Genomic DNA, 72089 nt, shown 5'->3' with positions numbered 1-72089 from the left:
TGATCGCAACCAGATACGGTTGAATCTGTCCATCCTCAAACCTGGGGTGTCCCACCGGCATCCCATGCCTATATGGCATCCCATACAGCATTTCAAACGGTGAGAGTCCCGTGTCTGAATGAGGCATGGTCCGGATATTAAGCAAGGCTAGGGGCAAGCATTTCAGCCAGGACATCTTTGTTTCTAGGATTAATTTTGATAACTGTGTTTTCAAAGTCTGATTCATCCTCTCCACCTCTCCCGAACTCTGGGGGTGCCACGGGGTGTGGTACTCCCATCGAATGCCCAAAGCCTCAGCCATCTGCTTAATAACCTTTGACATAAAATGTGTTCCCTGATCCGAATCAACATAGTTCACCACCCCGTATCGGGGTACAATCTCCTCCAGTAGTTTCTGGGCCACTGTTTGAGCAGTGGCTCGTGCAGTGGGGAAGGCTTCCACCCAATGAGTCAATTTATCTACGATGACCAGTACGAATTTGAGCCTCCCCACCTTTGGTAATTCTGTAAAATCAACTTGAATCCTCTCAAACGGTCGGTAGGCAAGGGGACGACTCCCCACAGCTACCTTTTTGGCCCCTGATTTATTCACCTTTTGGCAAATCAGGCATCCCTGCACCTCTTGTCTTGCCAGTTCATAGATTCCTTTGCACCCATAGAATTTTAAAAATTGTTCTGCCAATGCTTGTGCCCCCCAATGTGTCCTCTGGTGCAATCTCCTCAAAATCCTCCTGGTGAAACCCCTGGACACCAGTTCCCTTCCATCGGGTAGCCTCTACCTACCGTCTTTCAGTTCACCCCCGATCTGTTTGAAACATTCAATCTCATTCTGGGAAGGCTGGGGAATGTCCTCAGAGGCCTCCTCCCTCCCAACCCCAGGGGTACTTACCACCATCAACGCCAAAAACGCGGTTTTGGCCCCCTGATCAGCTAGATTGTTTCCCCTTGTCCTGAACTGAGTCCCTGTCTGATGCCCCTTCACATGGACCACTGCAATGTCATCTGGCCCCCTCAAGGCTTCTAAAATCTGCCTAATTAACTCTCCGTGCATCAGTTCCTTTCCTCTCGTGTTGATCAACCCCCTTTCTTCCCAGATTTTCCCGAACGTGTGAACTACCCCAAAGGCATACCTCGAGTCGGTAAAAACTGTTCCCTTTTTTCCTTTCAACCTTTTCAATGCCCTCAAGACAGCATATAATTCGCATGCCTGTGCTGACCAGCTTACATTCAGAGGGCCCGCTTCAATTACCTTCCCTGTTTTCCCGTCCACAACTGCGTATCCAGATTTTCTTTTTCCTTCCACAACTCTGCTTGACCCATCAACAAACCACTTCTCCCCATCTTCCAATTCATCCTCCTCCAGGTTGTCCCTGATTTTGGTCTGCAGCTCCACAATTTCCACACGGTCGTGTACTAAGTTCTCCGTAGTTTCCCCAAAAAGAAACTGCGCTGGATTTTGCGCAGTCGTGGTTCTCAATTCCAGATCCTTTGAATGAATCAGAATGGCCTCATATTTTAGCAGCCTCGCATCTGTGAGCCATTTGTCTGCTTTCTGTTGTAGTATTCCCCTCACATTGTGAGGTGCAAACACTACCAGAGGTGCCCCGAAGGTCACCTTTTTCGCTTCTTCCACTAACAAAGCCACAGCCACAATCGCCTGCAAACACGTGGGCCAGCCTCTGCTGACCGGGTCTAAAAGCCGGGATAAGTATCCCACTGCTTTCCTGAACCCCGCCCAGCCCTGTGTTAAGACTCCGTGTGCTGAGTGATTGCTAGTGTCCACAAACCGTTGAAAGGGTTTTCTCACATCCTGGAGGCTCAGCACTGGAGCAGCTGTCAGTGCCTCCTTGATTCCCCTGAATTCCTCTTCATCTTTTTGTGTCCAATTGATCCAATCTGTGGTGACTTTCTCGTAGAGAAACTTCACCTTTTCGCTATAGCCTTTGATCCACTGCCGACAGTATCCTAGCAGCCCTAGGATCTGCCGGACCTCTTTTTTCGTTTGTGGGGGTGGCAGGGCAATAATTCCTGCCACCCTTTCCAGATCTAACTTTTTCTTGCCCCTTGTGAGCCAATGCCTCAGGTATCTGACCTCTGGTTCCGTGAACTGCAATTTTGACTTGGAGACTTTCAACCCCTTCTTCCCCAGAAAATTCAGAAGCTTGATTGTGCTCTCCCTTACTTCCTCCTCCCTGTGCCCAGCGACCAGAAGGTCGTCCACATATTGTAGAAGCTTTGTCCCTTTGGCTGGTGTAAAGTGACTTAAAACCTGTTCCAGGGCTTGTCCGAATAAATTCGGAGAGTCGACAAAGCCCTGCGGCAGAGACGTCCATCTACGCTGCTGCTTTCTGTTCCTCTCTGGATCCTCCCACTGAAACGCGAAATAATCGCAGCTGTCCTCCACCAGAGGACAAGTCCAAAAAGCATCTTTCAAGTCAATTACACTGTACCAAGTGTCATCCGGGGAGAGGTTGTTCAACAACATGTAAGGGTTAGAAACTGTGGGGAACAGAGTCTTAGTTCTCCAATTCACAGCCCTTAAATCCTGCACAAGCCTGAAACTGCACGAGCCATCGTGCTTCTTGACTGCCAAAATCGGGGTGTTGTGTCTCGACATGCATGGTTCCAATGTGCCCTTTTTCAGTAATTCATCGATCACTGATTTCAAACCCCTCCTTCCTTCCATGGAGAGGGGGTATTGCTTGACCCTTATGGGGTCTTCTGGTCTTTCAATTTCCACTCGAATAGGTTCTATTTCCACCCTCCCCACTTCCCCAGGGACATACCACCCCTTTGTATCTATTTTCTCCTCATCCAGCCCCGTGAGGCTGTAAAGTCTGACTTTGATTCGGGATTTGTCAATCACCAACCCCACTCCCAGGGCGACCATCATATCTCGTCCTAATAAATAGAAGTCAGCGCCCTGAGCCAATAGGATGTTGCCCGTATGTTTTCTATTTCCCGTATTTATTTCTACATTTTTTATGATTGGGACCTCGAAAGGATCCCCCTTTGCCCCAGTCACCACCATGGTGTCGTCACTTAGAGAACACCCCTTCGGTAACTGTAACACTGTTGTCCATTCCACTCCTGAATCTGCCATAAACCATAGTTCCTCTTTGTAGGGTCCCACCTTCAATTTTATGAAGGGCTTCCTAGATGTTCCGGACCCCAGACTGAAAAGCCAGGATGCAATTGGGTAAACCCCCCACCAAACTCACCAAGTGAACCCCCAAAAACAAGGAGCCAACCCAGAATTAAGAGATCAAAGTGATGTCTGTATGTGAGGAACAAAGTCTAGGGCCTGCAGAGATGCTGAGACCCTTTTTTTGCCCCTGACCATAACCTAAAAAGATGTTGGCTGGACAAATGTTAAACCGGGAAAAGGGGGAATCCCTGGTTGCTCTGGTGAGGACGGAATCCCCAGCTCTGCCTCCTGGTGCACAGAGCTGCACTTTCCTCCTCCTCTGAGCCACTCCTGGGAGCAGCGGCGGGGACCGTGGACCTGTCAGGCCCTCCCATCTGAGCTGATCATTTTTAATAAAGGCATTAAAAAGGAGAAAGATCTCCTGCCCTATTTATTTCACCTCCTTTTCTCTTTCTCCTGTTGGTAAGTTGCAGGCCTGAGTTGTGCATTCTATTCTCATTACCTTTTATCCTCCCTGAAAATGTGAGAGAGGGCAGTAGGAAAATAAAATTGCAGTACTAGCTGTACTGTTACCTATTACTGAGAAATAAAACCCTAATATGGAAGAAGGCTCACTGGAGATAGGCAGAGGCAATGTTCCCACAAATGTACCACGATTCAGCATGGAATAATGTATGGAGTGACTGATTAACCTGCATTTTTATTGTGTTTTCAGTACATTTTATTTATTGTTTGATCACTTTGTTTCATTTGATTTATCTAGTAAAACAGAAATCCCATGTAACGTCATCTTCAATAAATAAATTTTACACTAAATGTAGCCTTCCCTCTGTGGAATATCTAAAAGTCAGAGAGTATTGGACTGTAGTACAACTATAAATCAGCACATTTTCTTTTGAAATAACACAGTTATTAAAACTGTGCTGTGTAACAACCAAGACAGTGACTCAGACCAGCAGGGATACTGAGACATTTTTTCAGACAAATGAAGAAATAGTTTTATACACTTTTTAAGACACACTTTTTAAGACACAGTATTTCCTTAGATGGTATTTGTCACCAAGCCACCTATCACACATTGCCATGTCAGCAACACGCTTTCTTATTGTCTTTATATTCAGTGATCACGCGCTGCTCGGGTGTCCGGCAGCTTCCAGCAGGCTCCTCTCTGCGCAGGACATCTGCCTCACTGCATCTCCTCTCCCATGGTCAGGAGGAGAAAAGCTTTTCTGTACTGGCATGGTGTTCTGCAGGCACTTTCCACAGCCTGTAGCTCAACTCTATCTTATCTCTCTCTGCACTGCTGAGAAAATCTGTGGTTTTTTGGTTTTTTTGCGAGTGAGTGAGTGAGTGAGTGAGTGAATGACTTATTGGTACTTAGATGATGGCTGGGGATAAACCTCATTACACATTAATTAAGGAAGACAGAGCATGGTATTCCATGTAAGGCGCTGTTTAAGTCAGCAAATTTTGACTAAGTGGGACAACAATGAACAGTGACAAATAAAGATTGCCATCAGAAAATACAGCAACATTTGCAAACATCATCTAAAAATGACTGAAAATATCGTTTTTTCTCCACAAAAGAAAAAAAAAAGGTGAGAATTGCATAGAACACACCTTTGCCCTAAAATATATATTCATTATCTCCAGCCCTTAGCACTCATCTGGCTCTCCACTTCAGACATTAATATCTTTAATGTTCAATATTCATGCTGTACTCCTATAGTAGTAACTTTTAATAGAAATGTAAGGAGAACATCAGCTGAAACACATTAACTTTATACCATGTTTTTTATTTGAAAGTAAAGTATTTAAATTATGTCATGAATGTATTCTGTGAAATTGCAATTCTCAAACAGATGCTCTACTGCACTTACTCCCCTTATACTTTCTTGACATGGAAGTAAATGCAGCTTTTAAAATGGGAGTTGAATAACATAAATAAAAAGGATTACAATGAAGTTTAAAGTACCACTTTATAGACAGTTATCTTGGTAAGTAATAATGATGATTTTTTTCAGTGTGTTCATTGATCATATCATTCTCACCCAAACACAGATTTCTCAGTAGATAGGAAAAAACCTCAGCTTTATTTCAAAAGGAGCTAGTTACATGCAGTAAAATACCAAAAGGGGGTTGGATTTAGTTTTCATTTTTCATGCACTCCATGCTAGAGGTTTTTGTGTGGTAACTGAGTTTCCATTTTATGGGTGCTTTTGGCCAGCCTAAGTAGCACTGGAGGCAAAGGAGTGAGATCCCTGCTGCAATTGTAAAAAGGAAATTCCAGAGGTTATTTTGCATAAATTATATTAATTCTGATTGCCTGGGCTGGGTATTTAAAGATCTGTTGTTACTTTATAGTCAGTGTTGGCCATTTAGAGAAAACTTTTATAGAATAAAAAATGGTAATGTACAAGAAAAAGAAGGCTCTAGAGGCTGAGTCAATCTAACTGCAAGATTGTCCAGTTTACAGTGCAGGTTTTTTCCTCATCCTGAGAGTGCGTGTTTAAAATTGTCAAGTTTACATAAATAAACACAGAAATTTTGGAATTATTTCCACATAAGTGAAAGGCAAAATACAGCTCAGAAATCTTATTTCATCTTTAGCAGGTCAGTCACTTGAGAATTTATTACTGTAACAGTTAGGATTAATTGAAGCCCTGACAAATTTGAAAATCATCTACCTGTTTTAGTCATGTTCCTGGCAAAATAATAGTCTTTTAACTTCACTAAAATAAAAACTTTGTTCTTTTTCATGAAAAATAGACCTTTTGAAGTGCTGACTTAATTTCTGACTCTCAGTTAAGGTTTAAAAAATCTCCCATTACATTTATCAGTGTTGCATATACAGATGTGATTTCAAATTTAACTGAAAAGCCAATTCACAGCACTTACAGCAGAGAAAAGAAGGAGAGCTGTACAGGTCGTATGGCGTTACAGATAATTTAGTAAAAAAAATTAGAAATTGCCCATAATTTGGAATTTACATAGAAGTTTATTAGTGAACTTGAAGATAAACACTTATTGTTTTGGTTTTTTTAAAATTTTTCATCTGTTTTCTACTTCAACATCAAAAGTTAAGTGCTGTCTGGATGATAGGACCCACCAGAAGTCTAATCAGTCCTATGAGTCTGTGTTTGAAAAACAGGATGGCATTTCTTTGTAGCAGTGATTAGACAGCTGAAGCTGACAAATGGGAAGACCTTCCTCTATTCCATGTTATGCTGCTTCAAAGAGTAAGATCATCTGCAGACATACATAATCTTTTTGTGTATTAATATAAGGTTGCAATTTATTCACATTGCAATTAACTCACCATGAGTCTAAGAATTATTAATATACATATGGAGGATATTTTGAAAACAGAGATTCAGCAGTTCAATAAATAAATTTTATTTTTTTTACATTTACATTTTTTACATGGTTTTTATTTTTCTTGGTCTTGACTGGAAAAAAGCATTCCTGTTCAGAAAATTGCTATCATGATTCTCTGAATTAGATCTATATGGAAAAAAGCAAAACAGTTGTGCAATTTTTAATTCTTACACATTAAAATAAAATAATAACAATAAAAATTTAACAAAAAGCTAAAATGCTTTAGCAATAGTTTGAAAAAAAAAGTATGCGGCAAATATATCTGATGACTTAGCTGGGAATGTTGGGGTTGGGCAGAAGAGTTCAAACAGTTTAATGTTAAAACAGTATGTTTAGACACTACTTAAAAATCTGTATGTTTTATGAGTTATTATTCAGACTTTATGTATATTTAACTACCAGGGCTGTAGTTCATTCCCATCTTTTTTTTTGGATTTAACATAAGAGATATTCTCAAAGTATGCTTTTTTGGAAACTGTTCAAATAGAATAAAGTGTTACATTTAAAAAGCATCCTGTTGCAGTGCTGTCAATATCCTTGTCTACTTTTGTATTTTTGCATTTTTAATCTATACTTAGATGGTGGGTTTAACACAAATATTTCCCCTTTAGCAGGAATTGATAAAGAAATAAGTACTTTAAACCATAATCCATCTTTCAGTCTTTAATGCAGGCTCCAGAGAGGAAAGCATGTCCACAATCATTTGACCAGGACTGATGAGTAGATTCTTAGGATGGCATGAAGGTAAAATGCAAGTGAGATATGACTTGATTCTGTCATTTTCAGCTCATGTGGTAAGATCAGGTGACTGAGCTAGCTTCTGTAATGTTGGCTGAGCCCTGCTCTGCTTTGCAGGTTCGAGTTCTTGATTGATTAATTCAACAGCTTGTTAAATTTCTCCATGTAAGTAATGAAAAATGTTGATTAAATAGCTGCACTATGAGAGTCTTCCAAAGTGCAGTTGTTAAAAATAATGTGATAGCTGTATTCTCCAGCTTGTTCCAGTGTATGCATTAGATAAGGTTTTCTTGAAGCACAGAAATTGAGTATGGATTTTAATGCACAAAATTCTTCCTACATTTGGCATATCTTCTTAATCTGTGTTTATTTCTATAAATATTGGGCCACATATGCACCCTGTTAGTAATTTTGAATTGTAACTACATCTATTCCATTTTAAAAGTATCTCTATCTGTTCTTAAATGAACTCATTTAAAAAAATCACTAAAATCCAAAACCCAAAAAAACCCTGAGAATGAATATAAAGAAAATATTATCTGTTAGGACTAAAAACTACTAAGAACACCAAAGATTATACCTGTCTGATTTTCTCTGCTGCCTGTAAAGTATGATTGAATCTTTTCTGAAGTACCTGCCACCCCACTTTCGAGTTCTAAGAGAACACAGCAGCTGTTGTTCATAGGCCAACTACAAACAGCAGTAAAGAACACTCCTGATATTGACTCATAAATCACTTCATATAACACACAGGCACTGGTCACGGTATAAAATCCAACTGTAGTGCTTGATATATATGCACATGTCCATAAATATGCTGTTAACGTAATGCTTGGAGACACAGAAGAGAACCCACAAAGACTGTCATCAGGAAATTACTTCTAAAGAAACTCTTTAATAGCCATTGCATGTATGCAGAGGAGCAGTGTTATATATTTTCCCCATATTGTTTAGTTAAGTGAATGTAATTGATTTTAGGCTGAACTGAAAATCCTAAAATGTGCATGGATAAAATGGAGGTGATCAGGGTAATATTTCAACCATATCAGCTTTCAGAGATTCAATTACTGTTCAAATAAAAATGTTACAACATAAGTAAATCTGTGCTTAAATATATATAAAAAATTTACTAAACAGGAGAACAGATTTATTTTTCTTAAATGAGCCTAATTTTACCTCTACACATTAAAGATAACTCAGTATAGACCCTTTCCTATAAATAGAAGTTCTCTTCAAATGGTGCATTGTCCTCAGTCTTTTTTGTGGCAAACTGATTTAGGCCTACCAAGAGTAAAAATTATTGGAATGGACTCTCTTCAAGCAAGCTATTGTTTTGCCTAAAATTTGAAAACATTTTGAAGCCCTGAGTGATAAAATAGCTCATTTCACAAAAAAGCAAAATGCATCCAGGACAAAGAGAACTTAAAGTCTACACAGAATCACAAAATATTCCAAGTTGGAAAGGACCCATCACAATCATCAAGTCCAGCTCCTGGGCCTGCAAAGAATCATCCCCAAGAGTCACACCATGGGCCTGAGAGCATTGTCCAAACACTTCTTGAACTCTGCCAGGTTTGGTGCTGTGAGCACTTCCCTGAGGAGTCTGTTCCAGTGCCAAACTACCCTGTTGGTCAAAACTTTTTCCTGATAGCAAACCTAAACCTCTCCTGACTCAACTTCATGCCATTTACTAGAGCCCTGTCACTGGGCACCATGGCGAAGAGATCAGTGTCTCCCCCTCCTCTTCCCTCTCAAGGCAGTTGTAGACTGCAATGAGGTCCCCCCTCAGTCTCGTCTTCTCCAGGCTGAACAGGGCAAGCGACCTCAGCCAGTGCTCATATATCTTCTCCTCGAGGCCCTTTGCCATCTCCATAGCCAGCCAAGGATGCTCTGTAATAACTTTAGTTCATACTTATATTGTGCTCCTGTAATAAATGAGTTAATTGCAGGATATCTCTTTGTATATCTACAATGAATCCTAACCAACATATACTTCTGCTTCACTACCAACTTCAAATTCTTTGCTTTCTTCATCAGCAGTATTTTTTTTAGATAGCATATGTTGTTATTGCTGTTGTTATGGACTGTGTAATTTATTCCCTTTTGCACTGCATTGTTCAGCATTTTTCTTTGAGAACTGACCCATTTATTGCAGAGACACCCTGTTCTAGTTAGTGATGTACCCTTCTGTGACTCTGGTTATAATACCGACATTGAGTTATCCACAGTTCCTTTCTTCTTTTGCTTCCTAATAAGAGCATTTGTGAAGCACAGTTTTCACTAGCCTTGGAGGTATTTGTCAAAATTTGCAGAGCAAGCCTCTTTCCTCACACTAACTTTGTATGTTGCCTTTTGTGTCATGCTAAATATGGTCACTGAATAAATTCTGCCTGGGATATTCAAATATGTGTGACAGTTATATTGCAGGTTTTTAGAAAAATGTGTCTGCAGTTTCACAAGCCACCTTGCATCTCCCCCTCAAAACAACCTCTTATGCACAGATCAAAGAATTCCTCAAATTTTGAGTAACTTAATCTAGCAATTTTTCCCCATTCCTGGTGAATACTTCATAGGTTCATGAATTTTTAAACATGCAATTTCTTTACATTGCAATTTACATTACAATGCTTTACATTACAATGCTTTAAATAGGAAAAGATCACCAAACTTTACAAAGGGTCAGACTGACAGATATAGCAGGGAATGTGGAGGTTTTATTTCACTTTTACTAAGTGTTTGTTTTATTTCTCAAGCCATGTAATGGAAATATGGCATAGAGAAGACAGTGACAGGAAAAAAATTAATTTTCTGGGCTTAGTCAAATGTTTCACACCATAAAGAGTCTCTGTTGCTGGAAGCTGCTGAATTAGACATCTACTCCTACAGATCTCCTTAATCACATGGTCCAGAAACTTGGTGAGAAAAGCATCCAAAAGATTGCATTGTTTTGGCACTGAAGGAGATCACCAAGAATTAGAGCAAGTTCAAAATATCAAGGGAGCTAAATTTTCTTTCCCACCTTTCATTTCTTTCAAGAGGAATGAAGGAAAAGCCCAGGTATTCACTTCGGCTTTTGCTGAGAGACCTTCCCTTCTATTTCAACCTCATCTGAACAGCTGAGAAGACCAACTGCTAAAGTAGGTATTGTTTCAATCAGGACCTCTGGTTTTGAAGCGTTTCACTTCTCAGATAGAGACACTCTAAGAAAGGATATCATTAACACAGAGAAAAATTACACGGAGACTGGCAGAGTTCTTTCACTCATGCCTGAAAAAGGACTGACTACCCACAGAATAGCCTTCCCACAGGACACTTAAAAATGTGGTGGCTGAAGGAAAGGACAGGCAACTGCTGCAGCAGAATTAAAATGTGATAGTTATGAGTGGCTGAGTGAAATTGTAGCTTCAGTTAATATTCACTTGAGACCTGAGACAGAAACTGAAGGTCTGCTTTACTTAATATGGAAAGGGAACATAATTGGTTTTCAACTGAAAAGTAAAAATTACTAAAATAACAAAGGAGTAAGTCTTGCAGTCTTAATTGATTTAAATAAATCCTTCTCGAGAGCAATGACAGTGGTATGAATACAGAGCTGCCAACTAAAACAGAGAGATAGCTAAAACTTGCTAAAACTCACTAAGCCAAGAAGAAACTTGGAGATAAGAATTAACAGTACTTTGATACAACATCTGTGAGTTCAAATTGGCTCAAAAAATAAAATTCCAGTCTTGAAATGTAAATATCAGTATCAAAGAGATTACGAGATACAGGCTGTGACAGCCAGGAAGCCAGGGTATTTATTACATGATGCATGGAAACAAAGGTGCCAGCCACGTGTCAGAGTTTGCATGGGTCGGTCAGTCCTACTGAGCATGCACAGGGTGGGTTGAGAAAAGGGTCTGCAGAGCATGCTGGAATGCAGTGCCTTCTGTTCTACTTTCATCTCTCTGGTGGAATATAAGAATGACCTATGCTTAAATACAGGACTCTACTGTTAAGAAATATTGTTCAGCATGTTTATAAAGTTTCACCCTATGAAAATGCTACTTTCACTTGATTGGTAATGGATCAAATTAATTTTGCCAACGTTTGGGTCTATCTTCCAGCCTTTAGGAAGCAATTGCTAAGCCAAACCTAAAGATGAAACTGAGCAAATGACACACAATTCAGTTAGTTTAAAAACGTCCTGTGTTAGAGGAGACAGAGCAGAACCAATATGTAATGCCATGGCTAATTGACTAGATATGGGTAGTCAAGACAAAAGAAAAAAACATTGTGTTCACAAACCCAAAGAACTGGTAGCCTGCCAGAAAAGGTGTTATCTATTGAGCATAAAAAGCAAGGAGATTTTGTATGGTGTAGGATCTGTCAGTGCAGAAGGAGGTCTGTAAATACATAAGAATGTTTCATCTGAAGAGGGTCCATGACATCAAATTGCTTTCTGGGTTGCCCTGTGGAAAGAATTTCACAGGGGAAGAGTACAGAATGGCAGGTGATAAGAGTTAAGCTAGCAAAGAACAAGGATTTTTTTGGTAGCAAGCCTGAGCTCATTCATTAGCAAATTGCTTGCTTTCCTAGACTGAAAATGTACTAAGTTTACTCCAAATAAGCAAGTTTTTCTTGCAAAAATATCAGCCTGCATTCTAAAACCATTGCCCTAACAAACCATTGCCCAAGCTTTGCAGGATGCACAGCTGAAATCCTGACAATCTGAGATGCTGACAGAAATGCTAGGAGTAATAGATGTGAGACATGTCCAGGATTAATTTTTCCAGCTCAAGATTAAGGAAAATATATTATTAAATCCCATTTGCAGGGGTGTGGTTCAAGGCCAAGGTATCACAGGTGCTTTTGAAATCTGAATGTCAATGCACCTGTAACTGTTAAGTGATACTCCTATAATATACTATAAAATCTGAAAGCCATTGATTTGGAGGAAGCAACTGTCACCTGGAGCTCATCATAAAATATTACACTGCTGTGAAAAAAAAAAAGGGCTTCCTAAGCTCTTATTCTACAAGCACAGGACGGTTTTGTGCTCTGTGCCAGAGCTTGAGCTGGTAGGACTTACCTCATTACAAAGCAATTTCCAGTCACTGCCAGAGATGATTGTCATTGTACACGACACTTCCGCCTGTTCTTGCCCCTGCTTTGCATTTTCTTATTTTGAGGAAAGGACACGGAAATGAGAACAGACCTAGATGTGGCACATCTGTGTTTTGCATTGTGGAAATTCTCCACTGAGAGCAAACAACAAGACTACAGCACTTTGCAGCAGCTGAGAAAAAGAATTTCTAAGTACCTGTTTCTGGAAACAAACCTAGATTCATCATATCTTTCTTTAGCCTAAGACCAACACACATTTTCTCACTGTCCAGTCAGAAAAAAATAGATATGTGAAAATATGGAAAATATCCCAAAATTCTGCCAAACTAAGTGGTGATTTCCTGTTCAAGCAGTTCAGACTCAGATTTGTCTCTTCCTCTGTAATTCTGTAATTAGAGAATATATACATCTTGTGACTTACAGCACTTCACAAATGTTTGTTTACATATATTCTTTTTCTTCCTTTCGCATATTACTTTCTTTCATTTAGGGCTAAGCCAATGATTTCAAAACCAAATATTTCTTTTGCTCTAATGTTAAAAGTTCAGTCTGTGATATTTACTTTCCATAGTATTCCTCTGAACTATAAAAATAAGGGTGTTCTTAGTTCCTATTAAAAATAGCTATTTTGGGGTTTTAGAACATAATTTTCTTTAAAGAGCACTAAAAAATAAAGTTGTCTAAGCCAAACTAAAAAGTCTTCTGCCTTTTATTTAATGCAAATCATATTTATAGAAGTCAAAAAAGTAGGTCTGAAATTGATGCAATGCTTATACTTCCTCAGAAGAAATAGTCTCAGCATTAAAAAGCTTCCAAAGCACTTCTATAACTGTGTCTGGTTAAGAATTTGTATGCTTTTCCTGAGTCATCAAAATTACTGTCACAGAAAAAATAACTGCCCTCAATATTTTCTTTGAGGAGACTACAAGTAATAGGATTAGATTATTACTTCAATTTTTTTGTGATAAAGCTGCATTATTTGTGATTTTTAAAACATTTTAGTCCAAGAGATTTAAGGAAAAATACTAAAGAACACTAAGAAATATCTTTCTTGATATGTCATTTTCAAATATAGTGGCTGCCCATCTTGACTATATAACTAGAAGTTAGGTGAGCTGAAGGGATAACCTAACACTGCCGAAGTCAATCAAAATTTAACACCATCAGCAGATCAGCAACAAAATCTCAGATCTCCTTTACATGTCTTCCAATTGACCTGGGTGACATTTGGGAAATGTAATTTCCTTGTGGACTTATCTTGCCTGGGTTGGTGCCAGTGTCTTCCCTGCAGACTGAAAATTTCTGGTGCAGGCTTTCCCATGGGAATTTAACTACCTAGGACCCTGGTCATCTGTGAGTGGAACACCAAATCCTAGTTTGCAAAGAAATAAAACATAGAGGAAGGAAAAAATGGACATCCTTGCATTTAAGAGCAATGAGAGCTGAAGAGGATACTACTTACTCTTCAAATGGAGTAGATGAAGTGGGGGTTCTTGTTTTTAGTGCCAGGTCGTGTTATAAACCAGTTTGTCTCACTTATACTGTAAAACTGTCATTGAAAGCAGTCATTTAAGACAAATTTGGTCATAACAATGCAGGCTGAGAATTAGCTTCACAATTTACCGCAGCAGAGGGTGTACTATAAACCTACAGCATCCTTTAATTATGCAGTAAAAATTCACACACATGCTTTTTGTCTGCAGCAAACACAAGATTATGTTAAGGCATTTTAGCTGCCAATCAAAAGGGCTTGCTTGTTCACCTGTCCATAAAGGTCTGTAAGGTCTATAAAGTTCTGATGAAGACAGAGAAAACACCCTTTTTTGACAGGCTTTGTATGCCAGGTCAGTGCAGAACAGGCTAAATTAATCTTAGGTCTGACCTGTCCCAATGACCAGAAATTCAGTTTTGGATATGGAGAAGATTTCTTTTTGCTGAAACTTATAAGAGTGCCGTAACAGTGTTGTTGAAGTATGTTTTTCCATTTAGGAAAAAAAAAGGAAAAAAGTCTCAACAAAACGTCAAACTCAGCAAATGCCTTAAAGTGTTACTTAAAGTGTCACTTAAAGTGTCAAAGAAATATGTAAGAAAACATAGCTGAAGGCATGGGAAACTCTTTTATATGACTTCGTCCAGCACTAAGTAATAAAAGCCAAGCAATTTTGTACTGTCTAGCTATATAATTTAACCACCATTTAATTAAGCAAAATTTTAAATAGTAGTAATAAAAATGGGAATTAGTTCCCAAAGACTGAATAGCTGTTGCTGTGGCTGGAATTCAGAAAAAACCCACGTTCTTTCCCCATCTTCAAATCTATAGCCTAGGTAGGTATCTGGCTGTAAACTTTTCATAAAGTGATGGTTCTCACTGGGAGGCCATTCACTGTTTTTAAAATATATATAATAGAACCTCACAAATCCACCATTTAGCTTCTCAGAAAATCTCTTTCCCATTCTCTGTCATGGAGAACTCATAAAGTCAAAAAAATATTCTTAGGAAATATATTTTCACTTCATGCAGTAATGTGTTACATAGAGATATAAATAAATGAAACTAAAGCATAGCCTTCTAAATGAAGGAAAAAGCCATCTTTGCTTTTACAACCATGGTTACTCACTCTGAAAAAGAAATCAACATGCAAACTCTACATTAATAGATGTAAAGCGAGTATTATTTTATGACTTTATGAGATAATTCCTTCATTTTTGCAGTAACAGCTGAAGAGAAGACTGCTAGCAGGTGTGTTGACAACATTTCTTACTACAACTAATCACACTGTTGTACAGGGGTTTGAGATTGTGTGGAAACCCAAGTTCACCTTGCTGTGATTCTGGGCCTTTCAGCCCTAGAAGCTTGCCTAAATATTAGAAGAAAAAAATCAACCTGGACATTTTGTGCCATGTTAAAAGAGTTTGCAAAAGCAGAGGTGACCTGCCCACGTCTGATCTCACTTCTTAGCTCAGGTGGGCCATGGAAACACCACAGGACCAATGCAGGGTGTGCTTAAACCCCAGCCAGCAGCCCAGCCACTCACTCACTGCCCCACCAGTAGAACTGGGGAAGATAACTGGAAGGGTAAAAACCAGAGAACTCAGGAAATGAGATGAAGATAGTTTAATAAGGAAAGCGAAAGCCACAGACACCAGCAAACAAAGCAAGGAATTAATTCACTGCTTCCTGTTGACAAGTAGATGTTCAGCCATATCCTGGAGAGCAGGGCCCTATAATGTGTAAGGGTAACTCATGAAGATAAACATCAAATGCCATCACTCCAAACATCCCCTCACATCACCTCTTCCCCTTCTTCATCCACTTTGTATACTGAACATGATGTCACATTTACCTTTGGAAAATTATGGCCTCATCTCCTCCCATCTTAGCATGTATCTCTGACTTCCTTGTCAGTGTGTCAATATAGAAAAGAGAAACGGCCTTTAGTATGCAATAACAAAAACATCTTTATACTATGAACCCTGTATTCAGCACAAATGCAAAACACATTATCTTATCAGATACCATCAGTCAAAACCAGTACACAGGGCAAACAGTACCTTCCTGATTGATTGATGGAGTGAGGGACTCTGCAGGATTCACTGATCTGAGACCGCCTAAAACCAGGACAGACTCAATGCAGCTGAGTTAAACCTCCAAAACATAACCCTTAATCCTCAACCTTAACCTGTAACCCCTGTAACACCTAACCCTACCACCCTAACCATAACCCTAAACTGCAATGACCATAACCCTAATTCTAGGCACCTTAACTCTAACCCCAAACCCAACCCTGACCTCTCACTCCAAACCTAAACCCTAACCTTAACACCTAAGAGGAAAAACTTTGGACAAGATTTCACTGCAGGCATGACGAAGGACAAACGCATTAGGATTAACCCAATGATAATGTATAGCTGTGGTTTTTCCTCTTCTCTCCTTCAGCAATATGTCCAGTTCAACTAACAGCATAAGGAGGTGTACAGAGTCCTTTGAAACTCTCATCAGTACTCATCTTTCATTCTGCTGCCTATGGAAAAGCTGTTGCATTATAATTAGGAAATATTTGATGTGCCGCTATTTGTAATGCCAATAATGCTAAAAATGTAATGCTGGACTTCTGTTACGAGAGGAAGAGATAACATTTCAAGAGGTGTACATTTTGATGAAAGTATGATAGATTATGATAATCAGAAGCATAGAAAATATTCAAATTTAGGCTGTATGAGCAATTCTGTAAGTTCAAGTGTTCTGTGTACATTAGTCATAAGCAACTAGAGGGATGTCTGGTACCTTTCCTTGAACCATCAATGAAAATATTGAAGGATATTGAAGTCTGCAATGACAAAAGATTGAAGTAGCAGTAGTACTTATAAATTCACAAAGCACAATTCATTGTTTTAGCTGGGTTTTTAAAAAAAAAATTAATGGTTAATACTATTAAATACATTCCATAGGATTAAATCAGAGTTAATGTTGTTAAGCAAATGCAAGAATGCCGCACAGCCTTGCCTGCTCCTGAAACAAAAGCATGTACACATGACCTTTACACAATGTTGTGTATTTTGTTGAAAGTTACTCTATAGAAATCTGAAATCTGTATCCACAGATACAGAAATCTGTAATTTGATAGATTGACATTAAAATGATATGTTAAAAGAAATAGTTTAAGTGTACCTGACAAACACCTCATTCATGCTTCTACCTTGAATTAAAATCCAGATTTGTGTAACTTGGTCCTAAAGGCAACTAGGGATTGAAATGCTACAGCTTCCCCAAGAAATCTCTTCTAGTGTTTCTTTATCCTCAGTGATAAAACAGAATTAATTCAGCAGGGATTTCTGGCCATCCACATAAAAAATGAAATAGTCTTAATGAAAAAGGCACTTTATAGCCACCTTCTTCAGCATGAAAGGCAGAACTCAAGAACTCAAGAACTCTTTGCCATAGAAACTAATTAGCACTCTGAAATTTGAAACGCTTAAATGCATGAGTATTTGTATTATTCACATTTTCACTCCTCCAGTAGTCTTTGTGAAAGAAATTCTACTGTTCTCACCAGATGCCACAAAACAGGATTAACTGAACATGTTTCTGGTTCACAGAGGTAAACCATGCCTCTAATTAATGTAAAATAAATCATACTATTTGATATAAATGCTATTCAAATATTTAAATTGATTAACGATTCAAATATCATTAGGATATGTGAGAAAGAGGGAATAATTTCAAGGCATAATCTAGATAGCTTGTTAGACGTATGAACTGCTGTAAATGGCACATTATCCTTCTCTGAAGTGCGCTCCTTTTCTGCGGTATACAGCATGGGCAGTCCTTCGCTCTCACTTTCGACGCCCAAATGGCGACACGGGCACAACAGAGGTGACCCAGGCAGGGAGCGCACGCCTTCACCAAGCCCGGCGGAGCTGCCGGCGCAGCTCCCCCACATCCTCCCGCCGCGCCGAGCCGCCCGCGTCCTCCGCCCCCGTCCCCACGCCCAGGCCCCACCCGCTCTGGCGCATTGGCCACGCTTGGCCCGCCCCATCCCCGCCCCGGCCAAGGCGGCCTTGGCCGCGCCTTCTGCCGAGCGGCGCCGTAGCGGATCTGGACGGAGAAGGGATCCGCGGAGCGGTCCCCGGCTCGGCCCGGCTCATCTAAGCTTCAGCGGCGCCGCGGACTCGTCTCCCCGGCCGAGGCGAGCGAGTCACCGCTTGCGAGCCCAGCTGTATGTCAGGGCGAAAGAGAGACGAACTAAACGCCAAAGAACCTCCAGCCTCCGGTCCTGCCTGGTTTTATTTTATCTTCTGCAATTATTTCGGAAAAAAAATAACCAAAAAATACATCGCCGTGTTTTTAACAATTCGTGTCGCGTGTGCAGCTGTTCCCAGCACACCTCTGATAAACAAAGGAAAAGGGGGAGGGGGCCCGCGTTTCGCAGAAGACATGCGTTCCGTCAGGAAGAGGTGGACTGTGTGCACCATAAGTCTCCTCCTCATCTTCTATAAGACGAAGGAAATAACACGGACCGAGGAGCGCCAGGAGGCAGCTCTCGCCGGGTAACTGCGGGGCGCCGCGACGGGAGGGCGGTCCGAGGGGGCGGCTGGGCCGGGTAGGTTGTGAGGGGCTCCGGCGCTCCTCGGGCTGTGACCCTCAGCCTGCGATGTCAGCGCAGCTCCCCGCTCTCGCTGACGGGCGCAGCCGCAGGGCCCGGATGCCGCTGCGGGACGAGGGGCGAGCGGGGCTTGCTGCCGGGGGTCGGCGGCCGCAGGGTGCGACTGCACGGGAAAGAACGGGAGCTGCCCTGCCTCGGAAGTTGCCTCTCAGCCGCCGTAACGGGGCGCCCCTGGGAAGTTTCACCTGTCAGCGGCTGCCCCGGAGGCCGGGACGGCCCGAGGTGGCTGCGGCGGTCGCTGGAGCGCGTTGTGCCTCGGTTCCTTGCCTTTCGCAGGCAAGCGTGCTGGGATGCGGGCGAACGCCTGCTTCCGTCTTTGATGTTTGCCTGGAAGCTTTGCTTAACTTGGCTTTTTCTTAAGGATTCTTGCTCTATGAGAAGTGAAGGTAGCTCTGGAGCTTCCTCTCCTGGGAAGTCTGGTCCCTCTCTGAGGCCGTCTGTTTCATACTCTCCCTTTGCTGCCTGTGGTTGACTCAAAACGAAAGGCAAAGTGTTCCTTGCCATTTTTATCTTTGTACCTCAGCTTTCTCTTTATGTATGTGAATGCCGGCATTCCTCATTTTTCTCCCAACTTGCAGCTGTTCTCTGGAGATGCTGCGTTTTCAGCCAAGCTGGTTTTTCCATGGAGATGTATAAGATTTTGGTTTCCCTGGAGCAATGCGTAAATTTATTGGTCGTTCAATGTACTCGATAAAAACGAAGTAGGAACTCACACTTTCTGTTTGTTTGTGCATGTCGACTGTGGATAGAATTCTTTCACAGCAGATTTTTGTCCTCTTGTGTAAGCCCTTGCCTTAATTTAAGGGGGAGGCGTAAGGGGATTGTAAGTAGCCGTACAGGCCTGGAGGAAGCTGAGGCAATTACAGCCTCCTTGGCCCCCGGAATTGAAGACAGAAAGCACATCCCTCTCTTTCTCAGGCGGTCTGGTGAGGGAGGAGGACACAGGCAGCTGAGCACGGCACATGCTGAGGGCATGGGCTGTCCTCACCTGTGTGTACAAGATTTGCTTCCTTTTTTATTCAAGATTTTCACAGCTTTCTGGTATCTCTTCCTCTTGCTCAGCCTGGGTGTAATCCACTGTCTACCACAAAGCTATCTGTATTCTTAGGATATGTACGGAAGTTTAAAATTTGGTGTTACAGCTGTGTGAAAACAGGCGTGAAAATCAGCATGTGAGGTAGAATTGTCATTGATACCCATGTTTCTTAGTATGTACTGCTTCTCTCAGACTAGAAGGAGCTGATGAAGTAATTCAGAAATCACTTTATATAAGTTTGAGACGAAAAAACTGCTTTCCACTCACTGCACGTTGTTTGACACAACGTAAAACCTTATTAAAATGAACTGTTGTTTTAATATTAAATGGAAGGAAATAAGTATGTTTAGTTATAAATACGTATGTTGCTAACAAACCTTTTAAAATACAGCTGTAATATACTTCCGACTAGTCATTGTGATATCTCTGTTTCTTTATCAGGGAGACTTCTTGTGCTGTATGGTACTACTCACTTTCACTGTTGAAATATTTTTTCTCTTCACAGCCTGTCATCCCATTCATTACTGTATGAAGCAGAAAAAATAGCCTAAAAATGTATTGCTCATAACTGCTTCCCCTATTGATGTTACACTTGCCTTTCTCCTGAATTAGGGGTTTGGGATGTTGGGTTATTTTTGACTGGTCATGTGGGCAAGCAAAGTCAGTTTTCCATGGGTTGTTGTACTTTCAGAAGTTACGGATGTACGAGGTGGCCCATTTTATGGTTAATAGTAGCACCAGACAATTCAAAATAGACTGGCTATATACAGTTCCAAATTACGTGAGAAACTCTAAACCAGCTTGCACTTTCATAGAGAAGTGTGCTAGGACAATTACTGTGAAGTGCACCCTATTTCAAATAGTAATAACCTTTAAAAGTTAAGCAAGTAATGAAACATGCATGGTATGGGCAGAGTAGTCTTGCTTAAGCAGTGTCATCTTCTACTGATAAGGAATACACTTGAAGTCAGTTACTTTATTTAATGAACTATCTTCGTGAGAAGAGAGTCTTGTTATATAGGTCTGATTGGTCACCAAGGCAAGATAATCCAAAATGAAGGCTGACACTGTCAGCTGTCAGTTCCAGCCGCAGTGTGACAGCTGTTTCAATTATATCAGAGAGGATTTGCAATGATTCTAGAAGATACAAAATAAGCCACATTTCTTTCACTGATTTACACAATGAAAAATTACCTGGAGAAAGTTTTGATTTTTATGTATTAGTTTATTTAATATTGCTTTAAGTGACAATTAATCTAATAAAAGAGAGAGAAACATCTAAATGAGCACAATTGTGTTCATAGTAATAACTTTAACACAAAGTGCTTAGGACCTTCTTTCATAAGAACATAATTTAACATTTTTTCAATGTACAATCTGTGTAATTCACCACAATTGTAAATTGTGACTATGGAAATCAACCTCATTTTGAGTGCTGTGGTTTAAGTTTTGTCAGTGCATTTTCTTACTAAGTTTTATCACTTGTTTCACTGTTCAAGTGTGTACTAAATTATATTTAATCTAGAATAAACTAGAGACATCTCTGAAATACCCTTAGACTGAGAGTTTTGCATGGATGTAATTTTGTCATTTTCCTTTAGATGCATGCACTCAATGCATGTAGAAAATACATGCAGGAATGTATATGTAATTAATATTATTTCAACGATTTTGGAAAAGCTTTAGAGAATAAGTTTTGTCCAGATTCACAATTTGGAGTTTATTGTAGTTCTTGTTATGTCTGTTCCATTACAAATATAAACAAATTTAAGCTCTTAATTTGCATATTCAACTATTACAGATAGCTGTGTCATAGATTTTTTTCTGTTACAGTTTATTTTCTTTGGAAAGCTAAGAGAGTTGCTTATTTTTGTTGTGAATAAAAGGATATATTGCTGGTGCTTGGGATGTAAATTACTTAAACTGGAGTTAACCTTGACATAATTGTGTGTTTTCTTTATTGCATTGCAGAGATGGTGTACTGAGTTTGAGTAGATCAATGATCAATAGCTCCCATAAGATAATTCGAAAGGGTGGCTCCTCAGTTTTCCAACATCCAGCAGAAGATTGGAAAATCAATTCTTCTTTAGTAATGGAAATAAGGTGAGCTTCTTAAATAAAAAAGCAATTAATTTCACCTTGCCAATTATTATTTTAATTCATGTTGCTTTATAATTCCTTTGGTCTATAAAACAGTAATTTGATTTACATTTGCAGATGGATGTTTTTAAACTGTATTTAGGTTTCAGTGTTAAATGCCACTGCATGACGTCAGACTTCAAAGTAAAGTCATCTTTCATAAGAATTAATAAAATGTTTTCATCTGGCTGTGACTGTTAGACCTGTGCAATCAACCTCTGTGTGCAATCAATCTCTGTTATTTATGTCCTTATTTAAGCCAGTTGTCTAGAACTCTTCCACAGTCAGTGATGAGAAACTGGTGCTTTTAGGATGTGATTTTCTCTCATCCTAAAGGTTTGATATAGAACAGGTGAAAGTATCCTAAGCATACCAGTTTTCCTCCCTTGACTACAGAGGGAGCTTAGGCAGAGAGCTGGGATGCAGGAGTCAATAGCTGGGCCATCAAGTGTCGGGAATCCACTTGTGGCTGTGCCTGGTCCACGTCACAGGGTCAGACGCTGACAATAGCTGTGTCTTAAGCAGTTTCCTTTCTTGATACCAGCCAAAAAGAGCCTTAGGCCTATGCTGAGGGGGCAACCCAGTAGCAGAGTTGAACTGTGGAGTTGAACTGTGTGATGGTTCTGATGTGTCTTTACAGTGAGTGGATCTCTGCACCTTGGGGCCACAGAGAGTAGCAGGATGCCTCTGAGTGCGTCGTGTCATATGTTCCCCATCTTCATCAGGAAGATGGCCCATGAGAGAAGCTTAGGGAGCGTGGGTTGGCAGTGTGGAGATCTAGGAGTGTTGCATTCTATGAAAAATGAGGGAAAGTAACTATTTTTAGCAACAATCATATAGCAGGTTAGACCTGATTCCTGAATATTAAGATTTTGAATAGTAATGTGTTCTAATTAAAATGTAGTTTCTATGTGATTTCCCTTTCTACTTTTAATTTTTTTGTTTTAAATTTTTTTTAAATTAAAGGACAGTTTGCAAACCCCTTACTTAGGCATTGTTTCCAGGTATAAAAGCATGGCTTCTCTGAATTAGAAATTTAGGGATTTTTTTTAATGATTGCTATTTTATGTCCCTAAATCTAAAGCGTGAAGAAGATAAAAGTAGCTCAGAAATGTATCTATCATAAGTTATGGGTCTAAAAGTTGGGAGAAAACAGCATTTTCTGCTTGTGATGTAAGCTGATTTGGAAATGATTGAGTGGCTATAAGTAGAGACAATTATTCTCAGTCATTTTACTGAAAATTTGAGTATCATATTTCAAAACCATTTAAAACTGATACACCTTGCTGCTCAAGCCAAACAACAAACAAGAAAAAATATTGCAATAACCTTTTAGTTAAAATCAAGAGAGAAAATTAAGTTTGAGTTTTGCAAATTTTCCACCTGTTCCAAATGCAAAATATGTTATTCAGACAAAGAGGTAAAACAGTAGAGAATGCTTTAGTATGTTTTCATCCTGTTAATACATGTGTATTATTTCATGTGTGTCATTTCAATCTACTAAATTAATGAGATTCCAAATAACTTTTTTCTTTATTGTCTCCAGAGGGGGAAATTTCTCTTATTTAGTACACTGTTGTGTACTTAAGAACCACTTTTATATATGGGGTTTTTTTTTAAATACCATGCAAGGAAGAGGGTCTTTTTTGTCTCATTAGTATAGTGAAGAAAACAGTGGTTTTTTTGTCTCATTAGTATAGTGAAGAAAACAGTGTATCTTGTGCAGTGGCTTAAGTACTAGATGTAGAGGTTCCACTGTAATTCTTCCATTGTAAGATTTTCTGTACCATAGAGGGCATAAAGATGAGATTATTTAGAAGTCCACATTGCCAGTCTTGTTTTCAGAGGAAGTGGCTACCTTGATGAACTCTGGGGCAGAGAGTAGGTGTGAACCAGAAAATTATTTTAGATTAATGTGACTTAGGGCCAAAAGTTGACGTGAACTCTACAAAAGGAGTCAGTGCTACCCGCCAGGCATCATCTTTCCAGCAATCCTCTTTGCTGACGTGCATAGTACATTCAGTTATGGTTCTCAGTGGTGAGGGAGGGATATCAGGCATGCTTTTCGCTGAGGAAGCCGCATGCAACCCCTTATGATGTCTTTCAGTCTGATGTTAACCAAATTATATACTTTCTCTCACTTTTTCTCTCACTTTCTCTCACAAATTATATACTTACTCTCACTTTTTCAGGTGGTTTGCTATGCACCTTTCTTCCATGTTACAGCAGTAAGAAGCATTTTAACTGTAGTTTTACCCTTACACACCTATCAGCACTAACTTTAAAAGGGTCTAGCAAAGTTTACAGTATTCTTGTGGTTTAACTAGCTGCTAAGTCCTCCATAATATCTTACATGCACTGTGTAGACTATGAAGATGATTCATTGTCTAGAATTGCAGCTGTTAACTTGAAGAGTGGTTGGTGGTCTTGTGGTGTGACCAGAGGAAGTAACAGTAAGAGAGAAACAAAAAACAAGCTAGTGCCTGTTGACTAATGTATAAAATGTTAGCAGTTCTAAGTAGTGTAAAAATAATTTGTGAAGCCATTAGTGTGTATCATGAAGATATTTCATAAAACTTATAGTCACCCATAAATGACAGATGTTTTTGTGTCTTACTTCAGCTTGCCACATTAGCAATTTTCAAATGTAGAAAGTATTTTTTTGCTTTGTGCAAGGACTATCGGTCAGTGATGTGTCAAATCTTGTTGATTGGCATGCAGAATATTGTACTCTGCTATTGCTTTGTTGACTTTGTGGGCATCATCTCTGGCCATTTTATTTTTGCTCAGGTTAGTGATGTGTCTATCAGTCTCAAAGGCTTTAGGAATTCTTGGCAAAGCCAGGCTCAAGTAGGAGTCAATGAGTGGTAAATCTTCTTTATCAGGATCCCATGGAGGGATGGACAGCTTCCAGTGGGCTTCTGGTGCTCTAGAACGTTATAGCCAGAGAAGGCAGTCTGTGGAGTGTAGCATCCTTCTTGGGAAGGCAGCAGGCTTTTGGAGATACTAAGCAGGGTTAAGAAGAAGGAGCTGGACTTTCTGTGATTGAGGTGAAAATTATGGGTATTACTAATTACTTGGACTGTGTGAAATGTGCTGCCTTTACAGTGACTAATTTAGTGGGAGACTGATTTTTGCAACTGATGTTACCTTCTCATTGCTGGCAACTTCTTTGAAGAAGAATTGGTAATTCCTGTGACAAAGGGAAGAAGGGAAAGAAGACTGCTTTCTTGGCTCCCTGTTCTGAGTTATTTCAGTCATGAAGAGGAGTCCACCATCTGCTAAGGTTTTATGTCTTACGTCCTTTCTACTCTCTGTAGCAATGTGAAGGTTTTCCTTATGCTTATAGAAATAAGGAGACTTCATTTGTAATGTAGTTTCAGAAAGCAGGGATGTGGATGAGATGGTACAAACCTGTTTGGGAAAGCCTTCCACACAGGGCTGATGACAGCACATCTGTAACCTGTGTGAAATGAGCTACAATTCGATGTCTGTGTCTTTTTTCTACTTACTTTTAAGTAAATATGGGAATTTATGTTGAAAGGAGCAGAAGAAGGAATTGCAGGAAGGCATATTTTTTAATAAGTACATTGGGACTGTATTTATCTCTGCAATGTAAGAGAGACTATTTCCTGTCAGAAAAGTGTGAGAATTTGTAAGACGTTAGCAGCATCTAAGGAAAAAAAAAAGCATCTTCCTCCTTCAGAAGGTTCAGATTATTATCAATTTTTGTCTTACAAGTTAGTGTGAAACAGCTGTCACAAGTCCCTGAAGTGCAAGGAGTAAATACAGAACCAGCAAGGGAGCACTACAATTGTTCTGAAGCTTTTGGAGCAATGTTCTGAAGCCATTTGCCCTGTTTCTTTCTGATTGTTTTTGTGTCAAAGACATAGAATCCAGGGTTCTCTGTTCTGCTTTAGTCATAATAAACCTCAGGAGATTTCTGTTTGCCAATCTACCTTACTCTACTTGCTTATCTTCTTCAAAAGCTGGTATATGAACGGTCTTCCTGTGTTAAGCAGTAGTTGAGTTTTGTTTATGGTCTTCCTTTTGCATGCCCACTCTCTTGTATTACAGCATTTCTGTTTGTGTGGCCTCCATCTGCTGGGAACTCCTAGAAGCCCTTCCAGGGTTATTTGCAGCTAGGTATGTTTTTAACAAATCCAAAGTAGTGGTTGAACTAGATGATCTTTCAAGTCCTCTTCCAACACAAAGTATCCTATGATTCTAAAGACTGCTTTCCTGGAAGAGCTTTTCTTGAAACTTCCTTTCAGACTAAAGTAAAACCTAGCACAGGTGCAAATACCTGTGGTCTGCTGCCTCCACAAGAAACCAACAGGAGCTGGAACTCTTGTCATTTACAAGAGCAAGCTGTGACCTTCTGTTACCACAGAGTTTGTTCTTTCATGTTGTTTTTAATTAAAATAATTTAGCTGCAAAAAATCATGTTTTATCTAGGTTGTAATCTCTGGTGATTCTAAAGGCTGAGAGCCACCTTCTGCTTTCCAGCTGCAGAGTGCAAAGCAGAGTCAGGACTTGCTAGGGGTGGAAAGTTGAGTTGTTTATGAAGGCCTGTCAGAGACAGTCTTCAGATGATCAAGAGGAGGGATTAGAAATCTACAGCTTAAAAGTTTAAAAAAAATGTTTATGGTTTTTTGATTCCCAGGTAAGGGAATGAAGGATATTGCTAAGAATAAGGTGTAGTCCTAAGCAAGGCATAAGGAGCAAGAGCAGCCTCAGCTGCTGTGGAAAAGATCTGAGGAATACTGTGCTTCCAGTGAGGCCAGGGAAGCACTGACAGAGGTACATGGGGAGGTTGTCAAGTCCCCACCACACAGGATTATTAGGAACATATTAGATAAACATGCACTGGGGAACGTGTAGATAAAGGCACATCTTCAGTGGGCACAGAGAGGATCAAGTCCATCTCTGTTCCATAATGTGATTGCTGGTGAACCCTCCTGGGCACTTAGAATGCACTCTAGAGCCTTCTTCTCACACCAGAGGGTCTACTCAAGTCCAGCAGCAATGATTTATGGCACTGCCTTCCTCTTCAAAAATGACTTTTCCCAGAAAAAGCATTGACATTCATATTTCAGTTTTCTTAAGAATGTCTAAAAATATACAAGGTTTTGTAATCTTAAAATTCAAATCATCTAGTGGTCAATTTTCTTTCGTTCACTCACACAGTTCTGGGGCAGGTGAAGAACAGTTTGAGATTGTATAATAGTTTTGTCGTACAAAGACCACAGTACAAAATGAAACTAGAAAAATGCATCATGAGGAGAATCTCACCATGCTGCCCCAGAGCAGTACATAGTCTTAACATTTGGAAAGCTGTTCAGAGATATTACTGTTGCATGAATTCATCAGACAACCCGGAGTTTCAGTTGGTCCTTAAATATTAGGGAGATCTGTTTCTGCTTATCGAAGAAAAACCATAGGTCAGTCACAGATTATGACACTGTGGTTTTTTTGAGTCGTGCAAACATGTTCCAAGCAGCTGCTTGGCTACAATTAAGGGTGAGTCACATCAGTCTCACCTGCCCACAAAACGGCTCAGGTCACATCCTGACACAGTTTTATTTGTCATAAAAAAACTTGAAAACCACCTCAAATGAAGCTGTTCATTTACTCAGTTTAACTTAAGGCTGCAGAACACTGTTTCTTCAAGGTTTGCTGAAAATAGGGCTCTTTTTTCCCTTGCAGTTGAGCTAACTTTTGAATTTAATATGCAGCTTGAAGTGGATTAACACTTACTTGTCATTATTTTGTCATGTCTGTTTAATCAGAATAACCTTGTTGTGTTATTTTTGGTATTCTTTGTGGGACAGAACAGAGCTTTAAACAAGTTGTTATTATGAATCAGCCTCAAGACTTACTGAGACACTCTTGTACGTACATTCAATATTTGTAATGTCCCTCAGTATTTTTTTTCCCTTATCATATATGTGAAAATCGGAAGTACTGTTATCACCATGGTATCAGTGAGTCAGTAGCACAGAGGAACTTAAAACAATATCATGAAGTGTGCATTATTTATATGTTACTTTTAGTATTAGAATATACCTGCATACAGTCAGATGAACCAATAAAAAATATTTTAAAGTTAACATTATTGCATATCTCTTATATAAGGATTCTACTGCGTACTGCAAAACCTGTGTTACATTTAACTAAATATTGACAGCTAATGACAGCTTCAGATAAAAAAACATTTTTAAAAATGTGAGAAGATACTAAGATTAGAGACTTCTGACCATCTCAGTATTTTATTGAAAATAGATTCTGTAGACATTTTTTAAATTTCAGCTGTGTTAAGTGAGTGATTGATTATCTAATTCTAATTCAGGTCCACATGAAATTCTTTGAAGGACTTTTATAAGCATATAGATAAATGAGTTTTGAATGTAAGCAACCAAATGAATAATGGAAGCCAATGTGCTTTTACTTTTTTGACACTGTTTGTGTAAATTCACTGCCTTCCTCTTACTTTTAAAAATAATACAGAAGATAGTGTGTTCATACACAAATGTTGCTACTTTTTTGCTAATGTAGACAGTTTTAGGCCAATTTTTTCTAGATAACAGGGACTAAGGCAAATCTTCTGGTGATTGTTGACTTTTTGTTGTTGGAAACTAGTTTCTGTGAATTGCACATAATTTTTCGAGGTTTTGAGACTCATAAGTCATCCGTTCTCAAGTCAAAGTTGATGTGAAATGAGTTTCTTGATAGCTTGGCTATCAAGACTCCTCCCCCTGTGGAACATATCACAACAGGATAATGTAATTTTATCAGTCATGCTGTGAGACTCAATGTCCCATTAACAAAAGATATCTCCGCAGAGGAGAGGATTGGTTGTGGAAAAGATAAAGAAAACTGCCCCACCTGGTTTTAACAGATGGCAATCAAAAACACATTTCTGGCCACATCTTGCATTTGCAACCTATGACAGCTCACTTGCAATCATGATGCATCAGTGAATCCTCCATCTTTGGCCTAGGGATTTTTTCAGCTTTTTATGTCAAGGGTGTACTGAAAACTGCTCTGCTCTGCCAGTTTAGGCGTCAGTCATTGCATACATTAGTCATAACATTGCAGTCATTAAGTATCTCTTTTGAATCTACATATTGTACCTGTGCCAATTTTTGGACCCTTGTCTCCCCCTGTTGTGGCCAGAATGGAAGCTTTGGACAGAGTTTATTAGAGAATCCCTCCCACTGAGTTATGAGGTACAGAACTTGTTTACTAAACCCCTTGCATGTTAAACCCCTTCTCAGAGAGCAATCAAGTTATCCCAGACTTGGTCAACAGTTTATGTTTAAAGGATTGTGCACGTGTAATTGAACCTTTTTGCAACTTTGTCCACAAGATTAAGGATAGCAAATCAAATATACTTAAGTTATTAAAATAAATTATTTGTTGATGATCTTAATGATAATAATTAGACTAAAAGATCATTTTTATTTAATACATGGTACAGTTATAACTTCCAGTATAGTGCATTGTTTACTGAAGCCATATTGAAGCAACAATATTGAAGCTAACAAAATAATTGAGAAGAAATTGATGGTACTACCCATACCAGTGACCATGAGCAAGTCTCTTTTACTCAGCCTTAAGGAGTAACCTGGAAGGAGATTCCCATTCAAGGAAGGAAGCTACGTACACACTCCATCCAAGAAGGAATGTGTCAGAATTCTCTGCCATTAAAAAGGGGGCCTTATCTTTTGTACTATAAAGTGATTGACAGTCAGATGTATCAGCTCAGCAGTTAATTAAGTTACCAGTACTGTCATTTGTTGGTTCTATTATAAGGAGCTCTGTCTGCTGCATCCTCAGCAGTGTCAGTTTCTCCTAGGAAAGACTGTTCTTCGCAGAATAGAGTGCTTTGGGATTGATAAGTCAGGCTGGTCTCAGCATCCTTCAACACCAAAAGAAGGGTGAACGCCTCTTCTCCGTCAGCACTGATAACTTTTGCAAATGGAGGCAAGTTTGAGCTGCTTTACCTCCGCTTAGGCAGAGCATCCTGATGTCCCCATAAGCAGATACTGTGACTTCACTTTTCAGCTGACATAAAAGCAAACATTCTTCCTCAGTTATTTGCTTGGGGCTGGGAGTATACAACTGTTCATCTGCCATAGTTCACTTGATACATGGTAGTTTATTAAATCCTCATATTTGGTCATGTGTGTCTTAACCTGTGTAATAGTTTAAACAGTTATTTGCTGAAAAGATGGTCAATGTTTCAAAGTATTGATGAGTTTGTAAGAGATTTTGAGTTCAGCTCACAGCTTGACTGGACCCTGAGCTGTAGTAGTTTACTGTACATTATGTTTTAAGCTGATTTTGTTCAAATTGGTACAAAAGATTGGGTGTATTCTCATATCGTCAATTAGGAAAGCTTTAGTTAAACTTCAGTTAATTAGGATGAAGTTTATGCTAAACTGAATATATTACTCTTATGGTGAAATAAGAATCTACAAGAAAAGATGGCCATTCCTCAGCCAAGCTGAGGAACATAACATTTCCTGATCACAAAGGTTTCATGTGTTTAACTGTGGCAGTTTGTTTTTATGAGAGCACACTGCCACAGTTCTTTTTAATGTCTTAATTCCAAAATTTTGTGAAGATAGTCAAGCGCAGTATGCCTTCAAATTTTTAGTTATCTTTCCTTCCTCTGTGTCTTTGTATGTACAAGTCATTAAGCCCTAGTTCGGTAGTACTTGTGTGTTACATTGTAACCACAGTGTTAACTCCATCCTAAAAGCTTTGCCCATGCCCATCCTAGAGTATGGGAGATTACCCTGGCAGGAATGGCACTGTCTGCCCTCTGCTTTATATTGTGTGGTTTGTGCAGTCTGTATTGCTGCTAGATAAAATTCCATTTGAGCAGGGAGTGTTGGGTTTTGTCTCTGAATTTTTCTGTCAATGCAGGAAGAATATTCTTCAGTTCTTGGATGCTGAAAGAGACGTCTCAGTGGTCAAAAGCAGCTTCAAGCCCGGAGATGTAATTCATTATGTACTGGACAGACGTCGCACCCTAAACATTTCTCAGGATTTGCACAGCCTTCTCCCTGAAGTTTCCCCAATGAAAAATCGCCGATTTAAAACCTGTGCAGTTGTTGGGAATTCTGGCGTCCTTCTGAAGAGTGGTTGTGGAAAAGAGATTGACAGCCATGACTTTGTAATAAGGTAAGTTTTTATCTGCTGTTGAAGATGCAGGGTACTATGCTTCTTGCAGAAAAGCTGGGAGAAATGTTTTAATCCGAGGTACATATTACAGGCATTAACTGAAATTAATCTGAAACAGTATCCACCAACATGTGATTCCCCAAATTTAAATTCATGCCTATATTATTGATAAGAAGATTATTGTGAAAATAAAATACGGGAGAGAGGTTTGCCTTACTTAATTTTGCTTTTTGCTGTGCTTACTCCAGACAAAATTATTCTTACAGAGGTCTTGGTAGTAGAAATGCAAAATGGTTTTTCTTTTAAGAATAATTTTTTTTAGCTTTTGGTCAGCATAGATGGCCTTTTGTAAATTACTACATTATGTTTGTATAGCATGTAGTAAAATTTCTGTGTGGTATATTGATGTTAAACCAGGATGCCACTGAGGTAGTTGGAAGTAATCCTAATATATTCCTTCACATTGTATAAGAATCTATTCTTGCAGTTTGGGGGAAAATGATATATTTCACTTTTTATTCATTCTTCAAACACACACAGTAGAGGGCCTTTGGATTTTATGTATTGTGTCAAAGCTGACCTCATTTGACATCTTGGCGTTATGTAGAAAATGCTGAGCAAGAGATGGGTACTTCTGGTTTTGAAGCAGAAGTTTCAATTGATTTGGTTTGAGAAGGGTGAAAGGACAGAAAACAGGAGGATTGTGACAGAAAGCAATATAGAAATATTAGTCATTGTGAGTTATTTGCTTTTTCTTTTTTAACCTTAAAGAATGATGGGGACAATAAATAGTAAAAGGATATGGAAAGGTAAAATAATGGTTTTGCAGTACATAAATAAAAGAAGAATATACATGAGTTTTATATTTAATTTGAAAGTTATTTTAACAATTTTCAACTGAAGTAATAACACACTTCTCTTTCATTTTCCTTATTAGTCTTACTTGTACCACTAGTTACTGAAATTAGCATCCTTACTTACTGCAGAGGAAATCTAAAAGTAGTTACCACAGTTTTAAACTGCATGTAGCCTATGGCATGCTTTTGTATTCTCTCTGAGATTAAATATGATTCATTTAACAGGATGTCTTGGTTTTGGACAAATTTAGGAGGAACTGTTCTGAAAGGGTGTATCCTTTAATGAAGAGTAGGTTTTAGCAACTTTTTTTTTTATGGGTTCTTACAGGTTTAAAAGGATTTTCCTTGGAGAAAGTGAAAAAATTGTTTATTTAACAAGCAAGTTGTTTACAGGTATGAAAAGAACAAATAATGTTAAGTAATAAAACATTTTGCTGCTTTGAAGAGATTTAGGATTTTTTCTGTAGTGTGGTTCAGTCTTTTTCTGAGTCTGGAGCTGGCCTCTGGACTGCAGCGCAATGTGGGGTGGCCCCTGGACAATGTTTTGGTCTTTTGGATTGGAGAAAAGTTGCATGGTTCTAGAAGACAAAGCTACAGTTCCAGGAAAAACTTCTGCTTCAATTAACAAATGAAAAGCTAGCTTAAAAAGCAAAGAAACTACTCCTTCTGTTTTTCTCTAAAGAGAAAAAGCCATGAGTTGGGAGAAACCAAGGGTCTTATCTCTGTGTTTTTAAACACGGGTGGCAAAAAAATGTTATCACTTCTCTTTCCTCTTTTTCTCTCTCTGGGTTTAGCTTAAAGCTATAGGACACATTTTTGGGCACAAAGCAGGTGAACAAATCACGCCAGGACACAGGACCACAGAAAAAATTAGATGCTAGATTTTCTAGATAAAAATTTTCATAGGGAAGGCACGGTACATACTTTAGTCATCCCCAAGCCCTTCAGCACATTTTAACAAGCCATGAAAGTAGGTGATGATATCTGATAGGAGGTTTTAACTAATTCAGCTACATGGAGGAAAGATAATATTCTAAGCACTTGTTGGAGCTTAACAGGATCAGCAGGAAGTTATTGTTGCTAATTAGGTGTTTAGACTGGAGAGCAATGTGGGTGTTCTGTGAGGATGGTAAGGAAATGGAACAGGTCGCCCGGAGAAGCTGTGCGTGTCCCATCCCCAGAAGTGTTCAGGGCCAGGTTGTATGGGGCTCTGAGCAACCTGGTCTAGTGAAAGGTCTCCCTGACCATGGTGGGGAAATTAGAACTAGATAATCTTTAAGGCTCCCTCTCAGTCTAGACCATTTTATGATTCCATGAAACATCTCTCATATGGTATATGGCAATTAAAGTGATCTGTATAACAACTAGTGAGTCTGATAATATTCTAATTAATAATCCCTAATGTTTTAAGAATAACATGCTTGACCCTCCTGCCTATAGGGAGCTTGAACACAGTGATTTTTAATTTTTTTTTTAATTTACAAATGAAAGTTAAGATGTTTTAGAATTTACATATTATAATTTAAACTATATGATATTTATTTATTTACATCTCAATGCATCTATAGTTTTATAGCATCTGTTTAAATAGCAAGGAATTTGTTTGTAACTGAAGTAAAAGAAAAAAACAAATCAGTCATCAGAGTTAGTTTCCTGCATTCCTCATTTTCCATTTAGAAAAATTGTACATCACTTTATATGTAATCACATGGTGTAATTATGAAGTTCTGGAGTGCTTCGTAAGCCCTTACCTGTATTGCTGTTAGGATCCTGGTATTAAAATGTACCATGACACTCTGTTAATGTTTTTACTGTTATCTGATCTCTCTAGAAGTAAAATGTCCTCACTTATGTGCTGCCTGTTCTTGAAAGGAGTTTCTGAATGTATCCAAATGTATAGGCTGGTGAAGGACAGTTTTTGTAGAATCTTCTGATACCAAGTGCATTATGCCTATGTGCTGTGACAAGTATGTCATACTATTCTGGTTAAATATATTCCATTGATTTCAATTGTATTTTTTTTGGGGGGGGGGGGGGGGGAAGAGGGTGAAATCTGAAGGAAAATTTTGTCTCTGAGAGTTGTTTCTTAGAGGAGCAGTTCTTAGGTTAGAGTTAACACTAATGATACCATTAATTTAATGATCAAACTGACAGTAAAGGTCTGTGACAGTGAAGAGAACACAACAGATATCCAACAATATTTGCAGTATTGATTAAGTCAAGATCCTTTAAAGGATGTGAAGATGTTAATAATAATGGACAAACACACAGAAGTTTCACAGGTTTAGTGAAGTTATGCCTATTTTGGCAGAAGAAAATGTGGTCCATCTAATTAAAATGGGAAGCAAGGAGACTCTTTGTTTTTAAAAAAATCCCAAACTGTGATTACTATGAACTATTTTCTGATTCCCATATACCTTTCCTTTTTATCTCTCATGCTTTTATACCCCATCAGGAACTATTGGTCTGTATGTCCCTGCTACCCTCTTCTAGTGCCAAGCTTCAGTGTGCTGCATTTTGATCTATACCCAGACAGAGTCTGAAGCACTCCAAAATATATGATTAGATGAATAAGTACATCTTGTTCCCACATTTATGCACTTTCTCATGCTGAAATTACCAAGCCAGGGCTGAGTTAACTGTTGCATCTTACAGAGCAGATAAACTTCTTATAATAAGTGGTATATTTTGAACTGCAGTGTTTATGTAGGAGTTTGTGAGAAATGCAGCTGTATTTTGGGCAAGTGTAAAATAACAATGCTAAGCATTGCCAAGTAATAACTTGGAATTACTTCTGGAAACCAGTATGTACCAAACAGTTCAGCTTTGGCTTCAGAATTTGAACAGTATCAAAAATCAGAGTAAGTCATTATATTTTTTATTTTTTAAAATAATTTAATTGGACATTTGTGATGAGACCTATGCAAAAGCAGAGGCCAAGTTCAGTTTTGGAGTAATTTGGTTAAAACCAACCAGTCAGACAAACCCTGGTAAATTTATTGTGTTTTTTTCATGTGGTAACCCCACTTCTAGAAAAGTCTCTTTCATTTCTGTTTGACAGTATGGAGAAGAGGCCTGTTGAGTGAAGCTTTTTCAGTAGGTTCGGGCTGCTCTGACAAGGAACAGCCATGAGAAGATATTAGTTGCTTCTTTCTTTGGATTGAAGTGCCTTGTTTATATGTTACAACTCTTCTTTCCACACTGGAGTTTTTCCTGGTGACTCTGCCACCACTGAGGAACCAAATGGTTGTTTTTGCCATCACTGGTGATACAATTTTGCTGGGCAAATGCAGCTCTATTTTTCCAGCATACTTTGACTTTTGTTTTTTAACTTTACCATCCATGTGGTTAGTGAAGTTGACGTGAAAAACAAGCTTGTAGTCCCTTTTTTTCCCCCCCCTTTTGAGAGGAAAGAGTACATCCTTTAAAAGATGTCTTGGTTTGCCATGTACATAGGTGAGGATAATCTGATTTGACTGTCTCTCTAGCTTATTGATTTTTGTGGGCAATAGGTGAATATTTCTGTGATATGCAGAAGCAAGCATCATATATGGTATGAGCAGAAGACAGCAGATATGGTTCAGCAGATACGCTATGGCAGAAGAAAAGGACAGACCTAATCACACACTGAGGAGGTGTGGTATCTTATTTCAGGAGAGCAATTTAAATTAATAATAAGAAATTAGTAATAGCTTCATTAATGTGTGTTGCTCCTTCAGGCACTAGGAAAAAAGCATCATAAATTTGTCAGAATAAAGGTATTTAGAATATTAATCTACCTATATCCTGGAACTTGGTTTTTGTAATTCATTTCAGCTTTTATCTTCAAATGTTTTTAGTACACCTTGCTTGGACCAGGGCCATCATACCAAGTAGAGCTAAATCCTTGGAGCCAGCAGATCTGTTGAAAGCAAAGTTGCCAATTTAACACGCATATTTTAAAGCATTAGTCTTCCTCTAAAAATAACATCTGAATACATCATGACTAGATCATTAGGCCCTTTTCAGAACTCAGATGTGGCAGCTCTATTTTTACCTTCTTTTTTTTCCTTAAACTTGTCACACTAGGTTGAAAAATGAAATGAAAGCAGAGGAAAGCCATCATCTTCCAATGTTCTTGCTCAGGGATTTGAGTGTCTTAGAAGAAGGGAGCTCTGGTGGAGTTGTTCCAGTCAGCCAAGTGTGAGTGGTCTCCACCTCAGAAGAGCCTTGGAGAAAGCTTGACTCATGCAGCCACATTTTAGGGTTGTTGTTTTTTTTAAAAAAAGAAGTTAGTCCTTAAGTAGGTGATTTAGGAGGATATTTAAGGACAGAATTCTAGAACGCTCAGGGAATACCAGTGACTTCTCTACACCTATATACAAATGATCATGGGTTCTAAAGAGGCTGGTGTTCAGGATACTGCTAATTTCCATTTCTTAGTTTTTCATGCAGTAAAATATAATTTTTAATGTTTCGCTGCTGTAGTTTTTGTAGGGGTTTTTAAAATATTTTTTAATATATGCAAAAAACTTTCAGTGATAAAAATTCATTGCTTTATTTTCTTGTCAAAGGAATAGTACAAAGGAACAGCAAATCTAATCCATGTGTAATTTTGCAGCAGGACACACAATAAAGATGCAAATAATGTGTTTTGCAGCTCTTTCTAAAATGCCATTTAGACTTTTTCTGACACTCCACTATGCTGTGTCAGTTGATAACTTGGATTTCAGTCACTGCTGTTCAGGGAGATGCTGGGAAGGAAGAATTTGTTGATTACAAATAGAAGTTCTAATCTGGGCATCAGTAATTAATGAATTTTTTTAGCAGGTGATGTTACAAAAACTATCTTCATACTGAAGTCATAGATTCAGTATTTTTGTGAACTTGTGAAAGGGTGTTTTTTACATGGCACATACTAAAAACCCCTCATGATTGTTGTATGAGAATAGAATCTGCAGTACTGTACCTGAACCTGTAACTTTGCAGTTCTCATGAAACAACCTCTGTCATACCATGGATAAGAACGGAGATGAAGTGGGTATGTTAGGGGATTCACTATTACTTCAGATTCCTATGATTAATTTGAAGCAACTTCATTTTTTTTCAGTAGCCAAAGAAGTATGCAGAACATGTGAGAATCCATACACTTTACTAATAATTGTATTTGCGGGGGGAAATAGGAAGTTGGTGCATTTTTTTAATATAAATTCCTCTTTTTTGGGCATGTGTGTAAGTTACCACAGCACTGCTGCTCACCTTTATTTGGAGAACCGTGTTAGAAGATAATTGTGCTGTATGCACACAAGTATTAGGGCAGTGTGCTTCTTGGATGTAGATTGAGTGTAGTCCAGCTGTGAGGTTCCCTTCAGTCTTGAACTCTTTTTTTCCTCTCCTGCTTGCTCAAGCCTTTAATTTTTCTTTCATGTCCAATTATTTCCTAAAAATGGCATGAACCACTAGACTCAAGACTACTTTGATTCTTGCAAGAATTTGGATATGAATCTGGATATGAAACCTCGCAGGCTACTCAGGAAGGAAGGAGTGTATGTTATTGACACTAATCAAGTGTAATGCCTTATGTTTCAAAAAGGTTTAATATAACTGCCAGCAACAATCTGATTTTCGTTTTTTGTCCACCCAGAATGTATGTGTTTTTTACTGTGCAACTGATATTTTTGGCTTAGAGCTGCTAGAGAAGATATCAATGAAACAAAGTATCAGTATAAAGCACTTCTTTCCCATGGCTTTATAGTGTTTTAAATTACTTATTTCAAGTAATCCTCAAGTTCACCAATTGTTAGAGGATTAATAAGTCTACAGATTCATGGCCAATTCTTGCATTATTCTGCTGTAGGTAAAGTATTCTTTTGGTTCTCAATGTCAGATAAAATGGAAGTTTTATTTAGTGAATTTTTTTTACTCATTTTACTCAGTGAAACTTTAATGGCTTTTATTTAAAACTAACTTGAAATATGGTCTATGAATACTGTGTGCTGGACCTCTGTATTCATATACATGATCTGTATACTTATTCATGACAAAGCAAGTTGAACTGAATCTCTGAAGAACAACTGACTTCTCATTTGAGCATATTTTTTATGATTTTGATTGCATTATTTTCTTTCTTGAGCTCTGCTTTCTAAAAGACTATGATGTTATGGATGTTTGGGCCATAAAGATGGCACAGCAAACCCAGAGATGATCACCCAGTTTGGTCAAAGTGTGGTATAGGAGCACCTACTCCATTCTTCATTATTTTCTCATGACATACAAGTCCAGCCATTAACAGGTTTTTCTCCACATTTTTTTCTTATCTTGCTGTAACTAATACATGCTACAGGTGTTTGTGAAAGAAGCAGGTTTTCAATCACTCAGACTTTTTGGTCTGCGTGTCTTAACATCTCAGCTATTTTATGCGTGCTCAAATACTACATGGTATTTCAAACATTGTCTAATTTTTTCCTTCTATTCCCAGAACTATTTTTAGTGATAGCATTGCAGTGCATTTTTCAGTTGAAAATCTTCTGTTATCACACTGAAAGCTCATGCGTGGGAACTCCTGTATGTTTACTGGGAATATTTTATAGGTATATTTGCCTTTTAGTATTATGGTTGTACATAATATTTGTGTACGTTAGGTGCCTCTGTAAGCTTAGAAATTTCCTAAATAATATAATTGATGCTTCATACTAAGTTTAGAGTAGCCACCTTGTTGAAATAGCTGTGCAGAGGTTTTGTCTATATGTCTGGTCTGATGTCATGGGAAGAATAGGCACTGCAGCATTAATTTGAAGTACCATGGATATTAGTCCCTGTGATACTAGCAATCACATGAACTATGAATGTTTCCAATACACTTAAGTCAGTTTCTAACCCCCTCTCTAAAATGTATCAATCTTTGTCTCATTAGACCATTTTCTAAATACTTCTGCCATAGAAGTAAGGGGTCCTAGGGTGATGCTTAGAAGAAGTAAGTTGTCCTAGGGTGATGCTTGGAAGAAGTAAGGTGTCCTAGGGTGATGCTTAGAAGAAGTAAGGTGTCGTAGGGTGATGCTTAGAAGTAAGTTGTCCTAGGGTGATGCTTGTACCCTCAGTCACGTGTTCTGTTTATGCTGGATATCATGTTCTGTGCCTTCAAGACTGGTTCTGAAGAGTGAAGGTGTGTTTGGTTTTGTTATCAGCCTGCTCACTCCCCCAGTGGTTGGCAGGACACAGAGAGGGGGGCAGTGCATAGCGCAGCTTTTGCTTTTTGCTTGGCTTTCGCTTTGCTCTTGCTCCTGCTTTGCTCTTGCTTTCGCTTCTGCTTGTTAGTTAGTTTAGCTAGGCTGTCCGAATTTTCCTTGGACTGTTTTTCTTTCCCTTTCTTGGAATCACTCGAGCTGCTCCAGACTGGGACCTGGGAACACCGAGAGTTTGCACCCTGTGGCTGCAGCAGCTGCCCCAGCGCCGGAGGGACTGATACCAGAGCGACCACCCCCAGAGAGACTTTCTGAATTTGTCATCTTTTTTCAGTGTGGTGAAACAGTGCTGTCATCCAGTATTGTTCATTTTGTGTGCTGGGGGTGCTGTGCCTGTTAAATAAACAGGTTCTTTCCACTTCTCTCTGAGGAATCCTTCCCAAACCAGTTGGGCGGAGGGGCCATGTGGGGCCTCTGGCTTTCTGGGGGGGCCCCCTTTGGAGATTTTCTCCCAAATTTGCCCTAAACTGGGACATAAGGGAACAAATAATGACTAATTATTCACTAGTGTTGTGCAAGGGAAAGAAGTAGTAGGTAGAGCTTTTGATTAAATGCTTTTATACTGAAAAAAATACCCATGAGATTCTTTGTTTCAAACAATGTACTGAAAGTGAATTTTTATGGGAAAAACTAGCAAAGGAACTCATGAAAACCATTATTTTAGACAATTATTTTTGCTGGGAGAAATACTCATTCTATCTTTTTTGTCTGGAAACGGTCAATAGCTTGCTCAGGGGAAGAAGATCTAGGAGATTAAGAAACCTTTTTATAATGGGATATATTATCAATACAGAAATTTTTAGCTATTTGCTCAATTAAGTCAGTCTTCAGTGCTCAATGTGACTCTTCTGTTCTTTTATTCTCAGTAAAAGTAGCATAGCAAGTTTGTCTTGCTCAGCTTTCACCCGCTGCCTGCTCACTTGCATGCTAACGTAAGGACAGCACAGAGGTTGTTTTTAGAATGAATGGAAAATGATGGTATGTTGTGAGAAGTTTGTACATATGCATTCGTATGTTACAAGGTACTAATAATGTGGCACATGAGAAAGAGGAAATTCAGTAAATTACAATCTTCTACATATTCTCCCTTCAAAAACCTCAATAAAAGTATGGTTTCATTTATGGTGAATAAATCCTTAGGCATGTAATGCTTTTAGTGCAGAAACACTCTCACTACCCTCATCTCTGTTGTGATTATATTTAGCATCTGTGCCTTATAGCAAATTAGCTAGAATTAAAAAATACAACAAGGGAAGAATATTGCTTTGATTATTTAAAAGTTATTCAATAGGCTTTTTAAAAGTTATTAATAGGCTTTTTCATTTCACTTTAAAGAAAATTAATATATGTATGTTTGCTCTGAACATGAAGTTTTCTTCAAAGAATCATGAGAATTTCTGGGAGGTCATTGACATCTTCTAACAAAATAAACTTAAAAATTCCAACAGCATTATGAAACTGTGATATAGCATAAAGATGTATTAGAGGTTTAAGATAAAAGTTCTAAAACAGGTAAAAGCTATATACTTACACTCAGGTCTATATACAAATACACAATAGCCAGTTTTATTAACTGTGAAACATATAAGAAATATAGGGATAAACTTTTTAGCCCAGCCTGTTGCACCAGGACAAGGTGCAATAATTTTAAAGTGAAGGAAAGTAGATTCAGACTAGTTATAAGCAAGAAATTTTACTATAAGAGTGGTAAAGAATTGCAGTCTTATTGTTACTGAGTATATTTGGATTGCTCATTATTTTTTGAAGTTATACTTGAAAAATTTGATTTTGCGATAAGTTACAAATTTATATTGCTTACACTGTATACCTTTCTAAAGGACAGATTTGAGTTACTGATGTAGCAGTAATGACATACAATGTATGCATATGGCATACAGCTTTTTAAACGTGGTTATGTTGGTATATTCATGGTCTGTTTCTCAAAGTTGGACTGAGAGAGAGCAGGATTTGCAATGTCAAGATCTGTCTTACATTTTTCAGTAATAGATTTCATGACGTGTGTATGTGTGACTACTAAAGCAAACCCACTATACAAATCCCTCATTATGCTGTGCAATCTGCCCTTAAAAGAACTATTTTCAAAAGCAGCAGTAATTCAGTCAATTTGATAGCTTGGTTTTAAGTACTTGGTTTGATTATTTTATCACATTTTTTTTTTAGATTTTAAAAAGCTTTAAATAGTAGCAAGTTGTAAGTTCATGCATTAAGGTTTTCAGAAGAAATTTACAAATCCAGTATTAAATTCAGTGGGAGTTTTTCTTATGCCCTAACCATTTTCTAGAAGATACTACTCTTAGCAGTCTGAAATGCATCCAGATGGTTTGTGGAATAGATGTATAAAGATAATGAAGAATGTAAATCTATTTCCTTAGTCTACATCTGCCCACACGTTATCAGAAACCTGGACTTCCTTATCTCCTAGTCTTTGTATAGTTGCTTTATAGCTGCTTTATAGTCTTCAGAATGTCTTTCTGAAGAACGTAGGACTACTTCTTAACCTGAAAATTACATAATGAATTTTTTTTTTCTGTGTAATTAATATTATCAGACAGGCCTAGGTCATTGGTGTTAAGTAATGCTGACTTATTTTTATGTCATTGGACATCTGGCATTAGAAGAAACTAGTGGATAAAAAATTGAAAAATTAATGGATTACTGTTTATATTAGGAGTGTAATAATGTGCAAATGTTTTGAAGGAGCGTGTTCCCGCATTGCTTCTTAGCACCCTTTGCCTCAAACAGAGCAGTCAGTTAAGTTATGAAAATATTGTTGTGTCAGGGTATGTTTTTGGGGCAGACCAGCTACAGGTTAATTAATTGAGGTTGTTGGGGAAGTTATTTGTTTCTGTCATAGTATACTGGTCGCTGAAGTCACAAATAATTTCTGAATTTTGTCACCTGCATTCAACAGATATGTGGGATTACATATGTATATATTTATGTAATTGAGGTAAAAATCTGCTGAACAATGGCATAATGAGAACTTTTCAACCGTAGGAAAAAGGCACAAAGCTACTAAAAAGTTAAAGGTTTGAAAATGAGATATGAATGAAAAACTGAAAGTTTAATACTTCTTTCCAAAAATTGCAGTTCTGAGTCAAATAAAGATATTAAATTTCTAAACATCTTCCCAACTTCAGTGATAATACCAAAACCAAAAGTACCAAAAACTCATTTAAAGATGGGGCAGTTTGTTCAAAAAATACATGTACTGTGTTGTAAGTAAAGTAAAATAAAAATGCAGGGACTAAATTGTATAAAATACGCCTTATTTTGTTAGCATGGCCTTCTTTGTGTGAGAACTGTTGTCAACATGATGTTAAACAAATAATGAAATATAATAGCTTTAAGAAAGCATATTATTCACAAGTGGTGCTTTAGATGTTGATGCACTCTAGTGCATAATGATATGGTTTCCAAATGATTCCAAAGAGGAGTATTTTTTTGTCACAGCATTCTGTACACTTTATGTTTTTAAAAATTTGTCTGATCCTTGTCCAACTTGAGTAAAATACTAGGTATGATCACACCTTTTATACTGGTATTTTTTCTCTCACATTAAATTGAATTGGGCTTGCATGTTTCTTTTTAGGTTTCCCTTCATGCACACATTTTTCTGAGTTAATGTTTCATATTTGTTTTCATTTTTCCATTAATTTCTTCCTCTTCAGGTGCAATCTAGCTCCTGTGGTAGAGTATGCTGCCGATGTGGGAACTAAGTCTGATTTTATTACCATGAACCCATCAGTTGTACAAAGAGCATTTGGAGGCTTTCGGAATCAGAGTGACAGAGAAAAATTTGTTCATAGACTATCCATGCTGAATGACAGTGTCCTTTGGATCCCAGCGTTCATGGTCAAAGGCGGAGAGAAGCATGTGGAGTGGGTTAATGCATTAATCCTTAAGAATAAATTGAAAGTGCGAACCGCCTATCCATCACTGAGACTTATTCATGCTGTCAGAGGGTAAGTGTATGGAAAAGACTGGTCTGTCCTCAGCACAATGAAATCATAACTAGAATTCCTAGCAGTCTGAAAAAAAGGTAAGTGTCAAAAGGAGCATGGTATTTCCCATGTTGATGTAGTGAATTGCATTTATGGCAGGTTTGTTTGGTAATAAATGCTGGCCACTTGTTTAGCCAGCTCTGCTGCAAGCAACTGAAATGTGTTTGCACAATAACTTTTCCAATTACACTTTCATAAAAAAAAAAAAAGTATTATTTTGCGATAAGCTAATGTTAAAAACAGTCTGAATTCAGTGTACAATGAAAGTGCTACAATTGTTTCTTTGGGAAACAATTGTGAAGATAAAAAATGCAATCTAAACAGCATCAGGGGTAAGGAGCAACGCTGTAAATAATGAAGCCTGGCAGATCTGAAAGTACTGAGCTCCTTCATAAAATACCTAGGTTTTGGAGCAGTTTTCTCCTTTTGAATTTGGCCAGATGCTTTGGCAATTCAAAAACATTGATCAGAATCACTGAAAATGTTAATGAAACCACTTATTAGAAAAAAGATGCATCCATGCTTCAAGCAGATACTTTTCTTTTTAACCCCATAATTAAAGAAAACTGTCAGATGAAGTTTCCAATGTCTTTGTAACTATTGTATGTAGGTATATGCCTGAAAGTATATAGGTCTATGCCTGAAAATCATTCAAAAGATGATAGTAATGCAATGTGTTTGTACATCAAATTATGACAGTATGATAATATTCAGTGTGAGTTCCTTGAAATGCGCTGGTTTTGGGGTGTAGGAAGTTGCCTTAAAGTACGTGTAAGTACTTGTATATGTAAAGTAAAGCATATTTGCTTGTACACCAGTTACTGATTGTGTAACTGTTCTTACTGTTACAGCAGCAGAGATAAGTTTAGAAGGGATATTTGAACCGTTATCCCAATGTAGTATGAGAGTAAAGCTTAGGCATGAAATATTCTTCAGGGTATTTTGCTATGCCTCATAGATTAACTGCTGCATTCCCTCTGTGATGCACTTCTGCAGCTGGAAAAAAAAATCTATTGCCTATGAAATTAGGGAATCCTTCAGAAAACCATTATTTATAACTAAGTTACTCCATTTCATTACATATCTAGACTTTAGCTATTTATGGGCCATTATTGTGTTGAATTTTCAAGTATTCAAAATGTCTCTAGTACATAGTTATGGTCGTTTGTATGTGTATATAAACCTCTGAGATTGCTTCCAGGTTAGAAACAACATTTTTAATGGGTAAAATTATCAAATGTGAATGGTAATTCAGAATATGAAGTCTTTAACTGGCCAGTTTGAAGGTCCTTTAGGGGGCTTTGTCTTAAAAAAAGTATTAGTACCTTCATTGTCTCTCTGAAGGAGGCAACAAGAGCTCTGCCATCCAAATTCCTGAAAATTTAGCTTAAGCGTATTTTAGATTATACCTAGCAGTGTCATCTGATACGACTGCATAGATGTGTGCAATTGTTGAATCTGCAGTTTAAACTCCACAGTAAATTTAAATTGACATCGAGAGCTTTTTGATTTAATGAACCTAAAATTATATTAAAATATGGAGATATGGTGAATTTTGGGTGAAATCGTTTCATATCTAATAATCAGTAAGGTTCATGATTCCAACCTGACATGTTAAATATAAATAGAGAACATCTCATGCTGAAGGGTGCAGGCTCAAGGTTTGAAAAGTGCTGTCCATATTCCTTTTAATATGCATCAGACTGTTAAATTTTTCCTTCATTAACCTTTAAAGCATATGGTGTTAGGCACTTTCTAAGGGCAGAACAGACTTTTGATCTAATGAGGCCAAAATCTTTATTTCTAATACAGTATAAAGTTATATTAGAGTTTTATCTAGTAACAGGTCAGGTTGGTTACAATCACAGCACTGCACTGAAATTCTCGTTCCTGTTCTTCCTTCTCTTTTAATGAAAGAAATGTTATGAGCTGTACATAGTGTTCCAGAGTTGCTATTGATCAGATAGTCTCTATTGATCAGTTGACTGCATTCTGATATATTTTTTAAAACATTTCTGCCCATTATGCACTTTTTGGGTTAAAAAGAAGGTAATGTGGTATTGGAAAAAGAAACTACTGTTTTGATGATTTCATGCTTTATAAAGCTGCTGTGAGTGATGGATGCTCCTCTAGACTCTCAGAATCATTTTAGTTTTAAAACCAGATCATATACATACAAGGTCCAGCACGATAACTATTTTTTAAATGAGTAGTGTGGTGGTGTTTGCAGGGGTCCCAAGGATGACAGAAGAGATGAGAATCTTGACTCTATGTTTCAAGGAGGATTTATTATTTTCCTATATATATGTTAAAAGAAAATTATATACTAAAACTATATGAAAAGAATAGAAGAAGAAGGAGACATCAGAAGGCTAGCAAGGAAAGGAATGATAATAAAATCTTGTGACTGACCGGAGTCCCAACACAGCTGGACCTGTGATTGGTCATCAAGTAGAAACAAATCCTGTGGGACCAATCAAAGATGCACATGCCACATTCCAGAGCAGCAGATAATTATTGTTTACATTTCATTTCTGAGGCCTCTCAGCTTCTCAGGAGAAAAATCCTGGCAAAATGGTTTGTCAGAAAATGTGTATGTGACAGAGTAGTATCATAAATGGCCATTGTATTCAGATTTTTTTTTTCTTCAGTAGATTTAGTTCAAGTGGTTATTACCTGTGATCATTTTTCTCTGTTTTGCTTTTTCACTTCTTGATCAGTAAGTTTTGAATATGAGATTTTGAGAGCGATTTGGGAGCCATTGCATGATTTTTTTCCCCAAAGTGTCTCTAAAAGCTAATTTGTAGAACTTTTAATGTCATGTGTACATAATGACAAAATAAATGAGGCAGTCAATACATGACAGAGTTCAAGATGGAGCTAAGATGTTTAAATTAACATCTTAACTGATTAAAACATTTACTTGCTCTCTAATGTCACTGCCAAGAAGTTTCATTATAAAGTAATTATAATGAACAAACCATATAACTTTTTTCTATTGACTTCATTGACTAATTTCAGAAACTTTATTAAGAAGGCTGAGATTTAATGCTGAACTATTTCATTAGATTATTTGTAGTAATACTTTCCAAATGAAATTATACTCTCAGAGTTGTGGAAAGTGTCTGTGTAGAGGCTTGTCTTAGTAGCAGAGCTGTAATTGAGTGTGGATTAAAACAGTAGGCCAACAGGAACTAAGCCTGCTGGGGTTAGAGTCCAAATCATACTTCTACTGATGGCAGGCAACCAAACTCAAAAGTAGGATCAGCAGGGCGCTCTGCTATAGATCCCACCTCATGGATCTGTGGAGGGATTAGAGAGGATTCCTGACGCTGAACATGGAGTTGGTACATTAAGCAGAGGTCAGTTAACTCCCAGAGCCTTGCACAGCTCTTTTTCTTTTTTTTTTTTTTTTGTGCTTCTGCTGTTGAATATTTGAAGACGTCTGTTGAAGAGGCTGAACACCACCACCCCTTGCCCTGACAAGCAACACAGATTCAAAATACACTAGTTTTCTATGAAGTTTCTTCTTGCATTTCCTCTCCTAAATCCACAAAACAAAGTTCTCACGCTCATCTTGATGTGTGAGAATGTTTTCTTGGCTGCTCTTCCAAGTGGAGCCAGTAGGAAACTGGATATTTTGAACTATTAGTCATTCAGCCGCAATATCACTGAAACTGCTTCACATTAGATTCCTTCCTGTCTTCTGGGTATGGAACAATTGTGTGGACATCCTGTGGGATTTGCCTGTGCTCTATTTATTTCCTCCTTGATCTTGCCTGTGAAAGAGCAGTATTATCCTGCATTAAACATGGCAGAACTCTCACTGAAATCTCTGAGTTTTGTCTAAGGAGTATGCTGTACCTATTTATGGTCACTTGGCAGTGCAGCGTCTCCTTTTCTTTATTAGTCAAAACAAACAGCTATTCTTTGGATGTAGTGCCCTTTTGCGTAACATTACCACATCTTCAGGGTTCTTTACTCCAGAAGTTACAGAGAAAATACTTTCAGTTTCTGAAACATGCAGAAATCAAGTAGTTTTCCAGCAGCTCTGTACTGAGAAACAACTCCTGTGAGTAATCTATAAACACTTCTGTTTATTTTCTTCTTGCTAACAGACTTCCCTTTTCAGTTAACTGCTAAAATGGACTTATTAAGAAAAGATGTTTTGGAATACATGGATGAATAAATCACCTGAGGAAAAAAAATGACCATTACACTAAAAACAGAATTCTAAATATAAAATGACTGTGTCTTTTGCATCATGTATATAAATATTCAAACTACTGGAAAATACAATCCTGTTTTTTATCTATGTGGATGTTAAAAATAAGTGGTTTACATTGTAAGTACCCTTGTGCCTTAGCCTAAGGTATCCTTGGAACTGGCTTTGTTTAAGTTATACAGACAAATGGGAAGCCAGTTAGTTTGGATTTTTGGAACCTAATATATTGTGTAATGTTGTTCATCTAATCCCAATATCGTGTCCTATGCGGGGAGCAGGAAGTGGTATTCCTGTTCTTGAAGTGGTGACACTCCAGGGTTGACTTTTCAGTCTAGCACCTGCTTTCCAGAGCAGCAACACCCCTGCATCTCTTAAGGATATGCCCTAAACTTGTTTTAAAGTTTCACAGGATGAGCTTTTATTTCCTTTGCACAAGTTCTTCTGTTTTATCACATTTCTGAAAGATTTAGCAAGGTCTGTCAATATCTTACGTTTGGGAGTTTTTATTGGAGGCAAGCACAGTTGAAGTGGAGGCCATGAAAGCAAAACTGACAGTGCACTAAACTGCTTTTTTATATTTTTCAATCTCTGGTCCATTCTGCCAGATGAACCAAGATAAGTTTATCATGATAATAGGGATGTTTCTATCCAATTTTTTTTTCAATTTTTATTTACCTTTTGACAATACACTTCTGTAAGTTTTTGTTTTGGGAGAACGGTTTCATCTCTTACTGAGGCAACTGCTTTGTTTCTTATCAGCAATGTTTATATACCTAACACTTATAGAACTTACTCTTCCCAGGGTGAATTTCAGGTTTCAACTAGTGGAGAACAACAGAATTAGTCATAAGAAAGAAAAGGAATGAAATTTTCCATTTCCAAGTTTTGTTGTTTATCTACCATGAGCAATAGCACTCTAACTAATGCTAATGACTCCTAGGAGCTAAGCAGGGAGTAACACATTGTTTATTCATATAGTGTATCTGCAAATTTATATTTATTTGAATAATAATAATATACTTACTGTATTATTTTTTGACTTGTTTTTATTTATTTTCCCTTACATAAAAACTGTGTTTCTGAAAACCATAAAAATGTGTTATAACTCCCATTTGGTCATTTCATAGTCCCGTAAAACACCTATAGCTGTGCAATGGAGAAGCAAACTGGAAACATTTTTTGTAGTCGTATTTTTGATGAACCAGGACAGGAATCCACAGAGAGTGATGTTGCCCATATAGTATTAATAGAATTGAGAATAGCTTCTCTTGGGATTTTTTTTTGACACATGAGACAAATTATCTGTTGATTCTGGCTAGAACATATGCATGAGAAAATGGTTAGGTTTCCTTCCTTTTTTTTCAAAGTGGTATTTCCAAGATAAAACAATAATAAGAATTCTGCTTTTTATTTTGATTGCAACGCCTTCCAAGAGTTTTTAAAGATCTGTGTATTTAGTTTTAATCTTACTGATTTTCTATGATGAGGAGAGGTTGTATTAAGCATCCAGCCAGTAACAGATTTCTTTTAGTGCTTAGTGAAGTACTAAGGTGATGTGGAAATAAGCGAACAAAGCTATAGCTATATGCACTATATGGTTTATAGTATATGCTTTTTGATTTTGCTTTTGTCAATTCAAGTCATTGGGCTGTTAACATGAGTAGTGCGTCAGTGGAATAATATACTGGCACAAATGTGAACAGTGATGTCAGTGTAGGAAGGAGCAGTTTGGCTTAGGGTCTTCTGTACTCTTGCTTTTTAATGCATATGCGTTCCTTCAAGAATGTTTAAATGGACTTGTTTGAAGTCTCTGAATTCCTGATGGCATACAGAGAGAGATTTAAGTGTTTCATATCAGAAGCACTGAGAAGTACGTGAGGGTGTTTTGTCTGGAGTTACCAAGTGGTAAGGCTAATGGCTACTACCTTCTTGCCGAACATTTGTACCAAAATGTAGGTGTTGTGTGTTTTATTTGTGGGTAAAAAATTGTTAATAACACACCACTGTTTTGGCTGCACCTGAACGGCACTTGCTCAGCCTCAAAACTTCCCTGTTACCAAAGAAAATGCCATGCAGTCCAGCATCATGCTCAGCAAGCAATACAACTCTGGCAGCAGAATAAGAAGGTGAGAGGCGGTTCTTTCATTCACCTACTAAGCTGCCTTTATCTTGATTCCTGACTTGACTTCATTTTGCTCTTCCGGTTCTCTTCCCACCCCAGTGAGCATCTGGGCCGTGTCAGGCCCCCATGTGAGGGAAGGAATTTGTTTATTTGATACACAAGTTGTGTATAGGCTTTTCAGAGGCTAAGGGAAGCCTGTTAGTCTGTTTCAGTTTACATCAAAGAATTAGAATGTGAGAAAAAGGGTGAGTGTTGCTCTATTTCAGACCCTTGTGAGAATTAGGTCAGTGCTGACATGCCTGGTGTGATGTTTTAAGAACAGAACATGTTTACAAAGAAAATAACTGATGCATTAGGTGGTAAATCTGAATTGTGCTCCTTTGCTGTTGGCTTGCACACCATAGTTGAGATAGATGCTAGCAATGCATGTGTTTTGGATGGAATGAGATTTGAAGTCTCTCACCAGTACTAACTTCCTTCCCATTCTAGACAGAAGTCTCTGCCCCTCTTCATTGTGTCTTGTGTGTCTCGTTCAGCAGAAGTTGCTCCTGTGAATCCTATTCTTAGCTATTATGCTTATCCTTATCCTTAACCTTATCCTCATTTGTAGCCATGAGGACCTATCTATTCATGTTCGGGAGGTTAGTGCTGTTTGGATTCACGTTAGGAATCCAATACTATAACGCTTGCTATATTGAAGTCCTTTTCTGAGCTCTGTCCTTCTGTCTTCAGTGGGTGAATTAATCAGCCATAGGAAAAATTAGGAAAATAATAGTTACTTCTGTAATGTGTAAAAGAAAACTACTTTCATTTCTAACTTTTTTAAGCAATATTTTGGTATAGAAATATTATAGTTCCTATACTTCATAAGCCCTGCAGAAACAGCCTATTGATATTTCTAGTCTGTATTTAGTGGAAACAAGTGTCATAATTTGCATTTTTGTATCAAAGCTTTAGTGAAGTAGTCAAAGAAAATGAACATAGCAGAAGTTTTTGCTAGAACTTGCTTTTTCGTTTCACATTTGTTTGCACTTCGTTGTCTACCTCTGAGATACAGGGTACTTTCCAAAGAAAATGAGTAATCATTTTCTTTTGCAAGAAAAGAAGACCTGTAAAAGAATCTGAGATAGGGCTGTATCGAAAACAAGTACAGTCCCTGGTTTCAGAACATTTTTGGAGGTTTACAAGGTGGGGGTTTTTCTTCCCTTTTTTTTTTTTTTTTCCATTTTAGTACGAGTGTGGGCACACCCACTAGGAGGATTGGCAGAGGGGAAGTAAATGGGTGTTTCACAGTCATACTGAAACCCACAGGTGACACAGCTTATGCTTGTATGAAACTTTTTAGTCTCAGATGAAATGTAATATATAAGGCCATAGAAAGATTCATGTGTGGCACAAACTTTACAGGTGAGGCCTTGCCTTTTTCACCTAGTCTATAATGGACAGAGCATTGAAACACAATAGGAAAAAGGTGGTTTACATAGCTCTCAATGACAAGAAGGTTTCAGAAAATAATCTCAGTGTTATCTTCCTTTGGAAAGTAGCAGTCATTTAAAAATCACTAAAGAGAAATCCTGAGGTCTGATAAAGACAATGTCAAGGAGAGAAGCCCTCCCTCCATGCTGCAGTGTGTTCTCTCTCTAAAAGGCATCCATTGGAAGCTGTGTTGGGTGTGTGAAACCCTGGGAGCACAGCTGTGCTGTCAAAAAAAGGAGTGCCAAGCAGATAGGACAGCTCAGCCTGCTGCAGGAGTATTGCTGCATGCTGGCACTGGAAACAAAATGCAGGCTTGACCCATAGATCACTGGTGGCAAATGGGGTTTCTGCACAGTGGGAGCAGATCCAGAGGGATGATGCTTGCTGGCTCTAGAGTCTATTAGAAAGTGAACTGGATGAATTCAAGAGAGAGAAAACAGCTTTGAGAAGATATGGGTAGAGGAAGATTTGGTTCATGCGTGTGTTAATGTCAGCTCTCTGAAGATGTTAGTAGCAAGCATCTTTTCCAAGTGAATCTCTTAAAAGAACAGTAGACTTCTGACAAGCAAGGATAATACGTAAAGACTGGTGAAGAGTGCAAAATTATGCCTCAGATCTCCTGTTAACTCATGAGATTACTAAGCCATCATTGCTATTTTGGTATGATGATTATTCTCTGAAGCAGAGGTGAAAGAGAACAGGAAATCTGTCTTTCTGGTTTTGTTTTTGTGGTAAATAGGTATGATTTGTGCTGATAAAATTGAAACAGTAATCAATATTTGGAAATAATAAAACAGTTAAAGGAGTAATGCCAAGAAAGAAAGAGAGAGGAGGGGTTCCACCCCCCCTTTTTTCCTGCAGATGTTCAAGGCAGGAAGAAGCAAGAGATAATGCTACTAAAAATTATCAGAAGAGAAGGAAAAACTGGTTAGGTTTCAAGGATATGTTAATTATATGAGATTTATTGCTTTGATGCTTGGAACATGGTGTTATGTTAGTTTTGGCTTACGTTATACTAGCTTGGCTCACATTACACTGGCTTGGTGCGCATGTGTGACCCAAAGGTGAAATAAAGGGCAGTGATGAAGAGGAGGGCCTTCGTCACTGGCGACCCCCAAAGCGGCTGTGACCCCCTAAATGAGTGGCGGGGCAGGCGCGCTAAAAGGTGGTGACAGGGCGGAGACAGACGTGGGATGAAGCAAAAATGGGAGGAGATGGAAAATGGGAGGAGATGGAAAATGGGAGGAGATGGAAAATGGGAGGAGATGGCTTCGACAGATCAATCAAAGGAGGAGTTTTGGTTTGGCACGCTGTGCGTCCAGCGCTGAAGGTCCCGGACCTTCGGCCTGCGTACCCCGCGGTGAGATATTTGCTTGTGCGCTGCTATTGGAACCAAATTATCTCTCATTTTAAAGTACCTCATATTTTAACCCAATTATATTGTTAATGTATCAAGTTGAATATATTTTTGTATCAATTGAATATATTTTTTAAGCTATCCAATTAAAATTGCTGCTACTTTAAGTCCTGTTTGGCTTCTCCTTGATGGGATAATTGGATAAATATAACATTTTCAAATTCTATACATTTGTTCATGATATGCAAAGCAAGCTCTGGGCACAGAATATCTGGGAAATGTGCCAATGTGTAAATACACTTTATATTTATATTTATATTTATATTTGTATTTATATTTATATTTATATTTATATTTATATTTATATTTATATTTATACTTATATTTATATTTATACTTATATTTATATTGCTATATAATGCTATCTATAGCATTAATGACTTGAAGTTGAGTAGCTTGAATTCAGACTGGAGATCTCACTTCAAATGACTGACTGTTGGTTACGTGGTTGCTGGTAACTTAGTAAAGCACTGACAATATACAAAGATAGCATTGTAAGTAGCAGTAAGACATCTCAGATTTTGTTTAAAGGCTTTAACCCATAATGTGATAACTATTTCCTTTTAAAATCATTCTAAATGCATTTATACAACCTTTTTTTTTTTCTTTTTCTAAATTTGCTCTGTTTTAATCTTTCAGTCTAGTGAAGTGGGTATATGGTTTGGTTCAAGATTCCTTTTTTTCTTTATTTGATATATAACGGCAGTAAAAAAGTGAGAAATAGTAGACCTACCTACTATATGCCTCTATTGATGCAGTGCAGATTTAAAGTGCGTGAAACCCACAGAAAGAAATAAAGCAAGCTGTACAATACAGAGGACATGTTTCTATTTTTTTTAATACTAGCCAATAATGGCAAAGTCTTTTGTTATTTTTCTCTATACTCCTCTTGTATATAGTCGGAAGATAAGATGATGCAGAAGGCTGTCAGATCAGAAAGCAAGCTAAAGACAGAAAATCTTTGTGGAGGAAAAACATCCATTAATCTTCTTCCTTCTGAAATTTCTCTTGGGAAGTTATTGCTTGTAAAATCCGTAATGGGATCTGAAGCCTTACACATAGGTGTCATATTTGTTTCTGATGGATTGTAGAAGTGACTAAAACCAATTTTTTTCCTATGTGTATTGCATGTCCATGTGAAACCAGTTGATGGGTTTGGAGAACTCCAGTCACATCCTATTGCTATTTAACAGTAATTTTGGTTGGTATTGTTTGCGGTGAACTAGTATTTAATAGGATGTGAACAGTGAGCATTCATTCATTCTTTAAAGACACAGGTCCTTTGCTGTGTGAATTCCTCTATATTGTTCAAGTGCACTTTTTGTAATTAATGGATTTCGTAAGGCAGTCTGCCACTTTGAGTTCCACATGAAGCTGTGATGCAGCAAACTGTTTCTGTTCAAATACATTCTTCAACACACACTTATACATGCTTCAGTGAATGTTTTTGACTCGATCAGAGGTTTTGTATAATCTTTGGAGGTAAATGAGTAACTTCTGCCTCCTTCATTTACTGAAGTAGTATGCTTCTACTTGTACAAAGCCTGCCTCTCTCAGTTGATTAATTCAATGAGAACCATGGGGTTTATGATGTCCACTTCTAAGACAAATGTAAGAGAGGACACACTGTAATGAGTCCCCTCTAAAGAGTTTCAACGATGCCCCTGCACCAGTATAAAATTAATACTAGAGGAAAGTGGGAAAAAAAACCCCAACAGTTTATTAACAACAAAATGCCTGCCATGCAAGGAAGAAAAACACTGAACCATCAGAACTCGTGTTCTGCCCCACACTCACAGAGGAATGAAAAACCAAAAATGCCAGAAAAATGGGGAAAATATTGCAGAAATACCTCTTCCCAACACATGGTTCAAGGTAGCACCACCTTTCATTCTGAGGGAAGTGGAGCTTCCACAAGGAGTTTCAGCAGGAGGCAAAAACCTGGTGGCTCTCTGGTATTGACCTCCCTCCTCTCCACAGCAGTCATTGCAGGCAAGAAAAACTGGTCTCTTGGTGTGCTTTCTCTCCCTTGGCTCCCTGAGGCTTGGGGCTGGAACGGGGCAGCCCTGCACCTGCCAGACCCGCAGCTGTTGAGTTCACCTCAAGGCAGATGAAAGAGTTCTATTGCAGCTTCTTCAAGCCAGGGAAGGGAAAAGCTTTTGCCAGCACCAACAAAACTGAGCTAGCCAAGCAGAACCAAACCTCATAGAGCCATGGAACATGTGAGCAGTGAGTCCTCGAAATTGCCTACCAAAACTCCTCCCCACTATCCAGCCGTGCACATACCCAGGCCCGGGCCTTAAATATACAGCAATCATTTTTGGGCATAAAGCAGAGAATCGTGGAATAGACTATCATTATAAATGACTCCAAGACAGAAAGTAAAATCAATAGCTTTTATATCTGAATAATCTGTTCTGGTTCAATTCACTAATCAAATTTAAGGTCCTGTAATGCATATTTTCTGTAATATTCTCTAAATAGGAGACTTCAGTTAAATTAAGCTAATAATATTATTATTAATTTAATTTTTTATTAAATCAAAACAAACCAGGTTAACTGAAGTTATACAGAGGTTCAATATATCTCATATGTGTTTATATAGAGAGAACTTCAAGAGCTTCAAAATGTCTAACAAATAGCATAGCAAAGAACATGTTGTGTTACTGTATCCAGACCTGGTGTTAGGCATTATTGACTTCATCTGTACAGGGCAGTTTGGCACAAGTTGAAAGCAGTTTAAAACTGTTTATAGTCCAGTGAGCAAAAAGTATCCTGAACATATTCTCAGATTTATAGGCTGCACTTATCAACATTACTTTCAGTACCAGTGCCATTAATGAAATGCTTTCAGATGAGGGCAGAGTACTCATCCTGCGATCATCTTTTTTTGTAGCCCTACTTAAAATGGAGTTGTTTTCTTTTGCCTACATTTATAACTGTTTTGTTCAGATAGGGCCCAGAATGGAAATTCAGCACAACTTTTCCTACCAAGCTTTTTATTTTTTTAGAATATATTTAACAGGTGATGTAAGTGATGATTTTTTTTAGAAAACGGGCTTTCAAGAATACAGACCTGTGGAATGGATGTTTTAGGCAACAGGTAGATTATTCTGAAGTGATCAAAGGCAGAGTTTAACGATTTGAGTGGGTCCTTCCATAATTATCTTCCTGATTCCCTACTATGCATAGTGGATACTGCATTTTATTCCTATTCTTCGTATATTAGATTTTTCTTCTGAATCATGACTGTATTTACATTGTTTTGAAAAGAGAGAAAATTAGATAGGATTTTTTTTCTGTTACAGAAATATATTAATTAGCCATTAGTATAAGAATAGATATTCACTCACTAGGAATGACTAGATCTAATGGTGAAAGCTAGAATTAAGGCAAGTTACAAATTTTACTTACAGCCCTCCAGTAATATTCTGTTCAAATTTTCATAGGAAAAATGCTAATCAATTATAAGTTGTTGTAATGCCTTCATAAAATAGGAATAATTAATACTTTATATGATTAATTTTATGCCATAATAAAAATTAATGTAAGTTTTTGAAGTCCATATTTTATTAATTTAATCTGAAGTTATCTGTGTGTTTCCAAGCACTTAGCAATGTCCCCATTCACTCTGGTATACATTACTGTTACAACCGTGCACTAAGGTTACATAGTTCTTTTTTAGTCTACCATTCTTAAACTGAATTTTTTTTTTAATATCTTTGCTCCAACTGAAGGTTTTTCCATGTTCTTAATTGACATGGCTTTCCCAGACAAGCTTTCACTAATACAGCTGAAGAATTTTATCCCATCAGTTGTACTCTTTTTACAAACCAATTCCTCTTTCATTCCATTTGCCTGTCTTTGGCATGGAAGATAGATTTTTTTTGCTGGTAATTTTTAATGGAATATAATGTAATTTTTGTTATGCCCTCACCAATTCCCAGAAAAATTCAGAACACCGGATAAACAATTTGAATTCTCCTTATGTATTTCCATTCATATAATGTAATGATGGTTGGCATCAATTGTTGCATGTATTAGTCTTTGTAATAGAGTCTCCTCAGAAGATCATTTTAACATTACCTATTTTTAAAACAGATGTCTATGGGTTTATGTGTTTATTTTAATTTAATATCTGTCAATAGCTGTAAGGAGTCATTGTCAGGTGCAACATGCTATTCAACTGACATGCCTCCAGTGGTCATGCTGATAGTAGAACATTCCATTTTCATAAGTATGAGGATATCTTGCTAGATATAGGTGAAAATCTGGTGGATTTGACTGTATATTTAACTATAGGTGATATTTTGATCTGGTAGAAACAGGTTTCGTATTTTTAAAGGCCAAAATATTGAAGTTCCATAAACTCAAAGACAAATGTGTCAGGGTGATCTTTTAGTAGTGCTTACAGTTGTAAATAATTTATTTATCTCATATTCATCAGACTTTCACTTTTTTCATTGCTTTTTTTAAATGTAGGCAGAATTTCCCACTCAAGCACCTTTGAATCCCCTTAAAGCACAAAAAGTATTTGCCAACTGAAGCAAGCTAAACAGTGAGCTACAGAGGTGGTTGGGCTGGTGTCACGATCTGCTAGTACAAGCACGGGGTCATGATGGTTTGTTAACTGATCTCAGAGTGCAGAAACAACACAGAGGGGATTTCAGTATTAATCAAGACAAATAGACCTTTTGTTGAATGACCACAGCAAATGAGATAGAGTGATTTAGAAAGGAGATCAAGGGGGGAGGGAGAGAGACAGGGGAAAGGGTATAGCTGCCAACACAGGGGTGGAATCCTCGACGGTCCAGATACAGGGAGAATCTTCACGTCAGGGAGAAACTCAAAGTCCTGGTTAACTGAGGGATCTGTTATAGTCCTTTGCTGAAGGGAGGGAAACAGATCTTGAAATCACTGAGGGGGAACAGATACAATAAAGAATGTCTGTTGAAATTGCTGAGGGAGAACAGGTATTGAAAACAGGTACAGACAGTCCATGTTCTCAGCAGTGAGCGAGACCCATTGGTTTCTTGGTCCAGGGAACACACCTGGCCAGCCCCCCACCCCACGTTAGGACTGCAGGGATCTCAGTCTCAGTCCTTGGGAGGGGGTTTCAGTCATGGTGGTAGTGAAGGGAAGATGAAGGGTTTTCTCTAAGGGACCACCAAAGTTACCCCTTTAAGTCCATTTGGCCGAGAGGTGGAGAAATTCATGGGCCATTGTCATGAAGCAGGCGCAAGCATTTAGGGCTCCTTGGCAGGCCCTGCTAGAAGCAGTAAACTATAAAAAGTAAAAAAAGCGGCACTGTAGACACAGCTGCCTACAGTCACTTCACTGGGCATCCATCCCAACCAGGCCAGAACTCTGATTAGAGTCCCAGTGGTCCCAGTCTCTGTTCTTGTGACAGTTGTGAGGCAAAAATGAGGGAAACTTTGGACTGTCTCTTTCAGCTGGAGCACAGGCCCAGCCAGCAATGGCTGAGGAGCCCTCCTTTGAGAAAGACATTGGACTGAGGTCGGTCAGAGGTCTGCTGACATTCCTTCCAATACAAATAATCTCATGATACTTCTAAAAGTCATTATTACTGAGAAGTTTATGTTTTCTGCCAATGCCTCAATTAAAAAATCAATTTTTTATATAATTTTATGGCTTTTTTAGTATCTTAGTGGAGACAAATAAGGCTCTTTGACAAAAAGTACATTTTTACACACAGAATTGTAAAACGTCTTTTATTTGTGGTGCGGAACTGCATATAGCAACTATGTTTCATTAAGGTAATAATAAAAAGGAAGGAAAAAAACATGCATGTTTAAAACATCAGAAAGTATTTTTTTCATCTTTAGTATAATGCTGGCAGAAATCCATTATTTACAGCATTTCTTTCTAGTACTAACAGAAATACCAAAAATGTCTTTGATTATTTTCATTTTTTAATGTAAAATACAGTGAAACATGCAAGAGATCATTGTTCAGATTTTAAAATCATGTGAAATCTATTTGAAGTGTTTATGCTCTGTGAAAAGAAAGCATTGTAGAAGAGAGGTCCATATTGGACTGTGTGAAAGTTCTCGGACGTGTGGCTGAAGTGGGTAGAGAAATTTTGAAGGCAAAGGTGCTTGGATTTGGGATGAGGAGCTGAGGTGAAAATAGACAGAATGATAGTAGGAGCGCAAGGACATTGTTACAGGAACCAATACGTGCTCAAAAACCCCTTCTTTTCATGGAAGAGGCGTTTTTAGCAGTCCCGTGCTGTCAGCAGGGTGACCCTTACTCTTACAGTATATTATGGGGCTTTTTAATCACCTGTTGCAAACATGGTATTTATTAACAGCAATTTTATAAAATGCAAATACATGGACCTAAGTACAGACCTGACCTTCCTTTCACTGCAGACAGTTCAAAATACTCTCTATTTGTGCTGTTTTTCACTTACCCTGGAGTGCCACTTACCACTTTTAACTTTTGAGCATAAATTGAAATTCATGGTATCTTGCCAGTGTCTTTACTACATTACCATCAGCCATATATTTTAAAGTAATTTAAAGTGAGATCTCTTTACATTCAAGCTACTCAACTTCAAGTCACAGGATTAAAGAGTGTTTATGCATTGGCACATTCACTAGTATTCGATAAATTCAGCCTTCAGGTCCCACAAAGGAGTTGTTTTAGCATGAGGCATCAAGAAAACGAGTGGTGGTGCACTGCGTGGCCAGTTACAGACTTCATAGTGATGACTATTTTCTCACATGGTGAGATCCACCCAGTCCTGTCAGTTAAGCTGATGCTGTATCCAGCTGGAAAATCAGGAATTGGTCATAGTTGAAAAGCTAGAGATATGAGAAACAAGAGAGATTCTCATTCAGTTCTATAGTTAGTTGCTTCCTTCATGATGTAATCTTAGTTAAACAGAAAATGAGTGCATCCCAGACAAGTATATCAGGAGAATATCTTTATGCTTTAAACTAAAGTTATAATAAAACTCCAGAAACTAAAACCAGGTACAACGATGCTTATTGATTAAAGCATCTATAAAATTGATCACCCCTAATCAGCCTTAACTCAGAGATTAGAACAGGTACTTGAGCAACTGAAAAGTTGGCACATATCTTTCAGATCCACAGTCACAAAGACTACTTGAGATTTGTGTCACCATTTGAGAATTCTATTCGTTCAAGCAGATGTTGGCAGCCAGGAATTTGGAGAGATAAATGATCTTTAGGAAGCATCAGCCTGGAGCACTGAGTGCCTCCAACTGTTTAATTTGTTGCATTTCTTTTTTTCTTTTTTTTTTTTTATCTGAAGTATAATTGATTCCAAGTTACAAAATTTTTATAGTAATTACATCAAGTACTATATTTTCAATATATATAGAGAGAGATTTTGGGTATCTTTTCGATTTTAAGAAATACCACATAGTTAAACTTCTGGTTTGTATAATACCTGATTGTAACAAACAGAAGAGAGTATATATTTTTATACTCTTAAATTGTAAGAGGGTCTTCATTGCATCTTATTTCTTCATTACATACTTATTTCTGAACAGAAATGCTTAAGTAAGATGTAGTGTCCTTTTCATATTTACCTGTTTACTAATTTAATTTTCTGCCATGAGCATCCTATTCCTGGAAGGTTGAAATTCAGCAGGAACGATAGTGGTGCCCTGTAGTACCAGATGCATCAGTTTTGACTGCTCTTTGGCTAGAAACACTGATGTTAGATGGATGACTGCATGAGATTCAAGTACCAACTTCTCAAGAGACAGCTGCCAGTTCCTACAAAAATTAAGCAATTAGCTTTTAATCTGTTCTGCTGTATCTGTGATATGAAGTGCTAAAAGCATTCTGATTTCTTTCTCCAGCAACTTCTCCATAAATAGACATTTATTTTCTAGAATGGAGTCTCTCCTTTGGTTTATTTTGTCTTAGAGTTGCAGTTTATCAGAGTGAAAACTGCTTAGCATGTTATGTCTAGAAAATGGTGTTTATGAAGACAATAAAAAATTATATATGCATGTATCATTTGTAGATGTACTCATTCCCAATTGCATTCACCCCTTAAATACGCTTTTTACTATCCTGCTTTTACAGCCAAGTGAAATTCTCCCCATGCTGGCTTTGGAGAAGCAGTTACTCAGAACTGTTTTCTGCTTACAGGTCCTTCAGCTTTCAAAAAATAAACTTCAGTATAATGCACACAAACAAAGAAAATCAAAGAACCCAACAAAAATACCGCTAGCTTTCACATGCATACCTATCCATGATTCAAAGCTATTGTCTTGGCAATGAATGCAACTGAAAAGGCCAGTTTCAGTGGGATGGTTAATTTAACTGTTGCATATTATCTGTTGCTTTTAACATACTTTGATTAAAGGCATAGTTTTGCTGTCCTGTCTCATACTGGGGGGTTGGACATTCCTTCTGCTACGTCATTAATTCCTTTAAAGCACTCTGGATGTATAATTTTAGGTTTCAGCCTTATTGAAATCTCATTTAAAACAAGGCTATCTCTGGTCTGGTGAGGCTTATCTCACTTGACCTTTTTCCTAAACTGTGGTAGAAGCAATTCACAGCCTACAACTGAGAGTGCAGTGGCACACTGCAATGGTTTTACATTTGTGTGGTAATGCTAAGTGACACTTATTTCCCTTACTTGCAGTATATTTCCACAGTCCAGTCAGTACAGCTGTGTGCATGGCCCTTGTTTGTCTGAGTGAAAAGAATGACCAGGGTTAAGAATCTAAGTGACCTTTTTCATTTTCATCAAGTACTAGTGTACTTACTATTGATGAGACCTGGGAGAAGGTCTCATCAATAGAGAGCAGTTTTACCAGCAATAGCTGGCACTGTTTTAATGACTTTCTGATTTTAAAGGTTAGAGATGTAGAACAATGTTGGGGACAGACTTTGAGGGTACTAACATGAGCTATGTGCTGGAATCCAGTTAAGTTTCCATTTGTGTCTTTGAAAACTTTCTGCTGCTTTTAAAGCCATAAGCAGACTTCTAGTACTGGCTCAGAAAAACTGTCCTGTAGCCTCAGTCAGACCAGTAAATGTTTGAGTACAAAACAAAACCTTTTAAAAAACAGTCGTGTTAAGGTTTTGCTTATCTGGAGATTGCCTTTAACAACAGGTAGCTTTATGTGTTTAATCACAAGGAAGTAAATCGAGCTTCTCTTTTAATGACTTTTGAAGGTTTCATTCTTAACTTATGTTTATCATTTCCATTTGCTTTCTATTAAGACCAGCAATCTGTGAAGTAACCACCAGACTAATCAAATAATCAGCATAGGGCTCACTTGATCACATGAACTGGATACCACAACAGGTCAGATTTTTTATAGCAAGAGGCTGTTCCCTGATCTGTCTGAGGAGGTTAACTATGGTTTTCTAGCTTCTGCAGACATGATGTTGTGTTGGAATTAAAGACTGAACTAAGTCTCTTAGTTGGCCAGGTTTTTTCCAGCACTGTGCTAAGGTCTCCCTTTACCTCTTCTAGGAGGAATAAAGGTGCACTAGAACAGTGTCATTAGGATCTCAGTTTAGAGAAAAGGAGACTTTCACCTTTTCATAGTGTAAAATGAATGCATAATAGATAAAATAAGTTCACAGGATTTGTTCATGTGAAGTTATATGAGTTTCTTAATGCCCTTTTTCTTTCTTTGCAGCTATTGGCTGACAAACAAGGTGCACATTAAACGACCCAGCACTGGTCTTCTCATGTATACACTTGCCACCAGATTTTGTGATGAAATTCACCTGTACGGATTTTGGCCATTCCCGAAGGATTTACATGGAAAACCAGTCAAGTATCACTATTATGACGATCTGAAGTATCGGTACTTTTCTAATGCCAGTCCTCATAGGATGCCATTAGAGTTTAAAACATTGTATGTGTTACATAATAGAGGAGCACTTAAATTAACAACAGGGAAATGCATACAGCAATAAAGCACAAGTACTGTACAATAAATACAGAATACACACCTCATCATAAAGATGTTGTGAAATGGCAATGGGACCACAGTGGGGATTGGTTTCAATACCCACTGAGTTATTGGAAGAATGTGTTATATCAGAAGTACATAACCAGCTATTATACCTGTAAAGTGCTATATAACTAAGCTATCTTGACTGCAAGTTTTCAAGTGCCACTTTCACTAAGAAGAAAGCTTGAATGTATGCTCAGTAGTGTTTACAGGATGCAGTGACACATTCATCACGAATTAAAGAAGAAAAAGAGCCTGCCAATTTGCAGCTGTGGTCAGACAGCCCACACAAGAATACCCAGTGGATGGAATATTTACTTGAGTAAATAAATCAGGCTTTGGCGGAAAATATCACGTTGGATTTGAGTAGAGAAAGTGACGTGTGTAAGATTAAAAAAATCAGTAAATGCCTTCAGTCAGAGAACTGTTTCCGATATTGTATTATAACCTCAGCTTTTGTTGCTGTTTTTATTGCTGTTGGTTGGGTTTTGTTGCTTTTAAGTTTTGGAGTACTTAAAAGATTTCAAGGATGTTATGAGTAATTACATTTTTTATCTCATGGAATTGTCTTAAGGAAAAGAGATTTGTAAGCATAGGAGGGTGGAGTAGAACATCAAATATTTTTTCAAGTGTTATTGTGTTGCATCCTGTTGTCACACGGTCCTTAACATCCCAATTGCTTTTCTATATACTGTTGTCAGTACCCATTACATGAAACTACACAGATACCATTTTGATCTAACTTACAAGTTTTTCTCTCCTGTACAGATCTGAAGACATTCAAGAGGGTGCCCTTGTTTTCAATGCCAAAGATTACTTTTATACACATTTTTCCCTTCTCTTGGAGAAATGGCGTGGATTTATGTTTCTTTGCTGCTTAAAGGAACATATTCTTTGTTATTTATATTTGTTAAGCATCTCAAATCAAAGCCTCTGTATAGACTTCACATATAGAATTCTTCAGAAAAATCTGCAGGAGTAAAGAAATTACTTCATGCATTCAAATGTGTGTGTGTGTGTGTGTGTGTGTGTGTGTGTGAGTGTGTGTGTGTATATATATCTTTTTATTCTGGGTGGAAAGAAAAAGTGTAAAGAAACTCAGGTGACAGTGGAACTAAAGGGAAAAAAACCACCTAGCCAGTTAATGAGAAAAGATGTAGATCATACAGTTCTTTTAAACTTCTAATTTTGTTAAATGCTATCTTTATTTAATATACCTCTTGCATAATCTAGATGTTCTGATGTGTAACTGACTGAAATAACACATTATCTCACAGTTGGTTTTTTGATCATCAGAGTTCTTTTACTTCCTTATTTCCAAAAATAGAAAACAAGAAATTACAGGAGCATAGGAGAGGATGGAGTGTCAGTACAGCATACATTAAGAAACAAAACTTGTCATCCTGTGATGTATTTTAGTGCTAAAGGAGCACATAAATAGGTAACAGCATGGTTTCATATCTTTCCTGTTATGCTTGGCTAAGGAGTAGGCATGCAGGTATAATGGATGGATATTTTCTTGTTATATTTTCAGAGCTACATTAGGTCCTGATCTCCAAATCTGATATTCAATACATCTACTGAATTTCTAATTAGTTTGAGCAATTTCATATGTTTTACCACTCTCACAAACATTTACTAGCTGAAAATGCTCTTTATTACCCATTTTCTTCTCTTAAGTTCATGTATTTCATCATGCATGATTGGAGATCTGGGATTATTGGTAGCTAAATCAGTGCCTTGCAGTCAGATATTACAGGAAGTAGAAAGTCAGTTCTGTTATATGTAAGATACAGTAACATCTTTCATTATTCACCAGATTCTTGTGTTTAGGACAGTTTACTTTGGCCACATGCTAATGTGCAATAAGAGGTCCTAACATGAAACTTACTGAAACCAAGGCATCATGAGGAAGTAAACAGCCATGCAGAGTGGAATGTGTTTAATTTGATGTTTATAAACCAGAGGGTGCTATTTGTTCACTATGTACACCTTCATTTTAATACAAGGTTATTTCTTCAGTTAAGGGTAAGCATATTCCTGGTCTTGCTGTTAGGGTTTTGCTACTATTGATCTTCTAAAGCATATTTCATATGCATTGACAAAATTGCTATTGGACTAAAGAATTCACAGATTGCCAGTCTCTCAGAAGCTCAGAGAAACATCTGCTCAGCTTTATCTTCTGGGAGTGTCTTTTCTTCTCTCTAGTGTCAGGCTGTTGACAAACCTCATGCTCAAGTAGTCTAAAATATTACCTGAGAGGTGATTTTGTTCACCTGTGGAAGGTTTGAGTATGCCAGTTGATTATGTATCTGACAGCAAAGTCAGTGGGTGCTCTCGCATTCCTTGGCAGTAAAAGAAATATTTGTGCAAATGAATGCATGAAAAGAGTATCATATAACTGGAAAGACAGGTGGGAGAATTTGCCTTTAAAAGTCAGCAGAGAAATTAAACCTTGGCCTAAGCCTTGGTTTTGCATGCTTCACATTTGATTTGCTGCAAGTGAAGTTAAGTTCAGTACAAAAGCCATGGAGTACAGATTTTTACCCTATCACTAAATTTCTCTGACTTGGTTTGGGGCAAGACATGACAGTAACAGCTGCTTCAAAGACAACAGAGTTTTCCCATACCTCCTCAAAACTGGGCCTTAACCTCGTCTTCTGCAGGCTTTCTGCCTTCTGTACTGCACTCTTGGACACTGTGAGCCTTAGGCTCAGGGCACTCACCTGTCATCCACACTCATCCTTCTCACAGCACTCTCCCCTTAAACCAGCACCCAGGTGTACCTCCTTACCAAAACCATGGGACTCCACACCAGTGCACCTCTCCTCTCACTTGCCTCACTTTATCCTGAGCTGAGGTGTGATGTAGTGAGGGTGGGTCTCAAACTTTTCTCTGAGGCAAGTGGCAGTTGTAGTCTGGCTCTGCTGGTTTTTACAAGGACTAGGGGTCGTTTTACATTGTTGTTCCTGTATAAGAACATGTCCATGTGGAGCCCAAAGATTCTTTGGTGCGTGGTTTGATGTTTCAAAAACAATTTGAGATGGTTTGTGACCACCAGTTACTGTTTGGTCTAAGGTGACCTGAGGTGAGACATGCCCAGGACTTTCCTTGTTTGCATTCTACAGCTGGGAAGCTGTAGCAATGGATTCATTGCAGACACCCTTCTTATCTTTCCCTTATACTTCCTGGGGCTCTTGGAGCATTTCTGTTAAGGCACCCCAGAACCTAAATGGAAAAACAGATTACTTCCACTGTGTGACTTTTTCCCTGAAGGTGACCCAGGACATGGCAGCAAAATCTTAACTGCTATTTAGAGACTTTGAGGTGGAATGGATCACTTTGCAGTCCTTTACTGGTTAGCAGTCAACAGCTTAAGCCTTCATAGCTGCCTTGGGTGATTTATGTTGTTTTATCTATATTCACACTTCTGCTGCCAACAGCACAGAGCAGATAATCAATTTATATTATAATTACTACTTTTATAATCCAACACTATCAACAACTAATAGAAAGTAGTAGGATAAAAAGAAAGATCCCTAATGTTATCTGCCAATCAGTTGTGTTCAGTGTTCCTCAAGTTTATCCTCTCATCAGCTATATCAATTGCCTGCTGTAGTTCCTAAATGTACATTAAAAATAAGAACTGGAAACTAAATCAAGACAGCAGACTGCATTTTTCCAAAGGTTATGGCAGCTTTGCAATAAACAACTTGATTTCATTCAGATAAATTGATTGTAAATTGCTTGTTAAGATATATGTTAATGTTTCTGTGACAGTCCTTCATATTTCATCCAAATAATAGATTTGATTGTTTGATTGTTGATTGTTTGATTGTTAACTTTCCAGCTTTGGGACAGTTCTCTTCCACACCTCTGAGCCACTCTCCAGATATAAGATCTACTGAACCTTTCAAATCTGAGTCTGATGTGTAGCAACGACTGTATCATTCTTTTGGTAGACAATATAAGCAACATGTTTTGAGGTCAGTACTTTTTCTCTAATTACTATTTGAAGAAAAACAGGAGCAGGTTCAGTACCTTTTTTAGTGATTGGTCTAGCAAAGTGCTAAGCACTCTTTGCAGTGACTTTCCTGGGAAAGACATGTCCAGGATTTAGATGGGGATCTAGATTAGCATATTTTGGAATAGAACTCTGAAATTGCACATTATTTATTTTTAAGAGCACTGTTACTTTGTGCAAGGAAAAGCACAATTGTTATAAATGTAGATAAAGGAGAGTACTATTGCTACTGAGTGTATGTCATACAATTTCTGTGGTTTAAAGTACTGATACGTATTTCAGAATTGCAATGTTTGACACTGTTAGTCTTATTTCAAGTACAGCTATGGGGATTGTTTTTATTTGTAACACTGAAAAATAAAAATTTCCTTTCATGTTTTTCTGCTATATTCTGTTCCATATTTCTTTGTAACACAGTTATGGTAATTTAATCAATCTTGTAATAATTGTAGGAATCTGTGGAAGAAGAATGTCTGCTCCTTTAAGGTGTCTGATCAGGGACTTTCTCAACACAGAAGGGGATATTAAGAAAAGGAGGAAGCCATAAACAGGAACAGAGAGACACAAACCTGTCTGACCAATAACAAGGGAGGCAGAGATGAGAACCAAAACTGATGAGTCACACAAAATAGTAAGGGTCAAGTGTAGGATTTTTTAATTCCAGTATGATTTTCTGATCAAGAGCTTTGTCAAATGGGATACTAAGGAGAAGGGGGAAGCAAAGTATGTGGACACCCAAACCTGACAGACAAATCATAATGGAGACAACGAGAAGAAGCCAGCCTCATCAGCCACACTAAACAGCTATCAATTAACTGTGGGCTAATGGTACTTTGCAACTGATAAGAATGCAATCCTGGGGGTCCAGAGTGTTGGAGGGGAGTTGGTGGGTCTTCACAAAGGGGGCAATGTTCAGGGGAAGAAGAAAAGAGGAATAGACAGAAAAGGGGCCAGTCGCTTGTAAACCATGGCAGGTCAGTATGCTTGTCTGGCAGATTCCTAAGGCTGATTGCCCCAGTCTATCTTAAGTCCATTACATCTTCTCTTTCCTCCTTCTCTGTGTTGTCTCACTGTCTGCCCTATGCACGTGCATGCTGGAAGGACTCAGTGCCAGATAGTGGGGGACTGTTGTGGGAGAACTGGGTGCCAGCTGGAGTGCTGGAGTGCTGATGAGGGATGTGGATGCCCCTGGCCTGTGGTGTTAGCTACAGGAGTGAGTGGTGCGGGTCTCAATCATTCTCTACAACTACTGGAATGAAGGGCTTTATGCCAGGGAGGTTTGCATTGGATATTAGGGAAAATTTCTTCACTGAAAGGGTAGTTAGGCATTTAAAAAGCCTGCCCAGGGAAATGGTGGAGTCAGGCCTGAGGGACGTGATGTAGTGGTGGATTTGGCAGTGCTGGGCTGACAGTTGTACTCAATGATTTTAGAAACCTTTTCCAACCTTAATAATTCTGTAATTCAGTATCAGCACTGTAGCAAGTAGCATTGACTAACCTCCTTTTGGGGGAAGGGAATGCTGAGTGTTAACAAAACCAGCTGCTGGGCAGGCTCTGCGTGAGTGATGCAAATGAGGGGATCAGCGCTGGTTGCTGCAGTAGAACCACAGGTCACAGTCTATCTGTGTGGTGCCAGCTGCTGAGATGAAGTGTCTGTGTTCCCCCTAAACCTGGTGTAGATGGGGTGCATATGGCCATCACCAGCCAACTTCCATCTGGACCAGCCAGCAGGTTGAGGACACATGAGTGTGATGAGGGGGTCTGGGATTGGGGCAAGGGTGCCAGGCAGACAGAGGGGGGTCCATGAACATGCATATGCTCGTGAACCTGGAGAGTGTTCCCAGAGTGTTGCACATGGGACCTTCTGCCTGCCAGCCTGGGAGGAGGAGCAGGGGGCCCTGGGGTACTGTGCAGTGCCAGTGCAAGTGACCAGCCATGTCGGTGTCCTCTGTGTATCACGAGAACATGTGCTCAGCTTTGCTTCTGTGTGTACTTGAAAATGGTAAAAACACAGCCCTCAGTCTGGGCACAGTCTCTGGGCTCCCAGGCACTGGATAGAAGCCAGGCAGGAGAGGTCCTGGCCCAAATGCCCCACTAAAAGACTCTATTATAAAATGTTGGAAGTAATTCACAGGAGAGCAAAACTGGATCATTGAGATCTAGATTTAAATTCTGTATGCACTTTAGGTTTTTAGATAAAGTGGAATAAATGGAAAAAATTTTGTTCAGTGATTGTATGAAGGAACATAGAAATCATAGATAATACTGCAAATACAATATGGTGTATTTAAAGCCTATTAAGTCCATCCCTACAAATAATAGATTAAAACAATAACAGATTTCTGAACCTTTACCAGACGTGTTGCAAAAAGGAAATACACACTTCCATTCTGGTTATAGACACTAGAAAATATCCCCAGCTTTTCCTGTAATGAGTTGGATATTTCTATGCTGTAACTGCAGTTTCCGTCTTCACACACTGTTGGAGCTTATGTGTCTTTGACAATTCTATAGCTGTATTCTTTTTCATTACACAGGCATAAAGAGGCCAAATTTTGCTGAATACTGCTTATGGCTCTGTAATAATAATTAGGTTATTTTAAACTGCTAACCATTCTTATTGGTCTTTTGGTTGCTTACTACAGCAAAAATACAAGCATGTAGTTGTCACAGCATGTGGTTGTCCAGAGGGCCGCGATGTTCCCAAAGAAATGTCTTGAAAAAGACACCTTGGGGGCACAGGCAGGTCTGTGCTTAGATCAAGTGGTTTCAGCTCTTCTGTGATCCAGGCAACACAGGAGAGATGGAGTCTTTGTGTGAGGTTCCAAGGAGAGCCTTTACTGAGCTTCTTCCTCAAAGGGTCCAGTGACAAAAGAGCCACTCAGGCAGGGAAAGCAGGGGTTTATATAGGGATCTCAAGGAGCGGGACAGAATACCAGGGCCAGTGGGATGAGGGCGCAGGGTGGAGTGAGGGGGAAGGGCCAATGTGGTAGAAAAAATCAACATACAGTTCCAAAGGGCTCTGGGGTAATTTTCTTGCTCTCCCTAACCACAAGGGATGTTGCTTAGGTGTTGGCCCTCCAGGGGAATGCAGCAGGCTTTCCCTTTGCCAGTTCTCCAATCCTCACATGTAATTGATGGTAAGTAATTGCATTCATGAAAAATTACTGTATTGTAATGAGGACCTGCTCACACAGGCACTGTTCAGCCCTTCCTTCTCCTGCCATTTTTGCAAGTGGCTTCATGAACGTCTCCCTTCTGTATTCAGTTTATGCCTTATCTCCTGCAGATCCCCAAATAAATGCACAAATCAATGAGATGTTTCCACCTTTTTCTTTACTGCAAAATTTTAAGGATTTTTTAATGAGATTCAAGTGCTGCCTTAAGAAAACTGATTGACAAGATGAAAAAGTGCTTTTCAAAGGAGTCTTCCCAAAAGGAGTAATGCAAAAAGCAGGTAATTTCCACTTCTGGTTAAGTTGTCCCTTTATGGTGCTCAGGTGGTAACAGAGCTAGCCAACTGCACACGTAGCTGGTCACCAGAGCAGCACTGAACAACTGGTTGGAAGAGACCTCTGAAGATCCTTTAGTCCAACCCCATTGCCAGAACGGGCTCACCCAGCAACCAGGTGACTTCAGAATATCTCCAGAGATGTATCCTCTGCAGCCTCTTTGTGCAGCCCACTCCAATGCTCTATCAACCTCAAAGTTAAAGCTTTTCCTCACACTGAGATGGAACTTCTGTGTTTCAGTTTGTTCTGTTGCCCCTTACAGAGGCTGTGGTCCCAAACAAAAAGAATACTTCTTTCCTGGAAATTAAAATGTATTCCAAGGGAAGTGCAATGAGAAACATAAAATGACAAAAAGGGACAAGAATGATCCACTCTACAAAGGAGATATTGTTTGAGTCTCAGTGTTCTTTTATTGTTTTCAAGCAAAGAGCTGCTAGATCACAAGCCAACATGGATATTTCAGGCAGTGGTTCTTCTTTTGGTGCTTCTGACTTGATTTTCCTCTGTATGTTTCATGTAGTAAGCAAAAGAGTGAGCCTTGCCATCCAACTCTCTTTTCTGCCTATTTACATCAAATCTGCTTTTGCTAATAAGTTTGATTGTGATTCTTTAAGCAACCTAAACCACTCATTGACAACATACTGTGACATTAATTAATTACGTTAATGTGTGAATAACATACAGTGCATAATCATGAGTATACTGAGTAAAAATTCAACTCCTGCCTTTATAAGCCCAGTCTCCATCTAAGGGCCAATAAAAGATGTTCCTGGAATGCCCCTGCCAAAAAAAAAAACAAACCCCGTTGACTCACAAGGATGCTATCAATGAATGAAGACCCAGACCTATGTAAAGCAGGAAAAGTTATTAGTTCCAGTGGCAGAATGGGCATGGCCAGTCAGCCAAAGCTGCCTGATAATATGTTCTGTACATGAAATAAACCCTTCCAAATAGTCACCATCCTTATGTGATACGTATCTCCAAAAACACTTTTAAGAGATGTAGGATTTTTGTAGTAGGTCTTCTTGCCTCAAATTAGTAAGCAATCGGTCAACTTCTGTAATCATGATAAAGTGCATTCACGCTCACAAAAGTGATTTGCTAATGCAGAAGTGATGAAATGGACTACTTCCTTGGATGGCAGGAGATAGTCAAGTGCAAGCATCTTTTCTCAAAAAGTGCATCCTAAAAAAACCTTTTTTATTAATTAGCTGTGCTGTTCAGATAGTATTTCTAGGACTTTTGCTTCATTATTAGCTCATTATTAATATTATTATCAGCAGCTTCTTTTCCTTTCAGAGATTGACAGCTGCTATTAAATAAAGTAATTAGGCAACTTACCTGCCTCCATTCACTATCACATTTCTCAGGCTTACTTTCATGACTCAACAGCTGTTCTGGGTCATTTAAATATTTTTTTTCCCACCACTTCCACGTTGCACTAACAAGAGAATACTTCAGGTCTTATATGTTCAAGAACAGTGTCCAAGCAGCCCATTCATGTTTTGCCATATAATCCTCTGACTGCAGAAAAGCAAGAATCAAAGTGAAGGTTAATGACATTAAAAGAGTATGAAAATAGCAAGAAAAAGAAAAAAAATGTAACAAAAACAGATGCTTTCAAATATCTCTCCTGAATCTTCAGCTGCATGGTGTTCACCCTTTCCTCTCCCAGGACTGTCCCCTTGCTCTCCAAGCTCTCTGTTCTTCCTTCTGCTGAAACATTGGCAAGTGCAAGCTGAGTCCTAAATCTGTGTGTAGAGAGAGACTTTGAAGCCTGAGGCAGTGTTATGTAGCAATGCACCAACCTGGAGGAAGAACAGATATTGTGGTAAGGTGCTCCACATGTAGGAATTGCTTCTTTAGGAAGAATGAAGGAGTTGTCTGGGAAATGGATTATGGTAATGCTTTTTGCTCTGCTTCTACAGCACACAGAAAATGTCGTGTGATGCAAGCAGCATTCAGTGCTGTAATGGCTCTAATTGTTTATCAAGCAAGGCAATGTGTAAAGCCTGATTTTACAGTCATGTTCTGAGGTAACCTCAGCTCCTCTCACGCCAGCTGTATCACTGCTTTCCCACCTTTCTGTCTTTACATTTCCAGTGTCTTATAGTGCCCTCTCACTGAGCTGCTTCCTCTTCCAATGATCCTTGCTGTATCCACTATTGTAGAATGGGAAAAAGGACCTGTTCCACAAAGACAGGAGAAGCTCATAAGCCAGGCAGCCATGCAAGCAGTAATATGCCCATGCTAATGAATCTGAATCCCGTTTAGGGGACTGTTGCTGCTGAGGAAGTGCAGTGTGCTAATTGTCTGTTC

The 72089-nt window shown here is 38.4% G+C and overlaps 1 protein-coding gene across 1 annotated transcript; it reads left to right on the top strand.

Annotated features, from left to right (window-relative positions):
• Window positions 1-18305: 18305 nt before the first annotated feature.
• ST8SIA4 (ST8 alpha-N-acetyl-neuraminide alpha-2,8-sialyltransferase 4) lies at window positions 18306-66584 on the top strand (the record flags this gene model as incomplete). Its single annotated transcript, XM_084225842.1, has 5 exons — window positions 18306-18418; window positions 21542-21673; window positions 30647-30904; window positions 42674-42967; window positions 61914-66584. 5 exons carry the CDS (start codon window positions 18306-18308, stop codon window positions 62194-62196), a joined length of 1080 nt encoding a protein of 359 aa, XP_084081968.1. The 3' UTR covers window positions 62197-66584.
• Window positions 66585-72089: the final 5505 nt, after the last annotated feature.

Source organism: Fringilla coelebs (genome assembly GCF_963513975.1).
Source record: "Fringilla coelebs genome assembly, chromosome: Z".
NCBI lineage: Eukaryota > Metazoa > Chordata > Aves > Passeriformes > Fringillidae > Fringilla > Fringilla coelebs.
This window is presented reverse-complemented; position numbering and strand designations above follow the sequence as displayed.